The following is a 57997-nucleotide window of genomic DNA, read 5'->3' on the forward strand; positions in this document are numbered from 1 at the left end:
TGACTTTAGGATCTATCACCCTAATGAAACTGCTGTTCTTAGAGTTTCTCGTGGCATTTTAGTGAAGACAGATGCAGATGAAAACGTTGTTCAGCTACATTTGACACAATTCATCATGGTATTTTGATTGACAGGTTAGCAACATGGCTGGGCATCTCTGGATCAGACTTAAAATGTTTTTAATTCTTATTTCCAGACAGAACTTACTCAGTTGCTGCTGACAGCTTGGCGTCCTCATTTGCAACTTTGTGCTATGGTGTGTCCCAAGGTTCTGTTTTGGGACCTGTTCTGTTTGCACTGTATTTGCTATCTCCAAAAAGTTGATTCTGTTCATCTGGACGTAGCATTTTGTGGGAGAAACGTTTCATCACTCATCCAAGTGACTTCTTCAGTCTCAGCTGACTGCAGGTTTCCCCAAATCTTATAAACAGTACATTTGGATAATGACTGAAACCAGCCCACTGAGGAACAATGGGCTGGGAGGTCAGTTCCTTAATCTTAATTATGCAAATTCTCATGACCACTGATCAAAACCCACTGATCAATGGCCATGAGTACCATTCACAGAGAGTTGGGGAATGGCTGCAATCACAGCATTGTAAGATGGTGACAGATGTACCCTTAGGCCCCCTCCTCGACTCAGAGATGGTCTTTCCCTTTTCAAGTAAATGGTCTCCTTGACTCCGCACTCAAACCAGCGTTCCTCCCTGTCCAGGATGTGTACATCCTCATCATTGAAAGAGTGTCCACTGGCCTGTTGGTGTAAATAGACTGCAGAGTCCTGGCCTGACGAGGTAGCTCCTCTGTGTTGTGCCATCCGCTTTGCCAGAGGTTGTTTGGTTTCCCCGATGTATAAATCCTGGCAATCCTTCTGGCACTTAACAGCGTACACTATGTTGCTCTGTTTGTGTCGGGGGACCCGATCCTTGGGGTGGACCAATTTTTGGCGCAGCGTGTTTTGGGGTTTAAAAGCCACAGAGACCCGGTGTTTAGAAAAAAAGGGATCACATGGATCACATGGGATCACTACAGGCTTTCGCTTGGGCAGCGGTTGTAACCTGCAGTCAGCTGAGACTGAAGAAGTCACTTGGATGAGTGACGAAACGTTTCTCCCACAAAATGCTACGTCCAGATGAACAGAATCAACTTTTTGGAGATTTACTTTCCTGGGTGATTGAGAATGCATCAATATGTATTTGCTATCACTTCAACACCTTTGAATGTGTCTCATATCATTGTTATGCAGATGATATCCAACTGTACATTTCTTTTACTCCAAAGAATGTTGTAAAAATATCCATCCTTTAAGACTGTATTGATGCCATACAGAACTGGATGGCTGCTAATTATTTTCAGTTAACACAGAGAAAAGTTTTTGTTTGTGCTACTGATAGCTTTGTTTGCACTCTGATTATTAGTCTTGGGTCTTCATCATTGTTTCAATCAAATGTCAAAAATGTAGGTGTCAGATTTGATCAGGCTCTTAGTTTTAATACACATATCAATAGCCTTGTTTGATCCTGCATTTTATCTGTGAAATGCTGCCCGCCTCAGTCGAACGGTGTCCAAGTCAGAATTAGAAATGATAATTTATGCTTTTGTTTCCTCAAAGTTGTAATTCACTGTACGTTGGCCTCAGGAAGTCCTTTTTGGATCACTTACAAATCACTCACTGCAAAGTGCAGCTACTTATTAGGCTCGCTAGTGATCTCACTTGACACCTATTTTGCTGTCTTTGCATTATGTATCTTTGTGATTATTTCCAGAGCTATGCATGGTTGAATGCCTACTTACTTAGTGAACTGCAGTCATATAAAACATGCAGGTCATTGAGATCTTTGGACCAAAACCTGTTGGTGGTTCATCTTTTTGGACTGAACATTAAAAGAGACTGTCTGTTTGAGGTTGTGGCTTCTTAACTATGGTATGCACCACCACTACAGTTCAGATTTCGTTTCTGTGGGCTGCAATGAAACGGTTAAAAAGTAGCTCAAGACTTACTTGTACAGGCTTGCTTTTAAATTATGAATATTATTGTTGTGTTTTAATGTCTATATTTTTATTTGATTATTGTTGTGAATAACTTTGTGATCCTTGTCTACAATGGTTCTACATAAATACATTTTACTTATTTACTTGGTGCTATGTTAAATTTAACTCATATAAACTATCTTCCACTGACATTAAGTTAAACACAAAGGCTCAAATAAACACTGTGCATGTCAGACTGTTGATGAAGATGAAGAATATTAAAAAGGTGCAATTGGTTTAAGATTTAAATAAAAATATGCTTTAATTTCAATTCTGATCACATAAAGACAGACAACCCGCTTTAATCTAAAACGTTAATTTTAATTACCCTCTCTAAAAACTTTAAGGAAACAGTAATTCACAAATTTTGAAAATAGCATTATTTTTGTAACAGACCTTTTTTTTTCATTTACAACGACATTGCACTCATGTAGGCTGAACAGTTGTTAAAAATTATGTTTTGTATATTTGATTTCATTTGCAGTATAACCTTGCAAATGAAATTAAAATATTTTCTGCAAAGTCGTGAGTGAACATTTACTTCGTCCTACTGAATTATTATCGTAACCATCTGAAGCCTGAACCATGAAATAACTGCCTTTTTATGTGTTTATTGAAGCTTGTGACAATTTTGTTTAAACAAGAAATTAAATATTAATTCACATATATGAGTTTTAATATTTTTTGCTCACACTTTATGTGTTAACTTTACACATCTGGTTTTTAAGGGGTAAAAAAAATCGCATTGACGTCTCAAAACGTGTGTATAAAATATGACACATTTGGCATTACGGGGTCAAAGAAAGATTCAAAATATTTTTTAACACTGAAAAATCTGATGATGAACTAAAGAGTAATATGAGAATGACTCATGTGACCTGGAATTTTCCAGATGGCAGAGGGTGATGGTTTTACATAATCCAATTTAATCATGATTTAAAATACATATTATAATACATCTTACTTGCAATATCATTTAATGCTGTCTATTAGGAATAATTAAAGTTTGGATATTAAGAAGCATGTGGGGGGAAGTTTTTTTTAATTTTATTTCATTCTTATAGTTTTTCAAAGAGTTTTTCAAATTACTTTGATTAATGGCCCATGTGTGGAAAGTTGTAGGTTCAAATCTCTGGCCAGTCAGGGGACTTTTGTAGAGTCACTCTAGAGACGTCCTGTCTGTGACTCTGTGGGTGTCCCTGTGTCCAAAGACATGCATGTCAGGTTATCAGTGAGATTGTTGGCTGACCTGTCTAGGGTGTACCCTGCCACTAGCCTCTAACTCACCTGTGACCCTAAGAGACGGAGTGTGTTTATCCTGCAGGCCGCAGAGGTGTACATTTGTTGTAATATCTCACAAGTGCTTCCTCTACAATTCACTTTGTTAATCATGTTGTTCTTTATGTTGTATCATTTTCTATTTTAATGCTTTGATTAATGCTTTTTAAAAATAAAAATGTTTTGGGGTATGCAAAGTTAAATATGTTGGAAGGGTCAAAAAAGGTTTTGCGCTGGTCTATTTTTCTTTTTATCATTCTAGGATATTTCTTTTTTTTTTTAAAGATATTCAGGATTATGTAATCCTTACACATTTATAGACTCACAGCTATAAGGAATCAGTCTCAGTTAATTTCTTCCTCTTGATCCTTGTTGTCCTGACAGATTTGACCAAGTTCACAAAAACTACAAAAGATATTTCCTGAAGATTTCTTTCATTTTAATTGCATTTCTATCACTAAACAGTTTGTGGGATTTTACGGCTAGTTTAACTTTCGTTTTGGTTTGGCTCTTAAATAACGGTCATCAAGTACTATTAAGTCACTCTGGACTCAGGAGTCAGCTGTCATAAGATTTCTGTAATAATTGTTTTCTGTGGTGTCTCACCTCAAATTAACTCAGTGTTGTTACACATGTCCAGAAACAGTGAACACCAAAGCCACAAAATCATGTTTTTTTTACAGTGTTATTGTTTTCTTATAAAGACCTTAGCAGTTTTGAAACTACTGGTCTTTATGACACTGCTTAAAGATGGTGCTCTCTGTCTGGTAAACAGCTATTATCTCCACAATACTAAATGATGGCCACATCGGCAGCCATTATCAGGGCCTCCTATAGTCTTCCTAAACCCTGTTTATCCAGTGGTTAACCAGCTTTTTAGTCATGACCTAAAAATGGTGCAGAAAAATATGTGTCCACTACAGCCGAGGTGACCAGAAATTTAAATGTTCGCTGATTCAATAGTTTGTAAATAAATCAGATCTCTGTAAATGAAATTTGTGGCTTTTTATCAGCTGAATGTGTCAACTCTGAAACTAATTGCAGTTTCACAAAACAACACGCGCCATTAGCTTTGTTTTCCACATTCAGAGAAAAGTGACATTCTCTCATTGAACATGATGCTGCTGCCAGCCTCTAGATGATCATTATAGTCTTTGTAGTGCAGTAATTACTGCATCTGGGATCATTCCTGTTGACACATGAATGGTGCTCAACATGTTATATCACTGTGAATGAAGCTAGATGTTTAGAGTTTGTGTGTCCAAGAAGCAGCATGGTGGAAAATCCTTTATAATCTCCATATTTTCCAAATAATTCCAGTTTCACTCTGAGGATTTTGCTCATTCATTAAAAAAAAAGATCCAAACTAAAACGCAATGCCATAAAGCGAGGTATAGAACAGCATGCTTGCAATTTCCAAACAGGTTTTCTTAACAGTTCACTACAAGTGGTGTGTTGACTGTCATGATCTTGCTGAATTTTCATAGTGGCCATGCAGGTTTCGGTGGTAGTCAGAGGAATGCTGAGAGGCCTGGTGATTGCATAGATATCCGCGAACTGGGGACTGGACCATTGTCACTTTGCTTTTAAGGAGATCAAGCCAATAATTTTAGATCAGCATGACAAAGGAATTCCTTGTCAACAGGGAGTTGAAGCACAGCTTTCTCTGTGGCACTTCTGACCAGTGAAAGTCTCCTTGCTCATTACTGCGTCACTGTCTTATTCTTACCTGTCAGCTTTCCACGCATCCTCCTTCTCCACCCATTTGCTCTCATATCTCCTCCCTCTTGGCTGGGACATATATATATATTGGTGATGCCACAGGGATTTCATCTCTCCTCGGGGACATTTTTAAAGGTGGTGTGTCCACTTTTGAGTGTTTCTCTCAGTGTCACCAGAGATTGAGGAGCAGCAGTTTCATTGCTTAAGGGTGAGGTAAGACTGAAAAGATTTACTTTAATTTATTAATAGAAAAAACTACCAAAATGAACAATTTTTTTTCCACCTGTGGATTTAGACTCCATAGCATTTATTTTTCACCCACTCTACTTTTGTCTTTCTTGAGTTTCTTAAAAAACATTCCTAACTTTTCGTTTCACAATTCTAGTCAAACCTCAGGTGCCAATGTCACCGTCTTTAGCCAGATCTGCTCCGAGCGAGCTCAACCATTGGTGGAGCCAGCTGAAGTTTCGCCTTCAGAACAAAAAAGGATGGAATGAAATGCTGGATGAGACATTTCTGCTCTACACAAAAGGGTAAACTCCTGCTGACGCCACTTTCCAGTACATTCAGTTTTGTTTAAAGTTTTACCATAAATCTGATTTCTTGTTTCTGTCCTTCTGTCCCTCAGTGTGAATGACATTCCTCTCTTCTATGCGGCTAAAAACAACAGTGCTGGTTGCATCAAGAAACTGCTAGGTTGTGCATCCACGAATATCTTTGAGAGAGGTACGACTGAACAAGGAGTTTAAACCTTACATTGCTGCCTTTTTGGTGTGTTTTCCGTGATTTTAGAAGGTGTATCTTCTTGTTCAGGCTCCCTGGGAGAGACGGCCCTTCACGTTGCTGTTATGAACGATAACCTGGATGCTGCTGTGGCTCTGATGGATGGAGCTCCTGACCTCATTAACGAGCCCATGACCTCTGAACTTTTCCAAGGTTGACATGCAGAAATTCATAACTGCAAAACACCAATGCACATCATGCAGACTGAGTGCTGTGTGTAACTATATAGATGTCAAGTTGGCAGCTTTTTGGTCTGCAATTCAAATAATTCAGCTTATTAGCAAAATCTGTGAGATTTTTGATACAGTGGATACAAGGGCATGTAAAAGCCTAACACAACAATTTAAGCAGGTTTTTAAAAAATCTAAGGACCTTAGAAAGTAAGCGAACTTAAGAAACTTAAAGAAACTTAAAGAAGTCTTAGTCACTTTCTTTCTAAGCTCCCTAATATTTTAAAAAATATTTTAATTAGTCAAATCATATCGCTGAGGTTTTTTTTTTTTTTACTTCATTATTTTATTCATCTAACAATAAATCGATAAAGGGCAACAAATTCCAATTATGAGGCCTCATCTGCTGCTTTTGGAGAGCAAACCCTGTCAGGGTTACAGTGGTGGATAAAGCAAAAGCATTAAGTGTAGGTTTTACCAAAGCTGGTGAAACGAAAACCAGTGTGTTGGCAGTGAACTGATGTACACTTTCTCTCTGTGCTCCGCCTCAGGGATTACTCCTCTCCACATTGCTGTGGTGAATCAGAACATCGACCTGGTTCGTCATCTGATTAGTCGCGGTGGTGACGTGTCCACACCTAGAGTCACTGGTCTGTATTTCAGGAAGAGGATAGGAGGACTTATGTACTGTGGTAAGCCAGCATGAGTGAACTTACGTAAAGAAATGTTTCAACCATTAATTACAAGGCCAGTGGCAGGACAATAAAACCCCAAACTGGTCCCAACATATGTGATAAAAACAAGGCAGAGAGAGATTTTGTGCAAAATAACAAAACGCGTGGCTTTTCATCAGGCGAGCACATCCTGTCTTTTGCTGCTTGTGCTGGGAATATGGATATCATCTCCATGGTAATCGATGCAGGCGCCAGCACCAGGATCCAGGATTACAAAGGTATGAGCCCTTGAGTGAGAGAAGATCAAGTATTATTTTACACTGCTAGGAAATTTGACTGTGTGACTGCTTAAGCCACAAAATATTCTGCATCCCATGTGTTATTAGGGTCTTATTTTTAATTTGATTTATCACAGCATTGTCTAAAATTCTCACCACTAAAGGACAAAATCAACCCTGATGGGTTTGCCACTAATTGCAGCTTTCTGGCACTGGTCTTGTAATTTAAACTCAAAGAACCTCAAGAATTACTGTCAGGCTCAAACTAGCAATTTTCTTATCTAACCAACAGCTGAAAATGCAAAAAGAAAAATTGACATCAGCCTGAAAAGGTAAAAGTTTCAGGCTTCTTTTTTGTCAAAGCTAAATTATATTGAGGAAACTGTTCATATCAAAGACACTACTGAGGCATTATACAATACAATACAATACAATAAAACGTTATTTGTATAGCACATTTAAAACCAGAGGTTGCCAAAGTGCTTCACATAATCCAATAAAACAGTAGTAAAGTACAAAGGCGGATAAGCTAGCAGGTGGGCGGCATTGTTTAAACAAGCATACAAGTACACAAGTACGCAGATAAGGAAGCAAGACTTAACGATAAAAACAATAAAACAATGTAAGTAAAAGAGTAAAAGAGAGGAAAGGGGAGGGCAAGAAAGTACAATTAAAAGGCATGCTCTAGGAGGCCGGGAAGGCTAAGCTAAAAAGGTTTGTTTTCAATCGAGACTTGAAGGTCTGGATCGAGTGAGACGCGTGAATAGTATGAGGGAGGTTATTCCAGAGGTTAGGTGCGGTCACCTCTGGTTTGCAGCCGTGACCTAGGTTGCACCAAAAGTAAGACGATCTCAGTGTTCTACTGGGAGTATTCACGCTAAGGAGATCAATAAGGTAGCTAGGTGCAATATTATTTATGATTTTACAAGTAAGCAGTAGGACTTTGAAATCAATGTGATGTTTAATTGGAAGCCAGTGGAGGCCAGTGAGAATTGGGGTGATAGACTCAAGCCTACGAGTACCAGTTAGAAGGCGAGCCGCGGCGTTATGGACGACTTGCAATCTATGAAGAAGGGCAGAATGAATCCCAGTGTATAGGGAGTCTAACCTGGATGTGACAAAGGCATGGATAAGCTTTTCTAGATCCTCACATGGTAAATATGGCTTGGCCTTAGAAATTAAACGAAGTTGATAGAAACAAGATTTAATAACAGAGGACACATGCTTGTCAAGTTTAAAGGAGCCGTCCTGGTAAACACCCAAATTACTTGCAGAATCGGAAAGATAATCAGCGAAGGGCCCGAGGACACCAGTTAGATGGGCTCTAGGGGTGTGACTGTCAAAGATTACAATTTCTGTTTTCTTGTCATTAAGGGAATTGCTCAGCAGCCAGTCTTTACCCACATAGCAAAATTGGTATGACCCGGATCTGGCCCACACAATGTGCTTACACATGGCCCACATACCGCAAAGAACGACGGCCCTTTGGTGGCCCAGATCAGGTTTGCCAGATGTGGCCCACACATGGGCCAGCACAAGGCCAGTTGCAGACACACTGGTCTGTGTCCGGCAGCCTCGCCTCTGTCAGTGCGCCCCAGGGCAGCTGTGGCTACAATGTAGCTTGCTATCGCCAGTGTGTGAATGTGTGTGTGAATGGGTGGATGACTGAATGTAGTGTAAAGCGCTTTGGGGTCCTATGGACTAGAAAAGCGCTATACAAATGCAGGCCATTTACCATAACATGAGAAAACTCTGTTCAGACAGTGAATGGACTGATTCTTATATGGCGCTTTTCTAGTCTCCCGGATTACTCAAAGTGCTCTATACAACATGCCACATTCACCCAATCACACATACTTTCTCTTAACTGAGTGCTACCTAACTGCATTCATACACATTCACATTCTTAACATGCAGACTAGATAAGCCAGGGCTGGAACCACTAACCTTCCGATCAGTAGGTAAACTGCTCTACCGCCTGAGCTACAGCCACCCACTGGTGAAGATGAGTAAACCGTAACTTGGTTTTGGATAAAGTGTACACTCACAAACCTGTCAAACCTGCATTTGAAATCTTGGCTACCATAGCAGTATCGTATTGCAACATGGCATTTGGGTCTTCTAACTAAAATAGGAAAATAGGAACATAAATAGTGCCACCATTGCCAGACCTGGCCCACATCTGGTTGACATACACCCTGCCATGACACCGGTCAGTCAGATGTGCCACCTTGATGCCAGATCTGGGCCAGACCTGTTTTCTATGGGCCCGGGCCACATAAACCAAACCACAATTGAGCCAGATATGGCATGCCATCGCATAGACAGTGCCATCTATGCCAGGCCTGGCCCATATCTGGATGACATATGTTTTTACATGCCAGAAGTCAGCCAGCAGTGCCGGCTTGATACCAGATCCGGGCCAGAACTGCTTGCTATGTGGGTAACTTCACTTATACAATCGAAGAAGCGAAGCATTGATGAAGTATCACCCTCAGTCATTTCAAAATAAATTTGAATGTCATCCGTGTAGCAATGATAAGAGAGTTTGTACTTTTCAATAATATGACCAAGGGGTGACATATATAGAGAAAACAGCATAGGACCCAGCACAGACCCTTGAGGGACACCACAGGTAACAGGGGCAATGGAAGAGGAGTAGGTACCCATGGTGACAGAGAAGGACCTCTCCGATAAGTAGGAATTAAACCAACCAAGGACCATACCTGTAATGCAACCAGATGTTCAAGCCTTATTAAGAGAATGTTATGGTCCAACAGCTCAAAAGCAGAGGACAGGTCCAACAAAACTAAGGCCGCGGGGCACCCAGAGTCAGTAATTAAAAGAAGATCATTGAAGTACCTCGAGAGTATAGGTTAAAAATTAAAAAAACATTTTTAAATGCTAAACTAATTGTTGCCAGTTTTTGCTCACATAGCTAAATGTTTCAGAGTAATGACTGATTTCTGGTTTATGGGGACCTTCAGGAGGTTAACCCAGCTGTGCATATCTGAATATGAGCGTCTTATTAACAATTAATAGCTTTCTCCTGTCTTCTTGTGCCTCCTGCGTACACACTCTCCATACAGGCAACACAGTGCTTCACATTTTGGTCTTGCAGCCCAACAAGAACATTGCCTGCCAGGTCATTGACTTGATTATGGCACGCGATGCAGAGCTGGACCAGCAAGTGCCCCTTGATATGGTTCCCAACTCCCGAGGCCTTACACCTTTTAAGCTGGCTGCAAAAGAGGGAAACACAGTGGTGAGTAGTACCATGGAAGATTCACATGGTGACCCAAACATGAAAGGTGGAACAGATTGTTCCTAATCTCATCCTAACCCCCTGTCTCTTAAAGATATTCCAGCACCTAGTTAACAAAAGGCGTGTAGTCCAGTGGAGTCTGGGCCCTTTGACCTCTCACCTGTATGACCTGTCCGAGATCGACTCGTGGGCCGATAGCATGTCAGTGCTGGAGGTCATTGTGGCCAGCCAGCAGAAAGAGGTACAGAAGAATATGTAGGTAGCATTCAGGAGAAAATGCTAATTGTTATCAGGAAGTTAGTTCTGACTCTGAGATTTTTTATATCTCTTCTATTTTTGCTCTCCAGGCAAGGAAGATCCTGGAGGTCACTCCTGTGAGGCAGCTGGTTAGTCTGAAGTGGAACCTGTATGGGAAACATTACTTCAGGTAAGATTTTGTTAGTTTTGTTAAATCTGAACTAAAATACTTGAATTGTACACATGTCTATTGCTGTTTAACACACTGGGTTTCTTCCTCCCTTTTTGTTGTTAGGTTTCTGCTGTTTCTGTATCTCTTGTACATCGGGACTTTCACAATGTGCTGTATGTTTCGCCCCCTAAAGAACGCTCCAGAGAACTACACAACGTCAGATGCAGACAAAACTGTCTGGGTTCAGAAGACGCTCAAGGTGGGCCAGAACTATGAATTATCATAGACATTAGAAAACCTTAAACAGATCTCAACATTTTACTCACTATACTGTTTGAATGAGACACCTAAAGTGAAATTTTTATGTTCAATGTGCTGACTGTTTTTGAACTATCCCAAAAATATAATTAGATTTTTATTACAGCACATTTATTTTAAAGAGTCATATTTCAGATTAACCTTTTGGAAATAAAATATGAACATTTATAAAACTGACTGCCTAGAAGTAACATTAAACCAGCTCTCACGTGTTAGTACTAATTATTATGATCCAAATAGTCGACCGAATCTGCATAATGAGTACTTTGATTTAGTTTTCTACCCTCTTATCTTTGTTTAATTTTTTCAGTTTGTACTTCTATTACATGAGTTTTATGGAGTTGACGTTTTGGGTGTAGATGTTTAGGTCAGTCCCCACTAAAAATTCAGATTCCTCTAATTGAATCCATTATTACCCCCTATTTTCCCAGTCCCCACCTGCACTGGGGCCTGCTACACATTTTAGGAAGGCAACACTTTCATAGCGTGTCACTTCTACTTTGGCAGTTAGTACTTCCTGAACTACAGCACCACCAGAGGTTTTTTTGCCCCAAATTACTTCAGCCATAACTTACGTAAAAATTAAAATACATAAGATCCACTAAATGCATGTGTAAATGCCAAACTTTACACCTACATAAGTTACACTGTCAGACAATAATGAGATTTTAATATTTATAACAGCATCATTTCCTCTTTGTCCACCTCAGGAGAGTTATACAACACATGGGGATAATGTGCGGCTCGCAGGAGAGATTATCAGCGTCATTGGAGCTTTTGTCATCCTTGTGCTGGAGGTGGACATTTAAAATATGCTTTTTGTTTAAAAATATTCAACAGTACATTACTGTGAACTGTTCTGACCTCATGCATCCCCTGTGCTCCTAACAGATCCCAGATATTCTGAGAGTTGGAGCAAAGCGCTACTTTGGCCAGACGGCACTGGGAGGCCCTTTCCATGTTATCCTGTAAGCAAGCACACACACCCTCTGAGAACCCAAGCAAAGCATAATGTTTGGGAACACTGCCTAACCTTGCTGCCGCTCTTGTTTTTGACCAGTATCAGCTATGCCTGCTTGGTGGTGCTGCTGTGCGTGTTCAGAGCCTGTGAGGTGCAGAGGGAGGCCGAGGTGATGGCAGTGTGTTTGGTCCTCGGCTGGTGTAATGTCATGTTCTTCGCCCGTGGCTTCGAAATGCTTGGCCCTTACGTCATCACGATACAGAAGGTGCGGATGGGTTTCTACACGAGCTCCATGAGTAACAAAAACATGAGTTTGCTCTGCTCACACACCTGCTCACACATGTTTTCATTTGTTGTTTTGGTTTTTGAGGTTTTACATTTTCAGACTGAGCTCGCTTGTGTCTCGTTTCCCCCTAGATTATATTTGGAGACCTGACAAAGTTTATGTGGCTGATTTCCATTGTGCTCTTTGCCTTTTCCACCTGTGAGTATATTGTTAGCAATAAAAATAAACACAAATTTTACAAAACATTCTTTAAAGGAGACCTTCCTGCTCTCTTACAAACATTTTTTTCTTCTCAGCCCTCTGGATAGTCTACATGACTCAGGAGGTAGATTCCCTTCCTGCGTATCGCTCATATCCCATCAGCCTCTTCTCCCAATTTGAGCTCAGCGTTGGCCTCATCGATCTGCCTGTGGACCACACCATCCCTATACCTGCGATTGTCCATGTGTTGCACTGCACCTCCTCTCTGGTTTCCCACATCCTTCTGCTAAATCTGCTCACCGCCATGATGAGTGACACACAATGGAGGGTGGGCCAGGAGAGAGATGAGCTCTGGAGGACTCAGGTAACAGGGTTATTACACACACATGTGTAATCACCTCTTCAGCGTGCGTTAAGCATTGCTGTGTCATGTTTACAGCTGTAATGTTGTTATTCAGGTGGTGGCCACGACGCTCATGCTGGAGAGGAGGCTTCCTCGCTGTCTCTGGCCTCGACTTGGGGTCTGTGGGCTGAACTATGGCCTGAAAGAGTGCTGGTATCTCAGGTAAGATGCAACCTTGTGTCAGGAACAGACGAAAACCCACAGAAATCACCTAACACAGCAGAAAGGGATGTTATCTTTAAAAATAAAGTCAAACAGGAAGTTTGTACAGAAACGACAGCCACAGCTCATGTCACGCTATAAAATGCTCAATTCTTTTTTTTTTATTGTCGTTTTTATATTACTTTCACACCTCCTAAGGCTACACTGCATGTTTTTCTTAGTCGATTCTTTTCATTTTTGCGTCCGTCTCATCAAGGTTAAAGAGGAAAAACATTCAGCCTGGCTAACAAAAGCTGCCTTTCAGTACAAATCAATTCAGTCTATTTCTCAACACATCAAATATTCCTTTGGTTGTGTTTTTTCTTATTTTATCTCAACTGGTGAATGCTCATATGAAAGAAAACATGAAACAAAAGCCAAAAGCTTGAAATTCGAAGTGCTGTAACTCAGTTTTATAAGTTCTTTCTACTCTTGACATACAACTTTGAATGCAAGCCCTTGTTTGAGCACAAGCTCCTGTTTGTGAGGGCCAACCAATCAGAAGACAGGTAGTTTAAAGTGAATTGGACAAATATGAGTTGCTCCAAGCCAGTATAAGACTAATAAGGATCATTTTGAACTGCAAGTTATGGAAAGCTAGTGTAGACAGGGAAAATGTGCATAATACACCCTTTTAAGTGTAATAGTAGGTTATATATGTATAAGTAGGGGGAAAAATATAGTATTAGTAATACGATAAGAATGGTGCTTCTCACTGCAGGCACAGCATTACTCATGGGTGAAGTCCATCAAAGGCTTTCATTTAGTGTCAGTGGGCAAAACTGTTTTCCTTCTGTAAGTGAATAAGCTTTTTGTTTTGTAGGTGGGGCCCCAAAAAAAACCGGAAACTAAAAAGAAGAGTGTAACATAATTAATTTTGAAACATGCGTGACTTTTTCTTTATTCGTCTTCTTTGCAGGGTTGAGGAAAGAAATGACTCCATGATGCAAAAGATGCGGCGTTACGTAAACGTCTTCTCCAAAGAGGATGAAAAGGAAACGGAGGGAGATGAAAATTCTGACTTCAAGGGAACCTTGAAGCTGAGACTTAAAAACAAAGGAGGATGGTGGGAGCTGGTTCGACACAGCGCTTTAGGTTTGGAGATGGAACAGGATGAGCCAGAGGAGGAACAGAGCATTAAATATGTTTAGAGAGAGATGCCATCTAACCCAGAAGTTCCTTCCTATCATCAACTTTGAGTCATATACATATTAAGTAGATGTAAAGAATTGCTGAATTTCAGTGACCTTGGGGTGAAAGAACCACACTATCTTGATTTTTCAACATAGTAAACAGTGCAATTATTTCCGCAGTATTATGCCATAGAACAGACTGTGATTTTTATAGAAATATGAAAGATGTCTAGCAGGAATATATGCTAAAAAAAACAACATAGAGATTCATCTTATCATGTAGGTAATGAGTAATTTTATATGAGAATAAAACTTTCTTAAAACAGTTTCACTGTCACTTCATTTGTAAAGCAGACAGCAGATAATAAAATCATACAAAACAAAGGAGCAAGGCACTTACAAAGCTTTACAATCAAATATTAGAGCAGAAATTATTCCACACTAAGCTGCAAGAAAATCTACTGTAAATAAACTGCTAAGTGTCAGACTTAGCAACTGTTATCTAAAAAGCTTGTTTATATTTCTTTGCTGGATACTGGAAAGAGATGTCTTGGCATGTTATTGTTGAATTTGATGCTTGCTGGCGGAACAGATTTGCTCGCGGTTCTTTTACAAGAGCTGCAGCTGACAGATGAAGTAAGTGGCGACGTTGCAGGGAGCTCTAATCCAGTTTCTGGCAGATGGGCCTGTGCTGTCTAGGATCCCACAATTCCCAGTTCTTGGATCTTCTGCCCAATAGCTGCAAAACAAAAGAAAGAGTCATTAACTATTATTCTGCAATCTATATCTGGATTTTTTCTTTGTTTGAACAAAGTGTCCACTTTATTAGGTACACTTGTAATTCAATTTGCCAGCTGTGCAATAAATATTTTATAAGCTTATTAACACATGTACAAACACCAATATGCACAGTGCAATAGTGGCAACCCTGATCTAAACCACAAACAACTATGTCTAAACTAGTCAATTGTCTGTTTTAATAACTATTTATAGAATCATTTATAGAATAAAGACCTCTCTTGCAGCTTTGTGCTGTCAACCCAGGTCCATTCAGTGCCTTTTTTAATGGTGCCGATCCAGTATTGGAGATTCCCTTTCTGTGTCAGAAAGTCCTAAAAGAAAAAACACCATTGATGCGTAACTATTAGCAATTATTACCACTTCATAAACTGCTTGCTTGTAATATATAAGCATATAGTTAATAACTCAAGGAAGGAAGAGAGCGGCATAAAAGTTATCAGATTCACCTGAACTTCTTTGCTTGTAATAACAGCCAGAGATCCCCCTCTGGAGGTGCAGTTCTGCTCGCTCTGGTGCCACTTCAGTCTAAAAGTCGACAGGAAAAAGCACGATCGGCCAAAGGTCATCCACCCATCACCACACATCCGGCAGCCATGATCTGGAAGCAGAGAGAACAGGAAAAGCTTATTTAAAAAACAGGTTAATGAAAAAGTAAAAAGCTGTTAATCAGACCTGAAGCTTCCCACACTCTTTTTTTCCTTTGCATATTCAAGGGTTTTGCTTGTGATTTAATTTTCATCATATTTTCATCTTTATGCATGTATTTTTTCAGTTGCACAGAAATCTAAAAGAGTCTCAATTTTTCCTGTTCTATAAACAAAAAAAGAAGCCAAAGAAGAACACGAACTTGAGTCGAGACTTGTTTAAAAACTAATTTGAATCATTATGAAAGCAGAACTATAGCTAAAAACAAGGTGATTGAGAAAGAATCCCCCCCACTTTTTGTGCCTGCTCACGTTTAATGTGAATAGCTGGGAACTGGGCCTGGCAGTTCTCGAAGGAGCATCCTGGAGCAAACGCAGGTACTGCTTCTTTAGCTGTTGCACTTTCCTCTACCACCGGGCAGACTGTGGGTCCAGTTTGCACTAGAAATCAGAGCACAATGGGAGGAGATTTGAGAGAAGGAATAATGCCCTGAGGCTGCAGCAAAGCAATAAGCAATAGTTTTACTCCTTTGTTATGCACTGTTATGAGAAATAGAATTTTAAAAATCCATAGCTGAAAACAACTGTGCACCATTTTGATCCTGCTCTGCCAGGACCTTCAGTCTTACGTAATCTGCTTTGGTGTTATAAACATGGTGGTGCCAGGAAGGGTTTGTTATCACAGCGCTGACATGAATTCAGATCCATGGCTGCAGCTACTCACGTTTCAGGCTGAGGATAATGACAACCACCAGAAGGACGATGCACATTAAGGTGAGGAATAAGCACACTCCACGGTACAGACGCACATTTCCTCCAGTCGGTTCTTTGCCTGAGGAAGACGACATCAGATAAATGTTAATGAGCACAACAAAGACCGCCATGAAGCCTGCAAAAGCTGCAGCTTCCTACCTTTCTTCCCCTCCAGTTCAACCGATAATTTGGGTTGCAAGTTTTCATCAGCCTCATCTTTCTTATCCTCACCGTAACTGCGGCAGAATTTAATATACATGGAGAAAAACGTCCTGGTATTTGAGAGAAAGCTTGTTTGCTCTGTTGTGCTCCGTCTTCTCTGCTGACTCAAGACTGGCTGCAACAGTGCAGTTATAGGACGCCCCCTTTGTCTCATCACCATAGCAACTTGACCTTCATAGATTCCTAAGTTATTCATGGAGCACAGTGCCTGGCTTGTCCTTGAATGACCCAAACTTTAAACTCTCTTCCTGTCTCTCTCATTTTAAACATTAGTCTGTGTGTGTGACAAAGTTCTGAGAAAAACACAGACACAGCAGACTTTCTCCTTCAAAACAGCAGATAACTAATTTCAGATCAGTATTTATGTCTAATGCTTTGGAGATACGGAGGATGCACACGTCACTGATGCAGATTTAAAACATTAGTCTGTAAATATCATGTTATAGTACAAGGTTTTGCAAAGAAAGAGGACGTGGGTGACGACTTAATGAAGCACAAGAGAGCAAGACTTGTTTGTTTGTACCTCAGCAATGTAATAAAAATATCTTCCATTAATCTAATTAACAACATATTCTTGTAAACAAAACCATTATTTGATTTCACCAAATTGCAAAAAAGAACATGACTCGTGCTGTGATAGCTTTAATTGGCTTTGTTGCCTTTTTGCGGGTTAGTGATCATAAAAAAGTTAGACACATTGCTGTGCCATGTTGTCATGCCGTCTTATGTACTTATTTATTTATTTATGCAGCTGTTGTTGTTGTCTTAACGACTAAACTGACTCACTACAACAATAAAGAACGATGGAAGTTCAACACAAAGGCCAAACTACAACAGGTTGTGAGTAATGTGGTTAGAGGGAAGTTTAGTTAAAATTGTTCTTTGTAAAGACACACAACAGACAGACTTCCTGTCAGACCGTTTTGCCTTCAGGCTGTGGGCGAATTTTTATTCGCACTGGGTTACATTAACAGCACAGCAACCTCAAACTACATGTGGTCTTATCATAATGGTTGCACGCAAATTGGATTAAAATGATGTAACAGATGAAGGAAAAACTCATGAACTAAGCTTAATTAACCAACATAAATTATAGCAGTAGCATTTCATAACAAAGCCCAGATCTTACAGAGTAATTTTACACAATTACGTAAGTAATTCTTCTGGACTTAGGATGTAATTTGATTAACTAAACATACTTACTTTTAGTGATACTTAGCATTTACAGTTGACATACGTGAAATTTAATTACTATAGGTATTCTGGACAGTTTCCAGTATATACCTACAAAGAGAAGAGTAAAGAGAAACTATTATTTTATTTAATTTAATATAATATAGTAATATAATATATATTTATAATGTAGTAAGGGAGGTTCAGACCCTTGACGATACAGCCAGTACCTTTGATACTAACGTGTAGATAGAAGGTAATTATTAGTAAAATATTCTATATCACATTTTACTCTATAAGAGACATGAAAATTAATGCTAAACAAATGATTAATAAAGAAAATATTTTTGTAATTAATTGATTATATGATAACATAAATGATTATACAATTAAAAAACTAAACAAGAAGAGGGCACAATAAGTTTTTCTCTAAAGTATCCCAAAGTACACACTAAATGAAAAACATTTTTTTCACCCTTCTTCTCTTCTCTCCATTAAAACAGAAAATCCTGAATCCCATGTTCTGCTGAGCCTGCTTAAAAGCATTTTTAGATACTAAAAATTGCACAATTTCCATGTGATTTAGACAAATTAAACCGAAAGCGCATGACAATAACACCATAAGTTGCGAAATCATGAAACGCCACCAATATATCTAGTTCTATTTTCCTGTATATTACTCTTTAATGGTAAGATTATTGATTATGTTAAGTAACAGTTTTATTAGCAGTGGCAGCTGTATTAATACTGCTTCTAATTATAAGACAGCAATATTTCAGAGTACCTTATATTTCAGGTAAACTTACATTGTTACTCCGCAGTGATTTTCATTTTTCTACTTTTTAACACAAATTATTTTTTATATATATTGCAATATCTCCAGACATTAGTAAAAACACATTTTCTTGATGCATATCATTAGCATTATAAATGCATGGGAAAAACTGAGGGAGCTTTTTATGCCGAAACAATTTACTTAGGACAAAATGGTCAATAAATTCATTTGTTTTGAAAAGCAACAAATAATGTATCACGTCAAAGATCATTGTCTTAATAAAGACAAGAAATCTGCCTCTACATTGTAAGTTTTAGTGTAAAACAAGAAAACATCAACAATAAATCACTAAAAATAAAAAGACGGTCACAGCCCTAAATACTACAAACTGAAACATTTAATACCATATATCAAATATTCAGTACTATATTTATTTGATAATCCTACAAAAACATTAAAAAATAGTATTATACAGACTCTACAGTAAATTCTACAAAGATTTAAACATGCGCAATTTCACTGCAATGGTTACTATTATACACATTTTACTGTAACTGGTGATGCGGTTTGAAGATTACCAAAAAAAACCCACTTCTGCTTTTTTTTTTTCTTTTCTCTTTGGCTGAATCGTTTTTGTGAGAAACCAAAATATTTACTGCTTTAATTTATCTCCCAGATGGTAGATTATAAAGACAAAAAACACATTTATTATTATTCTGTATAATAATGATACTAAATCCTGTGTTTTACCTAAAGCACGTACTGAAAAAAGAAAGAACGAGCCGAAACTGGGCAACCAACCAGCTGAAGACACAAATATTTTGTGTAAAACTGTACCCAGTATTTGTTTTCGTGAACCAGCCGCAGAGAAAGCTTCTGAATAGACATCCTCAGATGAAATTTGCAGTTTGGCGTAGTGGTCTTGTTCTGCTTCCTCTAAAGATAAAAATACAGATGGACACATTTTAGCAAGAGAAATGAACCAACTGTGGTCGGCTTTCAAATAATCTGGATTTTCTAAAGTAAACTTTTTTAAAAATCTCAAAACTTTAAGGATTTTCTTTTTATTAAACAAGTTTTGAATCTTTTGCACAGTTTACTTACTTTACATAACATTTGCATGACTTGTATACATAATTTTAATTTAGACTTTGGTACAATGTAAACAGCTTCTTTTTTTTACCTTCTTTTTTCACCTCCAGCATCGGTTCGCTCGGTCCTTCATCCCCTTCTTTGGCTTTTTCCGTCTCTTTGGGGATCTCTTGCATCTCCATGGCTCCCCTCTTCTTGTTTTCTCACAGTTTCGATTTTGCTGGAGCTTTTCAGACCTGCCTAGTCAACTGACAATGAGCTTATGTAACTTGTCATGCAGTTGCACAGACACTAAGTGACTTAGACTTGAACTTGGACTTAGACCTTTTATTGTCATTGTACAGTTGCTTGCACAATGGAATTACGTAACAAGACCACAAGGTTTAAAAGTAAAAGACAATATAGAAGAAGAAAAAAATATATAGGAACACTATGTACACTAGAATATAACAAATAATAAAAAAGGGTGGATGGAAACTGCACATCTGCCAAAATATTGCACAAAAAAGATATTTTACATTAAATGGAGAGACATCTAGAGCTGGTAATGGAGTCCAGAATGGAGAGTGGACACCTTCTCTGCAGTTTTGATGACCAATAAGGAGAGAGGGTCTGGATGACCCTCTCTCCTTATTGGCTGTTGTGCAACCAACGTACCACACAGGGATGGCGTGCACCAGCACACTCTCGATTGTGGCACGATAGAAGGACACTAGGAGGTCAGTCTGCAGCCTGTTGCATCTCAGAACCCTCAATAAATGGAGGAGCTGCTGAGCTTTCTTCATTCAGGCTGATGTATTTGTAGTCCAGGACAGGTCCTCAGAAATGTGGGTACCGAGGAACTTGAAGGAGGACAACCTCTCCATGTAGTCACCTTTTATGGAGAGGGGACAGGTGGTTTCCCTGTGTTTAGGGTAAGGTTATTGTGGTCACACCATTCTGTCAGACCCTGGACCTCTGTCTGTGTTGTCAACGTTGGTGATGATTCTCATCAGGGTGGTGTCATCTGCAAATTTGATGATGATGTTGCGGGGTTGCGGGGGGTGCAGTCACTGGTGTAGATGGTGTATGGGAGAGGACTCAGCACACATCCCTATGGTGAGCCAGTGCTGAGTGACAGGGAGGACGATCTAATGACAGATTGTGATAAAGTTTTTGATCCATGCACATGTAGCGGGGGGAGGAGTCTAAGTTTACCAGCTTGGCTATAAGGATGTCTGGGATGATGGTATTGAAAACCGAGCTGAAATCAATGAAGAGACTTCCTTACTGAAGTCCCAAGATTCTAAGCAGAGTTTAGGGCAGTGGAAACAGCATCCTCTGTGGACCTGCGAGGGCCAAAGCTGAGTGGGCGGCAGTCCTTTATGTGCTTTAGGACCAGCTTCTCAAAACACTTTGCAACCACTGGTGTCAGTGTGATGGGTCTGTAGTCATTGAGGCCACTGATGATGGTGGACTTGGGGACTGGTACTATTGTCGCTGATTTCAGGCAGTGAGGGACAGTGGCATGTAACAGGGAGAGGCTGAATAGTCTGGTGAACACAGGAGCCAGCTGGTCAGCTCAGACTTTGAAGACACTCCCAGGTATTCCGTCAGGGCCAGCGGCTTTTCTCTGATTAACTGCTTTGAACACATTGTAAACCTGGTGTTCTTGGGGAGTAAATGTGTGTGGGCTGTGCTCAAAGGCGGCTATGGGCAGGGTGGTGTGAATGGTAGGGGTGTTTACAGTTCTCTCAAAGCAGGCTAAGAAGTGGTTAAGTTCCTCTGCTAATGAGATGTCTATTTTATCTGTATTTGCCCTATTGCCTTTGTAGTTTGTGGTGTGTTTCAGGCACTCCCATACCTTCTTAGAGTTGTTATCTGAGAAGCGATCCGATAGTTTATTTAAATAGTCAAGTTTTGCTGCTCTGATGCTTTTTTTAAGGTCTGCTCTTTCTCTGCTCTACATATCCTGGTCCCCAGATTGGTATGCAGAGTTGCGTGCCTTTAATAATGCCTGAACCTTACTTGTCATCCAGGGTTTATGGCTGTGGTCTACCCGTACCCGCTTTTACATGGTGACAGTGTCCATGCAGTGCTTGATGTAACCTAGCACTGCAGCAGTGCGAGTCTCTAGGTCGACATGTTCGAAGACACTCCACTCTGTGAAGGCAAAACAGTCCTGCAGCTGAGCCAGAGCTTCCTAAAAAAGGTGTTGATAGTTTGGTTGGTGCCCTTTGTCCTTTTCCTGAGTGGTGTGTATGCCAGGACAATGAGCAGAGAGAGGTGGTCAGACATGCTCAGGTGGGGGAGGGGAACAGATCTGTAGGCTTGGTTAATAATTGAGTAAACATGGTCCAAAGTTTTGTTCCCTCTCGTAGGGCATTTCACATGTTGAACAAATTTAGGCAGCACAGTTCTTAAGCATGCTTTGTTGATGTCCCCGCAACAATGTGTACTCCTCTGGACACGCCCGTTGCTGTTCGGAGATTGACTCATGCAGGATGCAGGTAGACAAGCGCTGATCTAACATTAGCGTCTGGTGGTATGTAGACTGCTGTTATATACATATATATATATATATATATATATATACACACACACACACACACACACATATTATTATTATTATAAATACTAATAATATTCACTTTATTGATCCCCGTGGGGATTACTCTCTCTGCATTTAACCCATTCACTTAGTGAAGCAGTGGGCAGCCACCAATCAGGCGCCTGGGGAGCAATGTGTAGGGACGGTACCTTGCTCAGGGGTACTTCACGTTAGCCGTTCAGTGGCAAACAAATAAGAAAAGAACGCACACAATGGATGGCTTCTTTTTTTTTTCCACAAAAGTTTATGATAATTTACAAAAACAAAAGTACTATTTGCATTAAATACAGGTAAGTGAGGAAAAAAAGAGCTCTCTCAACATAATTGCAATAAGTTCCACTTCTTACAAAGAATTCGTGCTTTCAAACCTTCCTGTGTTTTTGTTTACTGAGTAAGGAAATCAACATGACTTACCCATCCTTCTCCCCTTAAAATACTGTTGAAAGTTAAAACCATGCCAGCACCACATTGTTTTATACAAAGCTTTCCTTCCACCATGCACGGTAGTTACTTATCAAAGCTACTATTATAGAGAATAAAAGGTGGATGTGAAGCATTTCGAAACAGCCCCAATTCTTTCTTCAGCCCATATCACTCTTCTCATTTGCTCTCTTGCTTGCTTGAGTCTTTCGTTCGTCCTCATGCACCGTACACGCTCTCATTACTGTAGGTCATGTAGAGAAACAGGTCCTCTTCATGGTGCTCCTGAACACATTAAAATAGCAGGGAATAATCCACAAATGAGCATGAAAAGTTTGTGAACTTGGAGCCACACAACAACAATGAAAAACAGAAGTTTATTTTGGATGTGAAATAAAACAAGTCAGCAATTTATCTAACTTCCTTCTCTGACGAAGTGTAAAAAGAATGGGAAAAAAATGTGTCTTCATTTACACGTTACCTTTAGAGCTAATCAAACCCTCAACTGTATCAAGATGTTCACTTCTCTTTTCTATATATTCTGATTTTGGCATCACTTTTCGGATGATAAAATATCACTTAGCTCATCCTTACTTCTGTTTACTTTCTGTTAGGCGCGTATTAATAGGATTAGAAAAGCGAAGTAACACTGCTGCCTAAGCAGATCTGCCAAAAGAGTTTCAGAATGTGAAGACAAATTCAGTATGTTATGCCCAGAGCAGCAACTTTTTAAAGCTTTTTCCTACTTTTTAAGCCACTTAACATGGACCTTCAAATTATTCAAGCATTAAAAAGGCACCGAACTCAAGGGATGAACCAGTGTTGTGTCTATACATACCAGACAAATTAGCAGAGAACCAATTTTAATTTCTTTAGTTGGATCTATTAAAAACATTCCCGGTTTGTGCCTGTTTCAATACATTTCTGCACCTATTTTCCATTTTCCTAGAAAAATATAAAGAAATGAGGGGCTACTCAAGACTATTCCACAGTGTAGTGTTTTTTGCATTTTTTGTTTTGGAAAAGGAAAGCAATCTCTAAATGTGGATAACTGTTGTTGTGAGTCTGTGCGTGCGTGCACTGAAATGTTTACCTCATATACTGCAGAAAGAGGGGAGCTGGATGGGGGAAGAGAGTTGTTGACAAAGAAGAAGAGCGCCTCCTCTGGTCTCAAAGACACACGCTGACGGATTAGGAAGCACAACTGGCCGACTAAAAAAAGGGGAAGGAGATAAAGGAGTGGATGGTCAGTGTATAGCAGACACAGGAGTTTCACTTCATGTAAGATGAGAAAGGAGGAAAAAACTGATCATGACAAGTCACAGATCAGTCTGTGACTCAACCAGTTACCGTAAAACAAAACTTCTGTAAAGTTAAGAGAACTACCAATAGATTGAAGAGACCAATAAAGGAGAACTGGAGAGCTCTCTGTAATTTTATCGAGTTATTATCAAACAGACCTATGATTCCCAAAGTGTGGCTGGTGCCCCCTGGTTGACAGGGAAGGTACTGCGGGAGGGTTGCAGTAATAGCAGAATTTCGTTTGAAATTATGAGTATGTACAGTTACATATATATGTAAATAGTACTTTTTATTCACTTTTGATTTACATAAAAATGCATTAAAACTGGTAATGGGAGGTGGTTAGTTTTGTTTTAATCAAAGTGAATGGCCTCCTGCTGTGCTGCTCCTCCACTGACACTTGAAAATCTCTAAATATGTTTAAAAAGATGCCCGCAAAAGCTTTTAACTTATTAGGGACATCCTGTCTGGTCCAAAAGCTTTGGAAAGTACATCATAGGAGATACGGTTGGCTTGTGTGGATAGAGCAGATATTTGCTGTTTAGTCCTGTGTTGGCTGATCACCAAAACCAGAAGAGCAAAGTTGACACTGGCTTAAAGTAATTTGAAAACAGCTTTGACATTGCATAGTTTGTCAGGCCCTGTTAAAATATAACACGTCCTGCTTACAAATACTCTTCAATCATTCACTTTTTAATTTTTCCTTTGGTTTCAAAATATCTGTAATGTCGTTTCACCTGTTAAATCGGAGGGTACTAAGTATTTCTTCTTGTCCAGTTCAGGAGCTCGTGACCTCGGGGACCTCTCAACAATGATCTGCAAAAACACACCCCGAAACAAAAAGCAATCATTAACAAACAAAGGCACAGAGAACAAGTACCTGAATATAAACAAGAAAAAAATCATTTATCATTTATATATATATATATAAAACAGCAGTCTACATACCACCAATTAAAATGAGTCTTAAAGAATAATAATGTTGTTGTCATTTTTTTTTATTACAAACCTATGAAGTAGATCTATTACACTTTTATTTGCTTTCTGTCACATATATACTGTTACAATGGTGGGTGCTCACATTAAACATGGCCAAAGTTCCAAATATTGAGGTCAGCAGATGTCCAAATAATCCCTGAGAGGCAAAAGTGCCACTTTAAAGTGCCAGCCAATCAGATGAAAGTTGTCTTAAAGGGAGAGTGGCTACAACAGTTGCTTTAGAGAGATGATGAACTGAGGTCCAGTAGAAGACAAAGAAAGATCTTTTTTTAACCGAAGATACTCTAATAGAGCCCAAGAATTTAAAAAAAAAATGCTTAAAATGACCATAGAAAGTCCACCTTAAATTAGCTGTGCATAATTTTCAAGAGTAAATTGCTAAACTTGTTAAGGCACTTTGTTGTCCGTGTATAAATTTATAAAAATTAATCAAGTCTACTGGGAAAAAGTCACTGTTGTTGTACTCACCGGTATCTTGTCGGGATGCTTGGCCCGAACTCTCTCTCCCTCTGCTCTCCTCACTTCTAGTGGTACTGAGCGCTGGTACTGACTGCCCATCTGAAACCATACACAGGGAAACATGAAGTTTCTCACAATAGCTATATTTATGCAGTAGACAAAGGAGAAAGCACACTGGTGGACTGACTTCAGTGCCCAGTGCATTCAGTTAACAAGTGATTATGACAGCTGGAAGAGTGCATCATTGTTTAATATCAATCCATCTTTAGGTCAAGAGTTTTGCAAAGGTCGTATTAGGAATTGTGGACATTATGGACATTGTGTACATTGCATATTTTTGTAAGCAGGGTTAGAGTTTTCCATTAAAATAAAAACAACACAAAATTGTACCTTAAATCTATCTGTCAACAGCACAATACCCATTGCCGTTTTTGGAACGGGAAATGTATTTTTATTTTTGTCAAACTTTGCAGACCTCACAGTCAGCTCTGCAAAGTTATGATGGGCTAATTTTTTATTTTATTTTGATTAGATTTATTTTTAGGAAACAAAACAATGTTTACATGTTCATTAACTCTACTAAAACAGGGCACGACCATGACAATTAGACTTAAAACGCATTTTAGGTTCAGTCAGGTTGCTCCTGATGGACAAAAATAATGTATGACATTTCCTTGACTGATTTTTATCAGTGTAGAGATTGTGCAGATTGTACAGATGTACCGTTGTGATCATGGTTACACCCGTTTGTGGGTTCACGTAGGTTGGGGTCATTATGAAGTTAGGCCACGTCATTTCTCACAACAGCACCGGACTAAGCTCGCTTCCCGTATGTTAAGCAACCATAAAACAACCAAACCTTTAAAATCATTCAAGTCCAAGTGCCTCCAAGTCTAGCATGTAAAGGCCGATCGTAATTACAGTGAGAGAAATCCGATACGATGCTATGTAATGCTAGTAACGGCAGCTAACGTATCAAGACTGACTGCTCACATACCTTTAAAACAAGTTTTAGTCAAAACAGGTCAGAAAAAAAGATATACTCCAGTGATGCTCTGGGCTTTCAAATTTCCCCCCCAAAAATAACCAGAATTCTTTTTAAATGCTAATAAAAAACGCACGATCACGCACGAGACGGCTATCGCTGTCAAAGATGTCGACCGCTCTACTTATTCTGTTCAACGAAAACAACAACAAACACTTTAAACCCCGCCCACTGTAAACTTAGCCAATCGGGGACGAGCAAGTAGATTGACAGCGGAAAGCACGGAATCTATTGGGTGGATTTCTCGATCCGTGACCAGTTGTCACCGCCTCATATTCCTTGAGTGACGGCAGACATAACCAATATGTGGCTGTATGTGAGATTGCACTTGAGCCATGCCCCACACCCATGATCGCACACAGTCTGGCTACGTGCACAGCGTGATTTTTTTTTCTTTATCTGAACTGTTCATTTTGTTCTAGAAACAGCTCCTGCAGACGCATGCCAGCAGTTTAATGCAAGTGAACTCTTACTGTGTACGTGCAAAATTACCGCCGGTGGTGAAGTTTTTGTTTACAAAAAACAACATTGATTGAAAGAACTCCAAGCGTGTTGTACAATGTTCAAATACGTGTTGTACATTGTTTTGTTATGTTTTATGCTGCTGTATGTACATCTTGGATATGTCCTGTAGATTTTGCATTATATGAGTCCACTCTCCTGCATGCAGGGCCCAATTTCAAAAACATACAATGCACAAAAAATACACCACATAAAGATTAAGATTGCAAGATCGATTACTTAATGCAGTGTATCAGGTATGGAAACTTTGTTTGCTGGATTGTGGATTTTTTTATAATAGCTCTAGACAGTTGCATTTCCCAATACGAATCCACAGAAGTTTAGTTTAGGCATGTTTATAAACCATGCAATTATTCTCATAATTATAACTAGGGAGGTGAGGTTAACATTTTCTGCTGCTCGCCTTCTCTATTTATGTTTTCCGTGTGGCACATTCTGCCTTTTTAAGTGTATTAAAGTTGAAACGTTAACATTTTTGTTTTGTTAAAACTCACGCAACTCAATGTCTGGCTTTAGCTAGTTGTGTAAATTGCTATCATAAGTTATACATTGTTACTGATAATGCAAACTAAAGAAGTTTTAAATGTTTATTGACTGCTGTGAAGGGAATGAATGGCTGTACTCACGTTTAACCATAAAGTAAACACAATTCAACATTAACCCAGCATGAAAACTTTACCTTGGGCGACATATATATTTTAAGAAGCTTATCACTCCTGGGAAAATAAAAGAAAGCTGCATTTTATGCAAGCTTTTATAATAAGGTGACAGACACAACTGCTCTTGTCTAAGTCTCTTATGGTGAATCAGCCCATAAAAGCAAGGAGTTTTGTGTCATTCAACTGGAACATCATCATCTGTAGGCAGCTCTCATACCAGACAAGTAACCAGTTGCTGTAAATCTCCACTGTCTGCAAAAAGCAAAAATACAAGATAAATGAGATAACGGAAGGAAAACTGTGATAAGACTGAAAAGATGACGACACAAAACTGTCTAACAGGATGAAACAACTGGTAATGAGAGATTTCCTTGTGATGCAGATCCAGTGCTTCTGATATTCTGTGGGAGGCATTCTGCAGAGATTTGGGCCACCCTTGCATCTAATCTGCATTCAAAGTCCACCCTTAAACGAGACCAGAGACTCAATACTTTAGCAGATGATTTCATTACTCGAGTAATTCAGAAGAGAAGAAAATGAAAGAAAAAGAGATTTATCAACAAGACGTCGAAGATATTCAGACTACTTTCTATTTAACTTTTATCTTGGTATTTTTTGTGAAAAGAGAGCATTGCTGTACCCAGGGGTGCCTCCAAGTGGGGGACCGCGGGGAGGGGGGGGCCCAATTTGCTTTTCTTTCTCTCTTTTTTGTCGTATTTTTCAAGTAACCTATATTTGACAACAGCATAATAAAACTTGTAATTCCGCTTTTAGCGTGCCACCCGAATCCTTTTAGTGGCCCCCATATGGCCACACCTTTGGAAAAATCTGAAGGAGCCCCTTTCTTTACCTTCTCAAGAAGTTTTAGTTTTAATTGTTGCCTCTGCAATGCTGCGTGTTGTTTTCTTGACAATATTCTGGTCCGAAACAGCATGCACATGTTCAGGTCAGATAACAGAAAACAGGAAAGATGAAATATGCAAAGGTTAATCGTGATAACAGTGTATGAAATAAGAATCAGCACAATTTTAAAATATACATTCCTCTACCAATTTTTTTTCTTAATTTTCTTCTTTTAGCAGCAAACAATTTTACATCAATTTTCTATATTGTTCTATAAGCATTAATATACAATCCTAAAATATGACACCTACTACCTACCACCAAGACATTTTCCTGTGAAGTCATATGACCCGTGACATGTCCCTCTTAGATTGACCAGATGCTGCCAAAACCACTCCTTGTCCATGAATGGACCGGGGAAACCCTGGGATGACTTAGCATGCTGATGTGTGGCTGTTTATCCCAATTTAGGTGAAGTGAATCAGAGAATGGAAAGATATCTTAGATAGTTTGAACTTGTTTCGTAGTATAGGGCCCAGTTTAACTGGGGATCCTCTTTTGTGTTTACATACTTCCTGAGTTCCAGTTATTTCTGTACACAGATTCATCATTTCCCACTAACAGCAACAAATTATGTCATAAAATTTATGAGATTAAAGACATTGCAGGAAAAAACAAATTCCATGAAAAGTTTGTGCCAAATCCATGTCAACATCACCTTCAGACAATAATGTGAGACAGGATGACAGGGGCGTACCACTGTGCCTCTGTGCCAACAATCACAGGTGGATGTTAACCCTGTGACACCATTGATTCCTTGATTGATAATTGAGTTTGCCTGCTGTTCACTCTGTGAGCTGTATAACACTTATGACCTATTTTAATAAGTGAGCATCACAGCTTGACACATACAGTCATTATTCTGTTCACAATAAGCAACTTTCCTTCATTTTTTATCAGCTCAGACAATTGTTAGATTTGTCGAGTTTTGTTGAGCTTTGTAATTCAGGAAATAACAAAGATCTAATCAGTAGCCGATTTCCTTACTCTGTGGGTGCGTCACCATAAAATGTGCAGTGGAAAGTTTAGCCCTGCACTAAAGGACACTACCTGAAGGTTAAAAATCCAGAATTCATTGGATGTGTTCTGATCTACACTTGTAGCACACCCATTTGGCACGTGACTGCACGGATAAAAAGCGCTCATTAATAAGGAAGCTTTTTTGTTTTTTGCTTTTTTAACTATCCAAAAGCCATAAAACTTTATTTACTAGAGAGATATGTCGAAATTTTGAGATACTGCCTCGAAAAATGTCTACTTAGTGCTAGCTGGTTATTTATTTGTTTAGTAAGGGGGGAGCAAGCTTCGTTGGTGCTCCTGATACTCCTGTGAATGCATATCTTGGGCATGATTTTGTTTTTTTAACACTAACCCTCCTGTTGTTTGTGAGATATTTCAGATATTTCTGTAATGATTTACAGTAAGGAGAATGTAAGTCTGATCAGGTTCCCTGAGTTTCAAGCTAATATTAAATGTCTAATAGCAAACATGCATCTACAGTATTATTAAGTTATAGTGCATTTATTTTCCCCAATGAATTCGACGTATGAGATAAAATATATCTTACCTGTGTTTCCCGCCCTCCTTGTATATGTGGACTTTAATTTAATGTCGCACCCTGCCCTTTATTTTTATCTGTACAGATACAGTACATGTACATGTATCGCTACATTTATATTAAATACTGTAATTAGTATTCCCTTTGGCAACTTTGAAAATTAAAATTTAAATAAAAAAGAAAAGAAAAAGCAGTGGATCTCAGAGCCAGCTTACATAGATAGTCCACAGAGAGCATGCGCGATCTTCCCACCGACTGACTACTTGCTCACGTCGCAGACACCCAGGGATGCTGTAGTCTGTACCCTGAGACCCTGAGTGGAAGCTGAAGGTGTGGGACTCTGTAAGCTGAGCTGTGAGCGTACTGGAAGAGGTGAAAATGGACTTTGGAGAAAACAGGAGATGATGAGGAAGTGAAATACAGTGTGAGAAAACAAGAGACATAGGATCTGTGTTTTTGTTGTTGTTGTTTTGTGTGTGTGCCTGTGTGCTTTGTATCGTTGGGTTTAGACATAGATTAGATTTTTTTTTAATTTAATTTATTGGGTTTTTTTTTCCATAGGTCAGTTGGCTTAATGAATTTCATTTGTCACAGTGATTTAAATTATAAGCTGAGATCAGTTTGTTTAAATGCCAAAATAAAAGTTGGCTTAAAACAATCAACAAATTAATGACACATCGTTTAACTGGGATCGGAGACAAATAATAAATAAGCGATCTTCTCTAAGCACAATTTCTTTACCAAAGTTTTAAATCTACCAACAAATAAGTGTTGTGGAGTTTACACCATGTCGTAACAAAAAGACAACTGTCTGCAATATCAAGGACAATGGACAACATGCTGCTGACATGAGGACTCAGAGGAGACCAGCTGCATGTCTCTGCTCACTGTACTTTCTCATTGCAAATTCATAGTTTTATAATTAAACTGCAGGTGAACTCAACATCATCTAGACGATTTAATTTCCTCTATTACTGCGTCACTTGTAATAACACAAAAATATTTCTATATTTTTAAAAAGGCTGTTTTTATGGAAATGCGGGACTCTAGGAGTCTATTCCTGGGAGCACAGCACACACAATTGCGTAATATTTGTTGTCGGAGGACAAATATTCAGATTCCTAGTATTCCTATTGGAGTCCTAATTTTAGTTTACAATTTCCTGTCGTGGAGAGAAAGAGAGGTGCAGCCACTTGCTATGTCTCCAAAACATCATCAACAGTTAACATGTTAAAACTGGTCAGCAATTTAAGCACATAAAGTGAAGTAATTCAAGGCTCCACCATTATGCCTGCACTGGTGCAGGGCAAACGTTTACAGGCAAGTCTAGATAGAGTAGATTTTTGTTGAAACTTGTCTGCAGTTTAAAAAAAATATGTGGTTCAACTGGAAATTGGGCTATACTCTTGTTTATGCTTGAGCTGTTGGCTTTAACCTCTCTATAGAGAAGACTGAATCTTTAGTGGACATAACGGTGTCTCAATAGCTTCCCTGTCGGCCACATTCCCAAAATTGTCTTTGTTTAGGTGCAGCACCATAAACTAGTCTTAACCCACAAATAACAGCAGCATTATCTTGAGTTTTCTCCCATTATTGGGAACCAACAAGAACACTGCAGCACCATCCTCCAAAACACGACATGAGACAAGCTTTAAATGACCAAGTCAGAGAATGTGAACTCTGACTGTTCAGTGTTGTTGTAAATGTAATAGTGACCTATATGTCATGAGAAGGTTTACTGAATTTAGATTTTTATGACTATGTAGTTGAATTGTGAGACAGTGCCACTTCATCAAAGTTGACTTGTTTCAAAATCAAACATATTTAAGCAGCAACTGTTGCATTAAAGTTTGTTTGAAGACATTAACATGTTCGTAGTCTTTGCTGGTAGTGCTTTAACCCTCACTCCAAATTTGTGGACCTCTACGTGTCACACAAACACACTTGGGTTTGTGTCTTTCCTCAAAAAAGCTGTTTTTTTCCCCTGATGTTTTGTGTTCGAGAGGAATAATAAATTGGAATCAGCTGACAAAGGCTTACATTGAGTCTAAACACTACATTATACTTTACACGAACATGGTGAAAAATGTTAGAATATTAAGTTTTTAACTATGAAAAAAAGAGAACCACTTCCTTTGTGTTTTATTCAATGTCAGCTGTGCTTTTGATCACAGATCACCTCTGACTAACTGATATGTTTTTTTCTTGCATTTTTATTCAGGCCTTCACATTTTTTGCAGTAGGAAAATTCTTTCAGTTTGTGGCTGCAACGAATGGTAACTGGTAAAGCACATAAGCATAATTCAGGTGTTAACTGGATTTGTGTTAGAGTAAGGATGAAGTCACTCAATGTAGCAACTACATTTTCTATTAAAAGTAGGACAACATTTAGAACGTGCAGTTTCTATTGACATTCATTTATGAATCTGTGGTATGTTGAGCTCTCTCTCCACTGTGATATTGCTCAATGTAGCTCACCCAGTCTATCAGCTATAATCATTTGAATGTGACAGAATTATTGCAATACGGATCTCAGAGTTTAAGTCAACAGGAAAATTATTGGTCTACAACAAAGACATGAGTGATAGATTGAGTATTGTTTCCTTAATTTGTAAACCCGGGTGTGCCTGCTTGTAATAATTTATGAATGTAGTATTAAAACCATTTACTTATGTAATTACAAGGCCCAACCTGAAGTACTGTGGCCCACCTAAAAATCAGAATCCTGGCATTGTGTCCGTCTGCTGATGTAGTTCAGCTTAAAATTTAAAATTTCAGCTTGAAATCAGCCTCAATTCATTGTCAAGTCACACACAATGTTCAAATATGTTTTTATTTCATAAGTCTGCGTTTACTGAAATGTGTCCCATGTAACCTATGAACCTCGTTGTACGTCTTGGAATTGTCTGGCAGATCTCTTATGATACATCTCATGATTTCTCTCCTGCACGCAGGGGCCCATTTTTCAAAAACCGTATATTACAACAAAAAAAATAATACAGATTCCAAGAATAATATTTCTTGGGAAAAAGTCATTTCCATAAGAAAATATTTTTTTAAAACAAATCTACTGATGTACACACAATATTTGTAATGTACTGTGCATAGCAGATAAAAACCATAATACCCACACCCCCTTTCTGGCAGTCTTCAGCAGTTCACTTTGCTGCTTCATGCAGTAAAGTGAATACATTGTTTCAACACATGAAACAAATGAGAGCCACTGCTACACTGAGATGCAATCTTATAGCATTTTGAGCTGCTGCATTGTCCTCTAGAAATGTCACTGAATGTCCATCATCTTTAATCCAGCAGTTCCTGAATCAGATAACTGAGTTTGATCCTTTATAGTGTCCACTCTCGGGTCAGGCTGTGGCTGTGGCCGCTGTCAGTTTGAGAGCATCTGACAGGTTATGACTCTTGACTCTGGAGCTGGCTATGGTTTCCAGATGGGATTTGGGCACCCATCCACGTTGCCGATCAGAGAGCTTCGTCCCTTCTACCCAGTCTGGAAAAAAGGATAGAATCCAACATAAGTGATTTCTTCAAATACTTGTAGGCATTTCTAGTTGGGAATGACAATGAAAGTAATGAGATGATCTTACTATCACTGCTTTCCTGGTGCACCAGAATAACATCAGCTTTTTCTAAGGACAACTCATCTGGCTGTTGAGCAAAAAAAGCTCGGATACATTGCATCTGTTCGAAATCTGCAAGAGGAAAAATGGAAAGGATAAAAGTTAAAGGAAGTTAACACACTATTGTCTTAAAGTTTCCCACTGTTTACATATTTAGGTTATTTGCAGGAGACTGTGGGATGCTGTCTCCAGTACTGAATGGACTGATGTGTGTTTAGACAAATCATCATGCTACAGTTGTATGAATCAAAATCTTGGGCCAAATTTAATGTTTTCCTTTGCAGTAGTCCATCCAACTATGCATCGGCTGACATTGGGCAATAGGTAGTTACATTAGTTACATTAGCATTAGTTAGTCACCAATTAACCCAACAATCGTGTTTTTGGATTATGGGAGGAAAGCAGAGCACCCAGAAAAAATGCATTAGGTGCAGGAACGTCACATTACAGACAACAGACAAGAGTCTTTTCTCCCTTTAAGACTGAGGTCACTTGCCCATACAAGATTGTCTACAATGTTGCATCTAAAGGCCTCTGTTTTGAATGCTAGACTCTCCAAATCTCAGCACTGCTGTGAAAGAAAAATCTGATTTAAAAAAAAATTTCTGTTCCTATTTTTGGTAAACATCAAATGCTTTGCTTTAGCCGGATGTTTAATTTACTGTCATGTACAAATTCATATTGTTATTGATGATATAAACCGGAGAAGAATCTTTAACACACTGTTGGGTTTATTGACTGCTATAAAGGGAATTCAAGGGTTTCACTCACATTTAACCATGAACTAAACAAATTGCAACATCCAACCCAAGGTGAAAACTTTACCTTGTGCACTAGAAAAATCTACTTCAGTATGGGGCCTGGAGAGGGCGGATATCCAACGAAGCTTATCACTCCTGGAAAAATACAAATAAGATGCATCTTATACAAATTTTTATTATGCGGTAAACACCGCAGACACTACTGCTACTATCCAATCTCTTACGGTGCATCAGTCCTGAGGAGCAGGGATTTTTGTGCCATATACAACCGGAACAGATTCTTCTGTAGGGAGTGAAGTTTGACACGACAGTTCTCAACACGCAGCTCTGATACTGGACAGTGATCAATTACCGTAAATCTTCCCCCTCTGCAAACAGCAAGAGAAAAAAAAAAAAATCACAGAAGAAATGAGACAGCGGAAGGAAATACTGATTACTGAAGAGGTGACGACATAAGACAGTAGATATGAGGGTAACAGGATGAACCAAATGATAATGAGAGAGATGCTTAATGCCTTGTGATGGATTACTGTGCATTCACAAAACAGCGTGATTGTTCTTACTCCTTTGGTAGTGAAAGCAGCAAGTAGTCATTGAAGAGGTGCAAATAAGCATTTTTCTCTGTCTCCTTAAGAGAGAAATCCATCAGCTGAGTGACAGGACCTTCTCGAACCATCCTCCGAGACTGGCTAATCAAAGGAAGAGTCTGCAATAGAAAAAATACACAAAGAAAAAAAGGAAGATAAAGCAGATATTAACTGTTAATGCCAAACTATTTAAATGGGGAAAAATTAACTCCAGAGATTTGGTAGTTTTGATTGTTGAGAAGCATACTGGACACATTTGGAAGGTCGTTAATTACCCACCTTGCACTCAAAGTCCACCTTAGCACTGAGAGAAACCAGAGACTCGATGCTTTTCATTTGAGAGATGCTGTCATTACCTTGTTGAATAATCTAGAAGAGCGACAAATAAAACACTGATTTCACAACAAGTAGTCTTGAGATATTCCGCTTATTTTTAGTAACTGTAATTTTGCTATTATTTGTAAATATTCAGTGAATTTAAAAAAAAAAAAGTGTGTCGCTGTACCTTCTCCAGTTGTTTTAGAGCTTTGATGGCCTGCGTTGCCTCCGCCGTGCCGCGTGTTGTTCTCTTGACAATATTCTGGACAGAAACAGCATGAATGTGTTCAGGTGACAAAATAGCAAAAAGGACCAAACGTCAACTAAAACTGCTGCAGAGAGCTTTCATACACACCTGGACCAGCAACTTAAGTCTTGTAATCCTTTGGAAGGGAAGCACAAGGAAGGAGCGAAGAGGAAGTCTCTGACAAACAGCATTCTTCTCTATTTTCTCCACGATCATTTTAAACCTTGGATTCTCATTCCTGGAAGGAAAAGAGAAATTTTAACCATAACTAGACAGCGAAAATTTCAGAAGAAATTTTAAGTGTGCCTATGCCGGACTTTATGTCCGACTTTAACCCGGAGAGGCGCGATTGCAGATGCTGCTCGGGTGGGTCCACCTCCCCTGCAGCGACACTGCAGACCACACCCCGCCACACACATCAAACACGTAAAATAAATATTTATCCAGATATTTTGCAAATATTTATTTTTCATTTTTTGCAGCATAGTGCTTTTTCCCCAAATATTTTTAAAATTCAAGTCAAGGCGCAAATCAAAGTAAACTGTATTTTGATCTCTCCTATATGCAGCGCAGCATACAGAGAGACAAGAGGACGAGGCTGCAAGTACATCACAATTTTGCATTCACTATTCTGTTTTTTGTTATTTTTACACAGCGTTCTGATTGATTGACAATGGTCTACAGCCAATCTTTTGCATTATTATACAAACTTTGGTTGTGAGATTCAGATAATTATTTAATAAAAGCTAGATATTAAATGAGAATAAGAAAGAAAAGTATTTCTTTGTGCCCCCCTTTCCTTTTTAATGCCCTATCTGGCCCCCCTAGCAAAAACTTTGCCAGATCCGCTCCTGCACAGTTACCTGCTGTCAGCTGTAGAAAAGGATCCTGGTGTTATTTGTCTCTCAGAAACCGTTCATAACTTCCCTTCAACTCATTCATGTCACCTAAAAGGTAAACCTGTTTCTCCATCACCTGTTCAGCTCTGATGATTCAGTAAGGACATCTCCTGGTTTCATCTTCATGTTTCCCCTCTCACTAGGATATCCAAACCGACATAATGACCAGCAGCTTTTACAGCTGTGGCTCCAGCAAACATCAGCTGATACTAGAAATTAATATCAAATAAATTCTAACAAAAGCTGATAAAGCTTAAACGCGCTGCTGTTGTTTAGCACGATATCCGTTGGTTTCCTCTTTCTGGCGCAAAGTGGGCGATAAACAAACACGAGAGAAAAGCCGATCAGCTGATCATTGATCAGTTTCATGATTGAAGTTACAACAGGCGAGAGAGGGATAGAATGACAGCACAAGAGGCAGCTGTGCAGCGTAATGACAGAATAAATCCAGCTTTGTGTCTCTCCCCCCCCCCCATTCTAGCTGAAGTATGGGCCAAACTGTGTTCCTTTTCAGCTCAATACGAAACAGTAATATTTTCTCTGAATGTAGGATGATTCCGTTTGTACGGGATGGTTGGCAACTCTACTAACTAACCTTATGAATAAAATAAAGTTCAACATCAGTAACATAGCACGCACACAGCTGTATAGAAACTCTGTCATGCTAGCTAGCACGCAGTAGGAGTTATTGTAACTGATTGTAAAAAGTCAGCACAACGAAACTAAACTACACCTAAACTTGGTTTATATCAGACCCAGATAGACTCCAGGTCAAAACTTCTCACCTGAAGTTAAGTTCACCTGACACTCGGACCGGTGGCCCTCGGGTCTCTGCTTGTCCTTTGTTTCATAAAACGGCTGGCCTCTGCTGGAGCTCCGCGTTAGCCACCACCAAAGAACTGAGTTATTTTTTCACATTGACCAGCATCTGGACAATTCACCACCTTCTACTGTTATACCATTATTAAAATGAATACATAAATCATCGGCCCATAAAAATGAAAAATAAGTCCATCTATGACACAGAGTCAACGAGAAAGACCGGTGTTTGTGTGTGTGTGTGAGAGAGAGAGAAAACGACATCCAGAGAGTGAGGTTTTCTCGCTGGCTTTAATTAGCCAGGATCGTTGTCAGACAGCCCGGGCTAGCTAGCTAGCTGTCTAGCTCTTTGCAGAACGTCAGAGCACTTTTGCTAATATGGGATGTCTTGATAAAACGAGCAGATATTTGAAGTTAACATCTGGCAGATCCACCACATTTCACTGAATAAATAAATCAACGGCCCATATAAACAAAAAATAAGTCCAGCTGTGACCCAGACTCATCACGAAAGGGTGAAACGAGAGAGTGAGCCGCCCTTGCTGGCATCCAGGCCGGGCTGTCGCTTGTCAGCCAAGCCGCACTAGCTAGCTAGGGAGTTAGCGGTCAGGCGGCACCAACGACATCTGAACACTGTTGCTAATATGGGATGTATTGATAAAACGAGCAGATATTTGAAGTTTACACAGCAACATTCTCGCCTGAAAATGTCTTAAAAGTTTATTTGGTGACCTAGAAACAGTAATAAGAGCAATATAAAAACAAAGTAGTGGCCGCCATTGTTTGACTCGGCAGAGGCGTGCTATGAATTGTGGGATATGGAGTTTGCCACCAAGCATCCACCCTTTCCATTACCTTAACTAATGAATAGTTCACGCAATCTAAAGAATTCCAATGGTTCCTGAAAGCAGCGGCGGCATACCGTCAGTACGGTAATCCAAATAAGGGTAGACAGGCGTACCACTCTAGGCATACCACTAGAGAGAGCCAACACACCACAAATGAATAAATAAAAATAAAATAAAATAAATAGATACAAGATTTTAGAACCAAACAGAGGCAACACAGCATGATTCAGTGGCTTACATGAGTCTCTGATAAGTTGCATCCTGATAGGACTGGTTGGTGAGGTAGGGCACATAGGCTTTTCTGAAGAGCGGACACTGCCGATAAATGATGTCGCAGACGGTGAAGTGCATTACATCTGATTCCACCCGCTCCTCCAGTTTTGACAGAAAACTAAAAATCACAAAGCAGCATTTTTTTTTAAAACCAACGACTTCAAACTTTGTGCCTGCAAAGCACAATGGGCACAAGAATATCGATGCATGCCAAAACTATTACTATATATTAGTACACCTTTATTATGATGAGTAACTACAATCATGTAACTGATAAGAAGAGGTTTTTGAGCAAATGCATATTTTAATAATGAATTTGATCCAGACAGCTTTAATCTTAAATTTAACAAAAAGCAGTAAATGACAGGCTTTAGTCTCATAGCTGTATCTAAATGTAAAGACAACTATTTCAAGTAAATGCAAATGTATAGCAGAGTTATAGTTCTGACCTGTGGCTAATGGCACGAACATCAACCAGCCTTGAAAAGAGCCAGTTCTTGTCCTGAGTGGTCAGCTGCGCCCCCAGCTGTTTAGACTTGACAAAGTGGTCAACGACAATTTCCAAACTCCGGCAGTAGGAAGCTTCTGAGGTAATAACTTCAAACCTCACCTTGAAACCAAAATCAAAAGTGCGAACGTTAAGCATGTGTCAACTGCCCAAAAACTGCAGCTAATAACCACACTGCTGTCAGTCTGCTAGAGGCTGGGAAATTTCCAAGGAGCACAATTTCACAACAAGTCTTTGGGAGTTTACAAGGAAAAATGCACATGTTTATGCAACTGAATATTCTCGCAAGAGATGCACATCTGCCAGTAAAACGTAGTAAAACCCGGAGGGTTAGTGTGGAATAACACAAGGAATAATTTAGACAATTTGAGTGGGCATAAGTGTGATGCAATGATAATGAAAAGCTGATTCACGTAAGTCACGTGACTTCCTATAAACAGTTTTTAAAAAGCTGACAACGTAAAATGCAATCTGAGCACTTGTATGAAACATTGAGCAAAAGGAGCCGAATCACTACAATCTTAAGAAAAACTCAAAAGAAACAATGAGTAAGTCTAGAAATGTTAAAAACGGCATTTAAGTATCTGGAGGAGTCTGAATTTCCACTACGCAAAAATGTTTTGCCAGTTTTTTCCCCAGAAATGCAAATACAGACTGTTACACTGATCCTTAACATTTACACATAAATATCAAATTTACAATTAAATCAAGCTCAGAAGCTTAAGAGGACGTCTGTAAGGAAAGTCACAGATAACTGTGATGCAAACAGCTGCTATTAAGACAGCCCATCTATGAAAAAATGACTAATAATATTACTGCTATTGATCATCTGATGGAAAGTTACTTGCATAATATTCCTGCTCCAGTGAAGTCTAAAGGAAAATGCATGATTTGTGATGATTTTTATGCAATCAAATGCCGACCCTTTCATATGTGGATTAAGTCAAAGTTACCTCTTGTAGCCGCCTCTGGTCCTCTGTGAGCTCATCTAGCTCAGCACTGTTCCTGACCCCCGGCAGATCTCGCCACAGCGAGGACGACTGTGAGATTGACAGACGTGGGGAAGAAGCTCTACGTTCACCCCTGGGGCATTCAGGGAGATGCAAGCTTTGGATAGGGAAAGAGCCTGTGTGGGAGAAGGACTTGGGATGTGGTTGTGGGGGAATGGGAGGAAGAGCTCTGCGGGCAGGAGGAGGTGAGGGAAGAGGAGACGAAGTTTGGTCCTCACTCACAGAGAGGAATTCAGAACGAGCCTGACGCAGGATCTCAGAGTTCTGGGCTGCCTCACTGTATTGCTGATAGAGTTGTGCAGCATCTGGGTGAGAGGCAGGAAGAGAGACGAATAAATAAAGAGTGCACGAGAGAAAAATAAGGTAGACATTTTTTTTTTAAATTAAAAGGAGCAAAGGAAAACAGGCCAGACAGGAACAGCACTACCCATAAGGAGCTGTTTGCATTTGTCTTTGCATTCCAACAAGTAGGTGTGTGGAGGCAAAGTTGTAGAAGCAGCTGTGTTTCCTCTCAACATGTTAGAAAATATGAACGCTTGCAGAAACACGCCTGTGACTTTCAAATACACCGGTATATACAGTGCAGCCAAAGACACATTACTGCCCCATTTCTCCCAATATCCATTTCATAATATCATTAGGCAAAAGGACCACTGCCATTTTAGATCTTTTAAGTCATCATTTATAAACTTGACAAGGCACTAGTATACAGCACTCGAAGTTTATGGCCTTTATAGTTATAAGCCAATGAATCACACACATTCGAGGGAAATACTCAAGTTGCATCACACTTTTCCCGACTGTAATTAGAGCAGAGTACAACCTGTCACTTTGTTACCGACATATTGTTGCCTTCTTCCAATGAATCATCGTAAGAACTGAGTTGATGTGCTCGGCTTGTATGTAAAGTATATATAATGGGCTACTTTAAAAAGGTAAAGAAGCAAAAAAGACAGGTAGAGCAGAGATACTCACTGTAGAACCTTGAATTACTTTTCTGTCTTTCGATTGTGCCCAAAAGATTCCTACAGCGACAGGAAGGAAATTAAATATAAGAAATGTGACATGACCTATTTGCATTAATGAGTAAATTATAGGCATTTCTCTTTTATTAATTTACATTACGAGTGACCTTTCACTGAAATATGTACAGTACTTAACAAATTTATTAGACCACCACAGCCGCCCTAACAGCATTTGCCCAAATCCTTTTTTAATGCTTCTGTAATATCCAAACCTTTTAATCAAAATTATATTTTTAATACTAAAACGAATTATTGTGGCTTTCCACCAATGTTCAAATTTACTGTTTTACACAAAAGCAGAAAAAAAAAACAGCACAGTAAAGCATATTATTATTCTTTGAGATGCCAAATTAGTAATTTAATTACATTCATTAACAGAAAAATGATTATATATGCTTGATTACTTAATTGATATGAATTAATTGATAGCTATTCTGAATTTTCAGAGAACTGCAGAGTGCCAGTTCAAATTTGTTATTTGCCCTAATAAATAACAATATACCCTTTTTAGTTTTAAACACAAGCTGTCTAATAAATTTGTTAAGCACTCCCAAACTCAAACAACACAGTTAAGACAAGTTAAGACAAGACTGTTCTTAATATCAGGTACATCAAATGTTTAAAAAAAAAGAAAAAAAAAAAAAAAAAAGAGCATATATATGTGCATCTGTACACACACACACACACACACGCACACACGCACGCACACACAGTATATGTGACAGTTATTCTCACCTCAGCCCCATTTCGCTCAAGCTTTTGCTCCGATCATCCTCATCATCTGCAATATAAAAGTATCCATTTGTTGACACATTGTACAGCAACATAGTTGCATTTAAATAGGCAATAATTTAAATAAATAAGCTGGTTAATTTAGTAAGCTTGATAAATAACTGAAGAGATTAGTGTGTCCAAAGCTTATTTCTTGTGTCTTTCTTGTGGCTCAACTGTGACTTTTTAACTCCTGCTCTGGGTTTTCCCGGGGCAGGAGTTTGTCCATCTCCACCTACTCTTATCTCCTCCCACTACCTGTATACTCAACATTGACGTAGTTTCCAATGAAGGTAGCGTTTTGTGCTCAGATCGGGGTAATGATAATGAAGTCTGCCTATGATCTGAGGTCCCCGTGACTGATTCAAAATAAATTAAATTAAATTTAAAACAATTATTTAAAAAAAAAAAAAAAAAAAAAGGAGCAAAAATAAAAGTAAAGGCTTCAAGTAAGTGGAAATGACAAGATGACTAAGTAAAATTCATTTTAAAAAAATAAATAAACCAACACAGTCGTGAAGCATCATTTGGTGCATGAGTAAATCCTGAGACGTTTAAATCTAGTTTCCTCTGAGGTCAGTCTATCTTGAAATGTCATTGATTAAATGATTAAAATTTCATGCGTTGCCATTTGATTTGAAAGAGGAAAGACGTTTTTTTTGTTTTAAAAAAAATGAGTAAAAAGGAGGGAGGTGAGGTAACTATGCAGCTTTCCTGGAAACATTAGGACTGAACTGAGAAGACAGCCACAATGTTTCCATCCTCAACCTTCTTTCTTTACCTGTTGCATAAAATACTCTGGTTCTGCGATCCCTTCCAACACCTTCATCTTCTTCCACGTCTACATTTCTTCTTTGAGTTGTTTTATGGACTCCCTTTCTTCGAGACGGCACTTTGGAACCCAGTTTCTGAGAACTGTAGGAGCTCTCCAGATTCCCTACTTGCCCTTCTGCCTCTACGCAATTCACCTCAGTCAGTTCTGGTACTATCACGTCCACTGCATTAACCCTATCTTCAGGCTCCCTTCCTTGTCTTTCTTCTTCACTTTCATCCCTTCCATAGTCCACCCCCTGGCTCTCACCCTCACTAGAGGGGCACAGGAGCTCAGACTCGCAGTCATGATAAAGAATAGGGCAGCTGTTAGGCTTGTAAAGGGTGTTGTTCGCACTTAAATACATCTCCGCTTCCTTCTCTCTGAGTTTTTCTTTTTCGCTTTCTTTCAAATTAACCTCATCGTCTTCAGTTTCACTGACTGTCACCTTTATGTCTGACTTTCCTAACTGAACTTCACCAGAAGGCTCTAAAGTTGTTTTGTCCATGCTGCAATCTTCCTTCCTTTCTGATTCTAGCGCCGTGTCAGCATGAGTGTGTGTATGCGTTACAACATGCATAGCCGTGAACTGGTCAGCATGCATGTGGGCTTGGCTCTGCCCCATACCTCTCGCATCGAACAGCTCTTCCAGCTCTGGCTCTAAGTCATCTTCTTCCATACTCAGCTTAATCGCAGGTACCTCCCTTGTTTCTTCTGCAACTTCCTCTTGTGGCTTGGCGTTGCTGGTCTCAGTCTGGTTGGCAGCTGGTTGATCTTCCTGGGCCTCTGTGCTTGGTTCTTCCTCTGAATGTCCCAGGATCTCACGGACCACATTTTTAGCCCATTTAAGGTGGGGGGCTTGGGAATGCCGCTTGGGCTCCTCAGACACGCTCCATGTCCCACTCAGTCTGATCCGAATAGCTTCCACCTCCTCTGGACTCATTCCTGTAGTGTTTATCTGATCCAAGATGGGCTGCAGTTGATCTATCGCTGATTGAGAAATTGGAGTTTGCATCTCTTTTTTGTCTGTTGGCTCTTTAGTTTTCTCTCTCCATTCCTGGAGAAGTCTCTCAGTTTTTGAGTCCTTTCTTCCCATTTCAGAATATGACTGTTTCACTTTACGTCTCATTTCCTTTCTATATTTTAAATTATGAACCGCTGAAGGCGCTCTGGAGTGGATTTTGCTTTCAGTTGCTTCTTCTGTGGAGAGCCTCTCCTCCCTCTGAACTTTATGCTCACTTCCTGTGTCCCAGTTGTTTATCATTGGGTGCTCATCATTTCTACATGATCTCTGAAGCAAGTCTTTCTGAGGCTGCTGAGTGATGTCATCAACCAACTCATGGTGAGTTTCTAAATTCGTGTCGCTTCTTTCCACTCCTCCAATCTGATCAACCTGCAATGGTAAAATATTGCTGGGTTTTGATCGGGGAAGAGTTTGCCCAACCACACAGAAGACGTACTTTGGCTGCTTCTCCTCCCCCTGATCCTCCCCGTCAGCTGTTTCCACCTCCCCCACTGTCCGTCCTTCCTCCCTCTTCTGATCTCCCACAAACCCCTGGAAGCCAGCAGGTGCCTGGGTTCCACCTTCCTGGAATTCCTGACAGTCCCTAAACCCTTCTTCACTGTCCTCTCCTCCACTTGACACGGTCACGAAGCCATCCTCTGTGGATGGCATTTCATTTCTCTCTTTCTTCCACCCTGCCTCACTTCCTCCTTCACTCTCAGAGGGTGGCCAGTTATTGCTCCCATTCTCATCCTCTCTGTCGTCTACGACGTTGTCTCCTTGTTCATCCTTTTGCCAGCTTTCCTCAACCCCTGCATCATTGTCAGACATATGTTCCTTCCCTCTCCTGATTTCCCCCACACTCTCCTGATCTGCACCGACTCCCTCCTGTTCCCTCTGTGCGTCTTCCCTGTACTCACTTCTCCCCCCCTGCCTTCTTTCACAATCTGGTTCCTCTTTTACTGGTCGCCCATCTCTTCCTCTCTCCGTCTGGGAGTACATACTCATCTCTCCTTCTCCCCGTAGCTCTTTCCGCTCTGTGTGCCTGTTGCTGTCTACAAATTTGTCTGTGCTATTCTTGCCCCTCTGTGGCTCTAACCACATCCTTCTCTGCTCTGGCATATTGCCAGTCTTTTCTCCTTTATCGCTCTCTTGTCTCTCATTTCTTATTTGCCTTTGACTTTTATCAGCAGTTCTGTCTTGATCCCTCCATGTTTCTCTCTCTCTTTTCTTTTCAAAACTGCTGTCTCTCCTTGATTCCCGTTCTTCATACCTGTCCCTGTATATTCTGTGTCTCTTCTCATTGTCAGGATCACTGCTCCACTCTCCACTGCTGTGAGCTCGTGCTGGCGGACCGGGAGCCCACTCCTTCGGTGATCGACTGCTCCTGCCTGTTGCATCAACTATTCTAGTACCAGCTTCTTTTCCCCTCTTTTTCCTGTCTCTCTCAGGCTCGTACTCTCTTCTGTCTCTTCTATCTTCCTTTAAGTCTCTCCCACCTTCCTTGTCCTGCCTGTCAGTTTCTTTCCTTCTTTCTTTGTCTCTGTTTCTGTCTCTATATCGCTGCATTTCTCGATCTCTGTCATTTGCCATTTTGCCCATGTAGTCCCCCTCACTTCTGCTGTATTGAAGTATCAGCTCCTCCCTCTCTCTGTCCCTCCCTCTTTCCCTCCTCGGCCTTCTCTCATCATCATCACCTTCACTCCTGATGTCTCTCCTTTTCTCTCTTCTTCTTGCATTCTCATTCTCCTTTCTGTCTGCATAGTTCTCTCTCTCCTTTCTTCTGTGTGGGGAACCCATTCTTACCATTCTTCTATCCCAAGATTCATCCACCTCTCTTCTGCCGTCTTGAAACCTAATATCAGACAACTCCTGATATCGTCCCCTCTGGCGTAACTTCTCATCTTCTATGTATCCTCTTCCAGTGGGTTTCCCCTCATCCTTTTCTCTGCGTCTACCCTCATATCTTTCCTTCTCAACCTGGAATGTCCTCTCTCTTTCTTGGCCCCAGACATCAGTCTCTGCTTTTTTGGGGGGCCTGTCATTACACCTCCTTTCCCCTCTTTCTTCATCCATCTCAGTGCACAATCTTCTATCAGGACTTGTAAGACCTTTTTTCATTCTGGGAAATGTGTCACCTTTCTTTGTCGTGCGTTCTAGCTCTCGCTTAAACCAACCAGTCATTGCTGGTCTGGGACTTGAATCCAGGGGGATTTTTCCACCTGGCTGAAGCTTGTGGTCAGACCTGCTTGTTTTTGTTAAAGTGTCAAAGAGGGTCCAACTGGGCCTTTTGGTCCCCATAGTACCATTGTTATTGGAGAACCTAGAAAAGAGCAGTCAGTGTCAGTCTCGAAATTGCATTGCATTAAGATTCAAACCAATATGTCAGATAAATGACTACGATATTGACCAAATTAAGTAAAGTATAAAGCTTAATAAAAATTTGAATGACTATTAGTGACATATCAATCATCTGGAGAGCCACAGCCTCTAAAATGTTATAACTTGGACAATAATCTGTGCGTTTTCTGTCTGCATTTTTAACAAGTTTTGCACTTTAAACAAAAATCAATGACAAGATCTTTTTTTAACAACAGGAAATCAAGAAGCAAGTCAGTGGAAGAAAGGGACACCCTTTTACAGTATTTAAGAATGCATTAGAGACCTGCAAAGAACAGCATACCAAAAGCAGCCTTCGAGAAAGCAAGGCCCAGTGACACATAGGCACGGCATGTAGCATGCAAACCACATCTCGCAGCTTAACCAGATCTAAATCTGTCTTCAAAGCAGAAGCAATTTACAGCGTGGTGTTTTTAATCCATCTAAAATAATAATAATAATAATAATAATAATAAACAACTCACCTGAATGTTGTATCCGGTGAAGATCTGGTCTCCTCCTCCTCCTCCTCCCCAGCTCAGCTCAAAAACATGGGATTGCACAACACAGAAAATTCCCTCCTTGCGTTCACATTATCAGATTGACCCAAGAAAAAGTTCTCCTTTTTTAAAGAATACATACATTCAGCTTTAAATCTCCTCTGGCTTTTCCTCTGGTGAGAAGTTAATGTTTACGCCTAAAATGTCTTTGCTGCCTCTCCCCCACCTCCCGTCTTCGCTCAAATTCCCAAACAAGTCTCAACAGATTGACACTTATCTTTGCCCTCCTTTTTCTCCCAGTCTTGTCCTCGCAGTCGCTGAACAGGGAGACCTCTCATAAATCAAGCAAAACTCGAACCGAGTGCGTCCACGGCTTCACTCCTTCACTCCCGTGTTCCGCCGATGAGATCGCCTCTGTGGACCCCCCGAAAAAAAAAAAAAAAAAACCCCAAAACAAATCACACAATACACAACTCTCTACGCACTCCTGCACCATTCCTGTCTCACACGAAGTACAGGAAGCACACCTCCTTGGAGCGCCTCTCTTGGATCAGCGATTGGTTGATATGCGGTAGTCGGGTGTGTCTGCGCTACACACACACACGGACACACACAGCCAGGTAAGGGCGCTGAAGGAGAGTGGGGGAGGGGAGGAAGAAAGTAGGTTTGAAAATACTAACTTCTTTGGAGCAAAGCAAACAGAGGCCTAGTAAAACTTGCCTGCGTTCCCTGGAGAGGTTGTACAGAGGGAGGCAGCAGGGAGGGAGAAACACCAACTGTTCCTTATGATTTAAAAAGAGAGAGAGATGAAGCAATCACAGAGGGGGAAACTAAGGGAGGGGTGATATGTGAGTGATTTGTATAACAATGACAACTTTACTATGGTTATTAACTACTGAGAAAGCCTGACATGAAAGCTCTGAAATGCTGTGACTCACTCTCATTAGCATTGTTAAATAGAAACCCACATGATTACTGTCACACTGCCCTGTTTCACAACTTTGTTGCACTTTCAGCTGCGCTCAGATTTTATGCACTTGCTAACCGAATTTGCACAACACCACGTTTTTTAAAAACAAAAATACTGTCTGCTACACACACACACACACACACACACACCTGGCTAACTGCAACAGATCCAACTTCCAAGAAGTAACTACACCCCATGAGTCAACTTTACTGCATTTTACTTAAAGCTGAAAGGTGTTTCTTACACTTTGCCTTTCCCATTTACTTTATAACAAGGAAATCCGTTTACTTTAAAATCTGTCAGATGATTTTATATACATGACCACACCTTGTTTAAATGACTTGTTCAGCACTCTGTCGTTTGAGAAGATTTTATCACTGTCAGATTTATGTCCAAAAGTAGATTCTGTTCATCTGGACGTAGCATTTTCAGTGGGAGAAACGTTTTGTCACTTATCCAAGTGACTTCTTCAGTCTCAGCTGATTGCAGCTTTCCCCAATCTTATAAACAGATTTGTGCACTACCTATTATATTAGGCATGCCTACTCAGCGTCTCACCAGTGAACTACAGGATTTCATTGCATTTAGGCATGTAGAAATGCTGACAACCTGAAGTTCAAACTGAGCATCAGAATGAGGAAGATGGGTGATTTAAATGACTTTGAATGTTGGATGGTTGTTAGGACCAGACAAGCTGGTCTGAATATTTCAGAAGCTGCTGGTCTACTGGGATTTTCGCACACCAACATCTTTAGAGTTTACAGAGAATGGTCTCAGAAAGAGAAAAAATCCACAGAGCGACACTTCTCTGGGTGAAAATATTGGTGTCAGAGGAGAATGGTCAGACAGCTAGGGACGACAGTAACTCAAATAACCACTTATAATGATAAAGAGATGGACTAAAATAGCTGAAGACCACACCGAGTGCCACTCCTGTCAGCTAAGAACGGGTAAATTCCCGTTGGGACAACATAAGCTTGGAGAAATGTTTCCTAGTCTGACGACTCTCAATTTCTACTGTGACATTCAACATGCTGTAAACAACATGAAGGCATGGAGTTCAGGGTGGCTGATACAACAGAAAATGAACAAACCAAATAGTAAGACAGAGTTCTTTAAAGCAAAAAACCTGAATGGAAAGACTAGTCCATCCAGCTCATGGTCCATCACTATTCAAAGGTTGCTATAATGTGAGAAGTACAGAAAGCAAATTATAGGATTCCTTGTCGGGGATTGGCTGCATTGCACAAGCTAATGAGGATTAAAATCCACTGAAAACTCAAAGACCCTCAAAAACAGTCATATCCGAGATGCATTAATCTCATGTCACTAAAATCTGACCAATAATCTAAGAGAAGTAGTGATTTTTATGAAAGTGGAAACGTATTCATAAAACAATTGATACGCTCTTGACCTTAATTTAGATGCAAGTCCATTAGGTGATATATTGTGTGAAAGGTTAACTAAAATCTTACCAATACTGCAGGAAGAGTAGCAACTGTGAAGGGCCGCCTCGCGAACATCTCAACAAGTGTTTCAACCAGATGAGCTAAAAATGACATTTTAAAAAAGGATCTCGATAAATGCTCAATCATTCAGGCAAGGAAATCCCAGAAAGTTGATTCTGTTGATCTGAAAATGCTACATCCAGATGAACAGAGTCAACTTTCTGATATTTCTGAAAATGGTATAAAAAAGACGGTACGTACAATGTAAATGAAGTCAAAGAGCCTGATGTAGCTGAGCTAATCAGAGCATGCAGGAATGAAAGAGCTCTTATAGCACACTTACTGGTCTCAAGCATAGCGAGTGCAGCTTATTACCTTTTAGTGAAATCCAGCAGAATGCAACAGACACTGAGGGCCATAGATTCTCAAACACACAGTCAGAGATCAATCTAAAAATACTGAGGGAAGTGAAACAGTGATCAAGGTGTGTGTGTGTGTGTGTGTGTGTGTGTGTGTGTGTGTGTGTATATATACATTGTACGAAAGCTGAGCAAGTCCATACTTGACCACTGTTACTAAATGAATTTCAAGTTCATGGTAATTTTAGAGGCTATTGTTTAGTTTACGCTAGAGTAGTGTGGGGGTTAATCTGCCTTTCAAAACACTGAGTAATGATTATATTTCAGTAACCTCAGTTATGCCATCTTGAAATGGAAATCTGTGTTGTTGGTCTACCAGTCATCCACAAGTAAACATTCTGACATGTGAAAGTGAAAGTACACTCTCTTTCAGCTCTAAGGTTTTACTTATCACAACATATTAAAAATTACCTGTTCGTTAGCATGTTCTCAAATTCTCTAAATACAACCTGACATTAACAGCAACATATGACATATTCCCCCATCCTTATTTAACAAAATGCAAAAGCAGCTTGTGAGAAACTACACCCCATGATTCAGTCGCTTGTAGAAGCACCTTTGGTGTCAATAACTTAAAATAATTCTTTTCTGTATGACTTTATGAGTCTATCATTTAGTTGCACAGAAATTTTGCCACAACTTTACAATGGTGCTTCGGTTCATTTAGGTTTGCAGGCATTTCTTGCACAGCTCTATTAAGGTCAGACAGATCTATTGACTGGACCATTGCAACACCTTGATTCATTTCTTTTTCAGAACTGGGATCATTGCCCTGTTGTATGACGCAGTTCTGGCTAAGATTAAGCTTTTGAACAGCTGCCCTTGTACTTGGCTCAAGAATGCTTTGGTATACAAAGGAGTTCCTCGTCGACTCAGTGACTGCAAGGTGCTCAGGTTCTATGGCTGCAAAATAAACCCAAATCATCATCGCTCAACCACTGAGGTTGACAGGTGGTGTGAGGTTTTATGATTGTTTTTTTTACCAGAGTGGCCTCAAACTTCTAGTACACTGTTGCATAGGTTTTTGGGTTTGTTCAGTGTTACAATGCAGCCATGTTCATTACTGGGAAATCGACAGGAGGAACGTGCCGAACAGGCCAATGACAACATCTGTAGACTGTGCTAATCTGACATGTAGTTACTTTTCTTGGGAGGTGCACCTATAGTCACAATCCCTGGGTAATTAAAACAATGAGATACCAGATACAAGTTTTCTGATGAATTTTCTTGATGTTCAATCCTTTTATTGATCTCTTTTTCAAACAGAGCTGAAAGAATGTCTAAAACATCAGAATCAAGGCATCTGGGATAAATGTCTTGAGCTAGGTCCTTAAAAACTTTTGGGGTAAATATCTGACATATTCATGTCTCTGAATATGAATTCTCAGGAATGTAGCTCAGGCTAACACAGAATGATGGCTTGCTTGAACTATAAATATTTGGATGTCTGATTTCCAGCAGCAGATGTCTATAGTAACCAAAATTTTGCAGGCGAGGAACTGATATTTTCATCCAACTTCATTGCAATATTCATCAGGTATGATACCATGTGCCAAGCCCATAACACCCTTTTTAGATAGACAAAGTTGTTTTAATTCCATTTATGCATGCTCACTCCCCAGAAAGTAGTTTTGTTTTCCAATCAAGAAGGTGAATTATTTTTATTGTTCGGAAATGTTTTCTTAATTTTGATTCATTTCAGTGTTTTAGTCTTTTTAATGATCATGATAGGGAAGTAATACCATACAAATTAAAATACTTATTGTCGGCAGCTGACTGGCAATCATGTAGAGTCTGAGTCACAGTGAAAACCTTCACCACCTGACTAAATACTGAAACTGAAATTATTTTTTATACTTAGTCAAAAAATTTTTTTAGCTCATTTTAAATTAAAGCAATGTTGATTTTAATGTAATTTTTACTACATTTAGCAAATTTGAAAAACATGTATTTACATAAATTCATCTTATTAGATTGTCAGGTAAATGAAGCACAAGACAGTATTGTGTATTATGACATATTATTATTAAAATTAAGTAATTTTCTTTAATTATGATTTCTTTACCAAAATATGTTTTTTGGATCTAAATCATAGAAATAACTCCAAACAATGTCACATGTGACATTGTTTGAACAAACAAGAATTTCCACTATGTAGTTATAAAGATAATATTTGCTATTTATATCAGTGATCAATTAAATTTACAGGTTTTAGTTAGATACATTTGTTTGAATAATAGTTGTTTAATTCTGTTTAGCAGCGCACACAAAACTCCACATTATACCATCAAGCGCATTTATTCATTTGCTTACTTTATTTTATTTATTTTAGTTTTATTTTATGTATTAGTTATGCATTTATTTTATTGTATTTATATGTATTATGTATTTATTATTCATTTTTTTGTTTATCTTGTTTATTTACTTACGTATTTATTTTATTTATTATTGTATGTATTAATTTTTTTTGCCTGACATAGAAATACCATGAATGGTGACGCTGTGACTTAGTAAACCTTTCTGTGACGCTTGCTCCCCTGTCAGCTGACGCGGGTGTGCGTGGCCTCAGCCGCCTTTCATTGGCTGAGTTTCATTTGGACTGTCACATGCGCGTGTTGCTCTGTTTGGTTTCACTTCCGCACTCCTTCACCGCTATCTCTAGCCTGTTAGCCTCTTGGGCACAGTTGAATGGAAAGCGTGTTATCTCTTCAGGGCAGAATTAAAAGGGCGGAAAACGTTGATTAAAAATAATAATATAAAACAGACTCCGCGCAGATGAAGTTTGTTTTATGCGCATATCTAAAGAGTCGACTAGTTGCTAATTGAGTCAACCAGGAAGCGACGTTAGCGTGAGGAAGCTCAGAGCAACTGTTTAAACTGTCAGCTTGTATGATAAACTGTTAGATTTCTCACAAAGAAGATTTCCCCGCTGATTCGCCGTGACGGAAATCATGAAGGTAGGTGTGCAATCCAGGCCAAAGCAGCATCTTTGTCAGAGAAATTATAAACGGACTGTTTTCTCATCAGTAAAACTTATTGCCTCGTGCAAATAGAAGCAGACATTTTGGATGCATACTTTCTTTTCAGGAAAGACTTGCAAACATCGCCTTTCACAACTGAATTTCCTATATCGTTATTGTCTTTTAGTTTAGTGCTATGTTTTATGTCTTTAAATTTTTAAATGAATAGGAAAGTGGGCGTCTCTTTACTCCCCTCTCTTTGTTCAGGAAGCATGTGAAAGGTGCTTCATATTCAAAGTTTAACCACTGAAGCTTTGAGTATTCCCTTGTTTTACCTATTTTTATGAACTGTGGTGTTAAAAAACGCAAACGGTTTGTGGAATAATGCATTAAATGTAAGTACCTGATAACTGAGGTACTTTGTGTTAATGCAAAAACCTGCAACCTGTAACAAGGTGTCAAAAGCATGAGAACTGCCACAGATTCATTTTAATGTACACATTAAACTAACATAAGAGGTTCATTGTGTTTTGAAGTGTCAGACGATTATCAAAAAAAGTGCTGCTAAATATTTAGATTTTTTTCTAGATAGCAGTCTTAAAACCCAAAAGAATTCAGCTGAATATAACAGATGATGAATATTCAAATTAAATGAGTAAATATTTGTTTTTAAATTTTTTAAATATATTTCTTTTTCTAGTTTTCTGTCATATGACTATGACTTTACCCAATAACTGTTTCAGCTCTTAAAGGGATAGCTACCACACTGCAGTTGTTTCTGCTTCTTATTTGGTTGCTCCCTTTAGAGGTCGCCACAGCACATCTGCTTTCAGCTTAAGCTACCTTTATCTTCTGTCACATGCATGTCCTCCTTCACGACATGCATGAATCTACCCTGTGATTTTCCTCTTTTCTCCTGGCTGGCAGCTCCATATGAATCTAAAATCCCTCCTCTGCACATCACAACCTTGTCTCTCAAACTATCTTTCTAGACCGCTCTACGTCCGCCGTCCCTCGGATGTACTCATTTCTAATCCTGTCCCTTCTGATCACTCTGACTGAAGATCTTAGCATCTTCAGCTCTGCTACCTCCTGTGTGCCTGCTATTTTAGACCCACTGTCTCCTTTACCATCTCACTATAATCATGTAAGCCTTCCCGTTCAATCTTGCTGCTATCCTTCAGTTACAAATTACCCCTGATGCTCATCTCCACTGCCTTTGTATGGTTGACCGCAAGTATTTCAATAATGCCACCGTTTATATTACTGTAATGTAAATGGTATGAAACAGTCTTGCATTAGACAGTTTGTATGGTCTCACAATAAACGTAATCCTACTAACATGAAACAAATAGCAAGCAATCACAATTGAGAATTGCCCATTTTGATTGTTTTTTCTTTATCATCTAACATCTGTTCCAGGTGTTCAGTAGCTGCAGAGGAATCTCGTTCCTCATGTGGATCATGGCATTTCATCTGGTCCTCTCTGTGAGTGGGGTGTATAGTGTGAAGAGCACCAAAGACTGCAAACTGTTATCTCACAGTCCATTACAGCAGAAAGTTCTGGAGCGACTAGAGCCGCTCGTAGGAAAGAAGTAAGGAATGAGTCACTTGTGTACCAGCGTATTCAGTGCTTGTTAGGAGATGAGATGTTTTTGGAATCCCTGTTGTGTTTAATAATATAATTTTATGTTAAAGGAAGAATCTATATGGGCCATGTTTATTTAAATTTTCTCTGGGATTTGTTCTTTTTTGACAGCTTTACAGCTGAGGACAAGGCTTCGAACGAGAGCTACACATATGTGTTCCAGTTATGTGGGGATGCAGGGGGTGCTCCCAATGCTGGGGTTATTCAAGTGGACAAGAAAGCACAGAAGACAACAGTGATTGGCAAATACACGCATACACAGGCCATTGGAGGAAGTAAGACTATGCAAAATCCGAAAAACATTCTCTTATTAGTTCAGACATGACCGTAAGGGCATGTGCGTGAATCTTAACTGTATTGGAAACTGATAAATAATTCATAATTGCATCATAGCCTGAGGCCAACTCTGAGGAGTAGAAATCTAAATCTTATCAAACGTGTCCTTTCAGGTGACTGGGTGATGCTGATCTACACAAATGGTGAAAAATACGATGCACACTGCAATAAGGAAGAAAGGAAAGCCATCATTATGATCTCTTGCGACAGGAATGTAAAAGTGGTAAAAGAATTGTGCAAAGCTTCTAGCCGAGCAGATTTGAGTTTGAGGAAAAAAACAGAAACAAAAAGCAGTCAGCTGCAGCCGTGGCGGCATGTTGCATCAGGTCTGTGAAAATGAAATTTGATCCATGAGGACGCTCTGAATAATGTTTCCGTGAAGCTCAAGGCTTTCCAGACACCTGAAACCAAGCAAGGATATTTACAGTAGAGTGACGAAGACGTTTAATACAGTGGAACACAGAATGAGCCTATTTGTATTAAACAGTAGAGTTATTGAAATAAAAACATGTTATACACATGTTGCATGTTTAGAAAGTTGCACAAAGACACTTTGTATACACCTGTGTTTCACTCTCTCTCCCAGAGTAAGCTGGAGGTGGGTCTGGAGGAGAGGGAAAAGGAGGAAAACTGTTTCTATCTGTTTGAGTTGGACACCAGTTCAGTGTGTCCTGTAATTGAGTCCAAGCTCAGCACTGGCTCCATTATCAGCACTGGCTCCATTATTCTCATCATGTATGTAAAGTCATCTGTTAATTTAATGAATGTGAGAGCTTGTGATATTACAGATGATCAATAATCATAACCTCTCACATTTCAGTGGTTTCTCTCTTCTGGCTGTTTACCTTGTTGGAGGTTTCCTCTACCAGCGGGTGATCGTTGGAGCTAAAGGGGTGGAGCAATTCCCCAATTATGCTTTTTGGGTGGAGTTTGGAAACCTGGCAGCGGTAAGCTAAATCTAATTGATGAACACCGTCAGTGAAAGGTCAGAGTCTGATGAAATAAAAATAAATAAATAAGGACAATTGTTTTTGTTTTTTTCTTCGCTGTGCTTACAGGATGGATGTGACTTTGTGTGCCGGTCGCGCAAGCGAGAGGAATCGCCAGCTTACAGGGGAGAGGCTACAGACAATTTACAGGAAGAGCCAGAGGAGAGAGATGACCAGTTGCTGCCTATGTGACCTTAGTATGTTGGGACTAAAATCTTCACCGTGTGATGCAGTTTAATCGGTTACAGCTTATCAGGCTGCTTGTAGACACAAGTCTGTTTTCTTGTGGGGGGGTTGTGAGTGAATTACGTCAGTACTTGCTAATTCTGTGTTTATTCCAGACTTGTGCCTAGGGCAAAAAAATCTTTCATCTCCCTGTCACACAGGAGGGCATGTTACTCATAGGGCTGATGATCATGTCCACACTTTTTACACCGTACGTTTCAAACAGTTGTTTGATGTCAGACAAATGAGTGATTCCTTCAAGAAAGCTATTTCACAATAAAGACTCTTCTGTGAAAATCTGGCAGAAAAGGGAGAATTTGAAGAATCATATTTCTATCTTGTGTCAGCTAAATGCCACATTGTGTACAGTTCTTTTCTGCTAAACGAATGCTTTATTTTTTTTCTCAGATGTTGTTGGTTTGTCACGAGCAGAGGGGTGTACTGAAAAGCAAATTCAATATAATTGGTGGGGTTGTGTTAGCTGGCTTGATAAAAGGTAACCCTTATCGGGGCGATAAGAGATAAGGGTTACAATGGTGGTTATCAGTTTTCTTCATTAACTCAGGCTTTCTGCTTCATGCTCTGTGCAGTTTTAGATGCGTCATTTAACTCTTTGACTTTACAAAATCGATCATTTGAGCTCCGTCTAATCAGGTGATACAGATCTATAAATAACATGCAACACTGCAGCTGCAAAGGAAACGAGAGTAATGCTGCCGAAAATCTTTAATCTTGTGAAGTCACGATCATTACACGCACACTTATCAGTAAATGAAATAGTTTACCTCATAATATATTTATTTCACCTCTGCTGTTGATTTCTAATGTGACAAATTACAGCTCTTAAACTTTAACACACTCCCACAGCCTAAAGAAAGCATCACTTCAGTTTGTCGTCACTTGTAAGATAAATTACTTTTATTCATTCAGAATTCTTGGTGTAACAGTTCTAAACTTTGTTCCAGTAGGTGGAATTCTAGCAGATTAGGACCAAAAATAAAGACATTTATAAAAGAAAAATTGAATATTCCAGTTAGAATCTGCAGTGCTGTTTTAGAAGTGTCTCAACAGGTTTTATATTCTGGATAAATGACATTCCTACAGCAGAGAATCTGTATTGCAGCTAAAGCTTACTGTAAATAAGAGAATCAGTGAAAATGTGGCTCTTCAGTTCAATTACAAACCGAAAGGCTGCGCAGGACCAGGCTACGTGTATGACAGTAGTTAAGATGCTAAAAAGAGAGTGAATGAAAGCCCAACATACCTCGCTAACCCATTAATCTGGCTTCATAGTACACCCCTCTGTGTTTATTTGGGTTGAGCTTGCTTAATGTTCACAGGCATACAAATAAATGTGTGTGCAGTTTAAACAGTTATTGTTTAGGTTAAAAAGTCAGGTTTGTAACATGTGAATGTAAATGTTTAAGTACAGGGACTGTACTTACAGCCTTACCACACATTTAGAAATCAGTGCAAACAAACCAAAGTTGAACTGAATTTGATTTTTAGCTGGGCGTCGTCCTTTCTCACATGTTGCAGAGAAGCTTAGCGCTAAGATCCCAGTCAGAAGGTCGGCTGCTTGACTGAAATCTGAGCTCCACGGTTTAATTTTTGTCAGAGGTCAGTGGTGCTGACGCAATACCAACGAAATTTGTGGTGAGGAGCAAAGCATCCAACTAAAATTCAAAATTAAATTCACTTAATGTATCTTTTGTCATTTAAATGTGATGAGAATTTGAAGGCAATTATATCTGAATTCTGCTATTTATACTTATTCAGAAATTGTCTTCTGTGCTTTTTCATGAAATAATCAAATATAAAGGAATATTTACATTTTAATAATCACAAAACAGTTTAATAATGAACATTATAGTGCTTAAACGCTGACCTGCTTCTTGATGTGGTGAAATTGACCCAAAGCGCAGAAACAGTGCTACATGTACCCACCTTACTACTATAGACTCATGTTCAGGCTGCAGTAGGAGATACATACGGCAGCAATGAGGGTACTTCATTTTCAGTACTCTAGTTGTAAAAATGTTACACTTTTAAACTTGGGATTTATAATATTTTTACATAAACCTAAACATCAGTGCTGCTAAGGACTGAACCAGGCTTTTTTTTTTTGAACAGGACATGAGTGTTATTTTTCTATTAATTATCATTGAGTTACTACTTGTATTCACTGTGAGCACTGATATTTGGTCTTTTTCGCTTTTGTGTTAACACTGAATTTTCTTTGCTTAGTTCACTGGTCTGAGGTTTCATATGATTAATGTTATGTTTGGCTAAAAGTTGACACAAGTCACAAATCTTTGTTTTTTTTTCTGATTCTATTAAAAAGAAATGATAAAACTAGTTTATGCTGTGATAACTCCATAAACCTATGTGCACTCATCTTTTAGGATTTGATGGAATAAATTAGGTTATATTAGAAATAATGGATTATATAAACAAATGCATTCATAAACTAGAATAGTCATAAACCTTGTATTAAATTAGGTGCAATTAAGCGCTTATAGTGATAAACTGTTGTTAACTAACATGGAGAAAGAGGCTCAGACATGACCAATGT

At 39.4% G+C, this 57997-nt stretch overlaps 5 protein-coding genes across 9 annotated transcripts; 2 read left to right on the top strand and 3 right to left on the bottom strand.

Annotated features, from left to right (window-relative positions):
- Window positions 1–5130: 5130 nt before the first annotated feature.
- On the top strand, window positions 5131–14439 carry trpv6 (transient receptor potential cation channel, subfamily V, member 6). 2 transcript variants are annotated; one of them, XM_026185398.2, is made up of 17 exons: window positions 5131–5244; window positions 5417–5564; window positions 5660–5757; window positions 5845–5967; window positions 6536–6676; window positions 6838–6936; window positions 10026–10201; window positions 10296–10442; window positions 10549–10628; window positions 10734–10869; window positions 11639–11725; window positions 11820–11896; window positions 11989–12154; window positions 12307–12373; window positions 12472–12740; window positions 12835–12941; window positions 13900–14439. In XM_026185398.2, exons 2-17 carry the CDS (start codon window positions 5434–5436, stop codon window positions 14129–14131), a joined length of 2136 nt encoding a protein of 711 aa, XP_026041183.1. In that variant the 5' UTR covers window positions 5131–5244; window positions 5417–5433; the 3' UTR covers window positions 14132–14439. The 2 variants fall into 2 exon arrangements, with proteins under 2 accessions (XP_026041183.1, XP_080164494.1); XM_080308368.1 differs by having other exon boundaries at window positions 5139–5239.
- On the bottom strand, window positions 14386–19880 carry LOC113032464 (C-type lectin domain family 6 member A). 2 transcript variants are annotated; one of them, XM_026185400.2, is made up of 7 exons: window positions 19665–19880; window positions 19319–19417; window positions 16283–16390; window positions 15871–15999; window positions 15361–15512; window positions 15128–15225; window positions 14386–14852 (listed from the first exon to the last, which is right to left on the bottom strand). In XM_026185400.2, exons 1-7 carry the CDS (start codon window positions 19753–19755, stop codon window positions 14723–14725), a joined length of 807 nt encoding a protein of 268 aa, XP_026041185.1. In that variant the 5' UTR covers window positions 19756–19880; the 3' UTR covers window positions 14386–14722. The 2 variants fall into 2 exon arrangements, with proteins under 2 accessions (XP_026041185.1, XP_026041184.1); XM_026185399.2 differs by lacking the exons at window positions 19319–19417; window positions 19665–19880 and adding an exon at window positions 16471–16672.
- A 2294-nt stretch (window positions 19881–22174) lies between these two features.
- On the bottom strand, window positions 22175–26569 carry LOC113032414 (gamma-aminobutyric acid receptor-associated protein-like 1). Its single transcript, XM_026185334.2, has 5 exons — window positions 26341–26569; window positions 25353–25442; window positions 24623–24701; window positions 23677–23795; window positions 22175–22868 (listed from the first exon to the last, which is right to left on the bottom strand). The coding sequence occupies exons 2-5, from the start codon at window positions 25440–25442 to the stop codon at window positions 22803–22805; spliced, it is 354 nt and encodes a 117-aa protein (XP_026041119.1). The 5' UTR covers window positions 26341–26569; the 3' UTR covers window positions 22175–22802.
- Window positions 26570–32844: 6275 nt separating this feature from the next.
- arhgef5 (Rho guanine nucleotide exchange factor (GEF) 5) lies at window positions 32845–46758 on the bottom strand. Of its 2 annotated transcripts, none has more exons than XM_026183841.2 (15): window positions 46413–46758; window positions 43173–45871; window positions 41699–41744; window positions 40914–40963; window positions 39882–40243; window positions 38870–39030; window positions 38386–38538; window positions 35690–35819; window positions 35522–35596; window positions 35296–35385; window positions 34993–35135; window positions 34654–34797; window positions 34494–34564; window positions 33636–33740; window positions 32845–33538 (listed from the first exon to the last, which is right to left on the bottom strand). In XM_026183841.2, exons 2-15 carry the CDS (start codon window positions 45847–45849, stop codon window positions 33396–33398), a joined length of 4350 nt encoding a protein of 1449 aa, XP_026039626.2. In that variant the 5' UTR covers window positions 45850–45871; window positions 46413–46758; the 3' UTR covers window positions 32845–33395. The 2 variants fall into 2 exon arrangements, with proteins under 2 accessions (XP_026039626.2, XP_026039625.2); XM_026183840.2 differs by having other exon boundaries at window positions 42516–45871.
- A 150-nt stretch (window positions 46759–46908) lies between these two features.
- Window positions 46909–55731, top strand: m6pr (mannose-6-phosphate receptor (cation dependent)). 2 transcript variants are annotated; one of them, XM_026183845.2, is made up of 7 exons: window positions 46909–47047; window positions 53647–53819; window positions 53984–54147; window positions 54322–54431; window positions 54795–54943; window positions 55029–55155; window positions 55267–55731. In XM_026183845.2, exons 2-7 carry the CDS (start codon window positions 53680–53682, stop codon window positions 55387–55389), a joined length of 813 nt encoding a protein of 270 aa, XP_026039630.1. In that variant the 5' UTR covers window positions 46909–47047; window positions 53647–53679; the 3' UTR covers window positions 55390–55731. The 2 variants fall into 2 exon arrangements, with proteins under 2 accessions (XP_026039630.1, XP_026039629.1); XM_026183844.2 differs by lacking the exon at window positions 46909–47047 and adding an exon at window positions 51858–52221.
- The last annotated feature ends 2266 nt before the right edge of the window (window positions 55732–57997 follow it).

The sequence above is a fragment of the Astatotilapia calliptera genome, chromosome 11 (assembly GCF_964374335.1).
Source record: "Astatotilapia calliptera chromosome 11, fAstCal68.1, whole genome shotgun sequence".
In the NCBI taxonomy this organism is placed as follows: Eukaryota; Metazoa; Chordata; class Actinopteri; order Cichliformes; family Cichlidae; genus Astatotilapia; species Astatotilapia calliptera.

Excerpts from the sequence above, each read along its gene's own strand:
- LOC113032414 (XM_026185334.2), bottom strand. The coding sequence starts at position 25,442 with ATGGGCAGTCAGTACCAGCGCTCAGTACCACTAGAAGTGAGGAGAGCA. Across the intron at positions 24,702-25,352 it reads AGCATCCCGACAAGATACCG|ATCATTGTTGAGAGGTCCCC; the intron begins GTGAGTACAACA and ends GTGTTTTTGCAG. Across the intron at positions 23,796-24,622 it reads AGTACCCTCCGATTTAACAG|TCGGCCAGTTGTGCTTCCTA; the intron begins GTGAAACGACAT and ends CCCTTTTTTTAG.
- arhgef5 (XM_026183840.2), bottom strand. The coding sequence starts at position 45,849 with ATGGGGACCAAAAGGCCCAGTTGGACCCTCTTTGACACTTTAACAAAA. Across the intron at positions 41,745-42,515 it reads CAGAGTATTTTATGCAACAG|ATGATGAGGATGATCGGAGC; the intron begins GTAAAGAAAGAA and ends TTTATATTGCAG. Across the intron at positions 33,741-34,493 it reads AGATTTTTCTAGTGCACAAG|ATTTCGAACAGATGCAATGT; the intron begins GTAAAGTTTTCA and ends TTCCTCTTGCAG.
- trpv6 (XM_026185398.2), top strand. The coding sequence starts at position 5,434 with ATGTCACCGTCTTTAGCCAGATCTGCTCCGAGCGAGCTCAACCATTGG. Across the intron at positions 10,202-10,295 it reads CAAAAGAGGGAAACACAGTG|ATATTCCAGCACCTAGTTAA; the intron begins GTGAGTAGTACC and ends TGTCTCTTAAAG. Across the intron at positions 10,870-11,638 it reads GGGTTCAGAAGACGCTCAAG|GAGAGTTATACAACACATGG; the intron begins GTGGGCCAGAAC and ends TGTCCACCTCAG.
- LOC113032464 (XM_026185400.2), bottom strand. The coding sequence starts at position 19,755 with ATGGAGATGCAAGAGATCCCCAAAGAGACGGAAAAAGCCAAAGAAGGG. Across the intron at positions 16,391-19,318 it reads TTCACGAAAACAAATACTGG|GCAAAGAACCGACTGGAGGA; the intron begins GTACAGTTTTAC and ends CGTCTTCCTCAG. Across the intron at positions 14,853-15,127 it reads AGCACAAAGCTGCAAGAGAG|CTATTGGGCAGAAGATCCAA; the intron begins GTCTTTATTCTA and ends TTTGTTTTGCAG.
- m6pr (XM_026183844.2), top strand. Across the intron at positions 54,148-54,321 it reads TACACAGGCCATTGGAGGAA|GTGACTGGGTGATGCTGATC; the intron begins GTAAGACTATGC and ends GTGTCCTTTCAG. Across the intron at positions 55,156-55,266 it reads AGTTTGGAAACCTGGCAGCG|GATGGATGTGACTTTGTGTG; the intron begins GTAAGCTAAATC and ends CTGTGCTTACAG.